The 71,180-nt window shown below is 31.5% G+C and overlaps 7 protein-coding genes across 9 annotated transcripts in view; 3 read left to right on the top strand and 4 right to left on the bottom strand.

The window, feature by feature from the left end:
• LOC107008217 (rac-like GTP-binding protein 5) overlaps window positions 1-1,807 on the bottom strand; it is a 5,453-nt gene extending 3,646 nt beyond the window's left edge. Inside the window, exons 1-2 of one of the 2 annotated variants that reach the window (XM_015207153.2) lie at window positions 1,649-1,807; window positions 1,279-1,470 (exon numbers count right to left, since the gene is read on the bottom strand). In XM_015207153.2, the coding sequence (XP_015062639.1) occupies window positions 1,279-1,377 (99 nt within the window). In that variant the 5' untranslated portion in view covers window positions 1,378-1,470; window positions 1,649-1,807. Of the gene's footprint in view, window positions 1-1,278; window positions 1,476-1,648 lie in introns of both variants that reach the window. The other variant, XM_027911810.1, reaches the window with a different exon arrangement.
• Window positions 1,808-6,605: 4,798 nt separating this feature from the next.
• LOC107014046 (protein MCM10 homolog) lies at window positions 6,606-10,327 on the bottom strand. Its single transcript, XM_015213918.2, has 11 exons — window positions 10,137-10,327; window positions 9,669-9,849; window positions 9,089-9,163; window positions 8,775-9,012; window positions 8,566-8,690; window positions 7,708-7,741; window positions 7,515-7,564; window positions 7,264-7,404; window positions 7,105-7,169; window positions 6,940-7,015; window positions 6,606-6,856 (listed from the first exon to the last, which is right to left on the bottom strand). The coding sequence occupies exons 1-11, from the start codon at window positions 10,234-10,236 to the stop codon at window positions 6,694-6,696; spliced, it is 1,248 nt and encodes a 415-aa protein (XP_015069404.1). The 5' UTR covers window positions 10,237-10,327; the 3' UTR covers window positions 6,606-6,693.
• Window positions 10,328-11,254: 927 nt separating this feature from the next.
• On the bottom strand, window positions 11,255-16,485 carry LOC107028142 (beta-galactosidase 13-like). Its single transcript, XM_015229194.2, has 18 exons — window positions 16,236-16,485; window positions 15,239-15,334; window positions 14,971-15,083; window positions 14,823-14,889; window positions 14,646-14,738; window positions 14,380-14,523; window positions 14,193-14,287; window positions 13,837-13,942; window positions 13,682-13,766; window positions 13,485-13,603; window positions 13,240-13,407; window positions 12,980-13,158; window positions 12,770-12,879; window positions 12,582-12,691; window positions 12,396-12,503; window positions 12,208-12,315; window positions 11,991-12,136; window positions 11,255-11,909 (listed from the first exon to the last, which is right to left on the bottom strand). The coding sequence occupies exons 1-18, from the start codon at window positions 16,401-16,403 to the stop codon at window positions 11,429-11,431; spliced, it is 2,496 nt and encodes an 831-aa protein (XP_015084680.1). The 5' UTR covers window positions 16,404-16,485; the 3' UTR covers window positions 11,255-11,428.
• A 3,383-nt stretch (window positions 16,486-19,868) lies between these two features.
• On the bottom strand, window positions 19,869-31,377 carry LOC107001174 (E3 ubiquitin-protein ligase UPL3). Of its 2 annotated transcripts, none has more exons than XM_027911805.1 (18): window positions 30,126-31,377; window positions 29,933-30,043; window positions 29,658-29,774; window positions 29,376-29,546; window positions 29,141-29,302; window positions 26,491-26,739; window positions 26,269-26,390; window positions 24,712-26,128; window positions 23,976-24,071; window positions 22,118-23,659; window positions 21,768-21,992; window positions 21,577-21,681; window positions 21,324-21,404; window positions 21,165-21,233; window positions 20,908-21,036; window positions 20,706-20,828; window positions 20,377-20,533; window positions 19,869-20,277 (listed from the first exon to the last, which is right to left on the bottom strand). In XM_027911805.1, the coding sequence occupies exons 1-17, from the start codon at window positions 31,020-31,022 to the stop codon at window positions 20,468-20,470; spliced, it is 5,682 nt and encodes a 1,893-aa protein (XP_027767606.1). In that variant the 5' UTR covers window positions 31,023-31,377; the 3' UTR covers window positions 19,869-20,277; window positions 20,377-20,467. The 2 variants fall into 2 exon arrangements, with proteins under 2 accessions (XP_027767606.1, XP_015054811.1); XM_015199325.2 differs by having other exon boundaries at window positions 19,869-20,165.
• A 4,607-nt stretch (window positions 31,378-35,984) lies between these two features.
• LOC107007803 (synaptotagmin-1-like) lies at window positions 35,985-43,166 on the top strand. The gene is made up of 12 exons (XM_015206595.2): window positions 35,985-36,265; window positions 37,708-37,806; window positions 37,893-37,943; window positions 38,041-38,164; window positions 38,470-38,588; window positions 38,719-38,820; window positions 40,408-40,482; window positions 40,797-40,873; window positions 40,980-41,226; window positions 41,311-41,661; window positions 42,285-42,416; window positions 42,821-43,166. The coding sequence occupies exons 1-12, from the start codon at window positions 36,155-36,157 to the stop codon at window positions 42,950-42,952; spliced, it is 1,620 nt and encodes a 539-aa protein (XP_015062081.1). The 5' UTR covers window positions 35,985-36,154; the 3' UTR covers window positions 42,953-43,166.
• A 3,002-nt stretch (window positions 43,167-46,168) lies between these two features.
• LOC107007774 (L-ascorbate peroxidase 3) lies at window positions 46,169-50,891 on the top strand. Its single transcript, XM_015206543.2, has 9 exons — window positions 46,169-46,433; window positions 46,518-46,642; window positions 47,389-47,438; window positions 48,176-48,241; window positions 48,330-48,378; window positions 49,143-49,225; window positions 49,381-49,460; window positions 49,611-49,713; window positions 50,502-50,891. Exons 1-9 carry the CDS (start codon window positions 46,321-46,323, stop codon window positions 50,694-50,696), a joined length of 864 nt encoding a protein of 287 aa, XP_015062029.1. The 5' UTR covers window positions 46,169-46,320; the 3' UTR covers window positions 50,697-50,891.
• Window positions 50,892-59,772: 8,881 nt separating this feature from the next.
• On the top strand, window positions 59,773-60,860 carry LOC107011353 (myb-related protein 308-like). Its single transcript, XM_015210822.2, has 2 exons — window positions 59,773-60,065; window positions 60,180-60,860. Exons 1-2 carry the CDS (start codon window positions 59,803-59,805, stop codon window positions 60,673-60,675), a joined length of 759 nt encoding a protein of 252 aa, XP_015066308.1. The 5' UTR covers window positions 59,773-59,802; the 3' UTR covers window positions 60,676-60,860.
• The last annotated feature ends 10,320 nt before the right edge of the window (window positions 60,861-71,180 follow it).

Here is a 71,180-nt window from a genome sequence, read left to right as displayed (position 1 = left end):
TTTGTAGTCATTCAAAGTTCTACTCACTGTAAAAATGTGTCATTAAGAAATACGGGAGTTCCTTTGCCTAGGGGCGGAATTAAGTTAGGCTAAGAGTTGTCACGTGACACCAATTCATCAGAAAATTTTATGTTATATATAATATAATTAAGAAAAGGAACAAAATTGAAGGACAATTAGAGTAACTGACACCACTTGCCACAGAGCCATGCGGCTCATTCGGTCAGATGCCTCAGTTTTCAACACAAATATCACATGTTCTAATCGTCGTGGCCTCATTTGTAAGAGTTTTAAAGTTTTTGCACTTCAATCTACAGAATGGTATGTGTCTAGGTTCAAACCATTGCCTATTGGAAGTTAACAATACGTCGAACCAGTTACTCCAAAATGGCATTAGTAAACTTTGGTGACAAAACCTATTTGTATGTATTGAAAAGGATGTTGGTACTTCCCTAATTAGTTATTGTGCTATGTTTTTTCCCTTGTTTTCTTTCCTTTCATCTTCTTTCTTGCCGATGATGATGATTAACAACAATTTTCTGAATCAAATGAACAGTGACTTGTTTATGATTGTTTGATTCCTTATAATAAAGTGTACAGTATCATATTTTAATGAGGTTAGTTAATTGAATACATTTTAAAAAACGATAACTCTTTAAGAAGAGCTAGTAATAATATACATTTATTGTGTTTTCTTAACGCGTAGTTCCTTTTTAATACGATACACTGTTTTTTCAATTCTTTTTCATTCTTAAAAATGACACCACTTTCGTAAAATCCTGCCTACACCACAGCCATTGCTGATTCAAACTAGTACCCAGGAAGGCCCACTAGAAAGACTAAAAAAACATATTCGTTGTTTTAGTTATCACCAACGTCCTAGAACAAATATGTCTATCCACAAATAGAGAAAGTGGAGAACGATTTTCACGTCCTTCACCTCAAATCCTCTCAAAACTTAAAAGACTACTTAAGACAAGACAAGCTAGATGAGAAATAAAAATGATTAATCAGCAAAAAGAACAAAAATAGTTCTTTTCCCCTTAAAAATACCCAAAAGGTCCATTCTTTGTGGTAATTGGAAGTAAAACTAAAACAACCCCACTATTAAACCGGATACCAAATTCACAAGCAAGAGCCCCATTTGGTCTAATTCAAGCAAAACTCAACTGGGTAGAGAAGCATGTATCCCAATCGAATAAACTTAAAACAAAATGCCCAACAACTGTTTGAGAAAATTCATAAGAGAGATACAGAAAGAGTTAATGAAGTACTCACAGTGGGAAAAGTGTTGCTGGTATACGAAATGAGAAGACAAGTTTTACCCACAGCTCCATCGCCGACAGTAACACACTTTATAAACCTAGAAGCACTCATTCTTCAAAACCCAATTCGTCCTTCTCAGCAACTCCCTCAACTTTGTTCTTTTATTTGCTCAAAATCTTTCTCTATCTGTATTCTTTCCTCCACCTACTCTTCAACCCAAAAGTTGTTAGTTAAAAGAATACAGTCAGTTAAACTTAAAATAGTAGCAATTTCAAGAACCCAAAACCCCTAAACTGTTAGTGTAAACCCTATAAGCATAGAATGATGAAAACAACACAAGACCTAACTCAACAGCCACATTCATTGAAATTAAAAGACCCACCTTTATCACATACAAATGATGAATGGAGTAAAGTTTAATGGATATGAGCAGAGAAAGATAGCAGAAATGGAAAATGAAGAAAAGGCTGAATTTTATTTATTTTTTGGTTTGTGTAAATAAAAAAGACAGCTTCGAGCCAGCTATTTTTCGCTTTGAGATGCCACTTAATATTAACCTATCTTTTATTGCCACATAACCAAACATCCCTTTCTCTTTTTTTTTTTTTTGGGCAATTAGTTTTATTTTTCAATTTTTTCGAACCAAAATTTATTTGAAATAATTCCCTATTTAAATAGACTCATTTGGTATGAAGATAATATAGGTTAATTATAATTAGTTATAACTACTGAAGTTTATGCTTTTATAGATGTACTTAGGTTATGGTTATGATTAAAAAATTAAATCGAATCACAATTTTTAAAATTTTGAAACTCGATATTATTTGATTTGATTTTGGTTTTATTAAAAATAACTGTAAAAATAATCAAATCGAACTGATAAATTAGATATATAAATTTTATAATTATTTATATATCATTCATAAATAAAATATAAATATTTTGTTAAATTTTAATTAACTTAAGTCTTAAACTTTACTATTTTTTCAAGAATGCTTAAATTTTAGCCCAACTATTATAATATTGAGTCCAAGTCCATCAACATTTATTGCTTTAGTCTTTATCTATCCTACCACACATAAGATAGTCACATTTTTCTTAATTAAATCATTTTGTTCGTGTAATAATATTTCTAGTATTGATTAATTGAAATGACAATAGTTTTCATGTGGCTTGTTCGTGTATTATGTGATTGTGCCTATCGAGATACGTATGTTCTTACAAAATTTATTACTTTCAAACTAAAAAAATAAGAAAAATCGAGTCAATCCAATAATAACTAAACCAATGATTATTATTTTTTTATTTAATTTAGTTTGATTTTAAAAATATAAAAAAACCTATTAAATTGATTGATTTTAATTTTAATTAATAATTGATTCAAATTGAACCACCAACACCCCAAATGTACTACTGAACAAGGGTTGGTCGAGCTACAAACGTAAAGGGTTTATTTATGTTTGAGTCTTAAAATTTTCGTGTGTTTTTTCTTTTAAATTTTTATTTTAGTAAAACTTCTAATTTTGTCACTTGTTCTAAGTGAATAATTTTTCACACAGTTAATTTTTAGACGATTTTCAATGTATATATTCTCTTTTCTGGTATGTAAGAGAATATTTTTGTCAAAAAAATAGAATAAAATATACATATAGTAACCCTCTACGTATAGAATCTTTTTGCACTTTCATTTTATATAGTTAAATTAGAATTTATGTATTGAAAATCACCCGTAAACAGTCACATACGTCTCTCCTTTTAATCAGATAGTTTTCTTTATCTCAATATAATTATCAATAAAAATAAAAAATTATGTAAATAAAAAGACTAAATAAACCAACTCAATTTTCCTAATCGAAAGGAAAAGAGGAGGACTAAAGAATTTTGTTTTCTCATTTAAAAGTGAAATTTCAAAATAAGGTTAGCACATGTATTTATTCACATATTAAAACATTTATGTGAAGTGCAAAATAGTAGCAATAATTAATGCACGATATCCCATTTAGAGTTTGTAACGTGACGGCATAAATATTCAACCTTCATATGGAAAAGTTTTAAGCAAATCAAATAATCAAACTTCATAAATTTTACAAACAAAAAATACAGCAGCTTTTAAAATTGTACATTCCGACAGTTACCTACTATTTATCATTAAAACACTAGCAATTTCATTTAAACTTATGATATGATTTTTTTGGGTACAATCTGAACTTATGATGATTGGTTAGATGGAAAATTTATTTAGCTTGTGTGATTGACAAGATTCTTTATAACAATAAATTAATATTCCTTTTATTTACAAAAAGATAAATATTCACTTTTATTTGTTGTGTCGTTTAATTTACAAAATAATTAATTTAGCATTTCTTATGAATACATGTAAAACTGGACAAGAAAAGTATTTAACTCAATTAATCATATAATGTTATCACATTTAAGCATGCCCCTTCATTATAAGTTACTTATATCTATAACTCCAACGGAGTTAATATGTTGAGTTAGGTTATTAGCATTTTAATATTAATATTTAACATATTAAATTGCTTTATTTTGGAGTTATAAGAATGAACATTGGAATGGATGACTTCTATATCATCCATTAGCATTGGTTATCCATCAATGTATTTCATTCTTAATTCCTCCATTACTCTATGTAACCTATGTAACTCCCATTGTAACCTATGTAACTCCCATTGTAACCTATGTAACCTATGTAACTCCCATTGTAACCTATGAAACTCCTAAGGCCATTATCTTCACTATTTACTACCTCCATTATCTTCCTATTCATTGCTAGGAAGATTTCTTGTAGTATAAATAGTGGTAGTCTTCATTTGGTTTTAGATACACACAAAACACAAGAGAAAACAAAGAGTGAAAGAGTTAGTCTAAAAGAGAGTTCTTATTAGTTGAAGGGAGGTGTTCTTTTTTGTGGAGCTTTTGACTCAACTCTTGTCCAGAGTTGTTGAGTTATACTTTGTGAAGGCTGTTGTATCGTGGAGGGGACAAGTCAAAGAGGACTACCGCTGGACCGGTGAAAACATTTGCTGCAGTGGGCTTGAATCTCCTTAAAGAGAGCGAGATATCCACGCCTCAGCCTGATGAGATTAATTTCTTCATTTTATTTTCAATTGTAATCTTGCATTTTATTATATTGTAAGTTTTTTCACTAACATGTTGATTATTTAATATACATAAACAACATTTTAATAAATTAGTTTATTCAAAATGGTCGAGATAATATTTACATAAAAACACTTGATGATCGTTTGGTGTAGTTATGTGAAAGCTTGCACCTAACTCTATTAACGTCTCAAAATTTATTTCAAGTATATTTATTTATTTGAATATTTGAAGGCCACAAAAGTTTTGCATGGAGACTGGGGCAAACTATATAATATTATATTTTATACAATATTATAAATGAAAATTAAAGAATCACTAGAAAGAGGTTGACCTTTGCCTTCTTTCCAAAGCAAAGATGAAGAAAATAGGCAACTCCTTTTTTAAGTATGTAATTTCCTACTCATACGTCTCAAAATTATTTGTCCCAGTATCTGAAAATAGATGTATCAAATTAATGTGTCGTTTTAGAAATTCAAAATAAATTATTATTTTTTTCTTTAAATTTGTTTTTGAAGACTAACTAGGAGGTGTTTGGATTGATTTTTCAAGTGACATACTCTTTCGATCTATTTTTTAATTATTTTGTTGCGCTTTTTGCATATTAATATGATGAAAAAATATATCATAAAATATTAATTAAAGTTTTCATAATTTAACTCTAAAAAAATCTCATAACAATTAAAAGTAAACAAAGAGAAAAGTCAAAAATCATAAATTAGAAATATCTTACCTTTAGCTTTTGACTTATTAAAAATACTTTTTATGTTATCCAAATATAGTTTAAAAAAAATTAAAAATAATTTAGTCAAAAATCACAAAAACATCTAGACACCCACTAGGTCCCAATTACGGGGAGATGACAAAGATGACACATAAATCGAGTATGTATACTCAATGAATAGATCAGATTATATCTTAAGATATGATAAAGGTAACTCCTCCTAAATAATGTTTTTTTAGAAGCATGAAAAAAACCCAATAAATAATTTTAATATGATACTCTTTCTGTCTCGAAATAAGGGTCAATCTTAGCAAAAATTACGCCCTTTAAAAATTCAATAAATACAATATGTAGTTTACAAAACCATCCCTATTTAATAAATATTTCTTACAAACTGAACATTATTAAAAAGATGAAACAATAAAAGTATACTTAACTTATTATCTTTTGTCTTAAATTCCTGCTAGAACATTTATTTTGTGACAGAAGAATATTATACTAGATGCATGGTGCCAAAACATTAAGGTAGTGACTCATGAACAACCATGGTACAATATGTAATAATCATGGTAGATGAGAAGTTGGTATTGAGTGAAAATGAGAGGCCACATATCTCTACTTGATGAATTAATAAATACATTTTTTTTTTTTCTAGTGATAATAAATGGCATATGGGTGTTTATAAAAATGAACCCACACCATTGATCCGTGCATGCACTACAAATATTATTTAGTAGGCCAGCATTAGATCCTCCTTGTCCGCTCAAATCATACGGTTTAATTTAATATGGTATTACAGTAAGTAAATAGATATTCTGAATTTGAATCTCATTAGTACTTGTCTTTTACCATAATATATCAATGCTAGTAATAATGTGCTACAACTAAGTTGTTGTTGTTGGACAATTGTGTCTTAAACCTCAAGTATTTTTGAAATCAAAATGATTAAACCATCACTAATGGTTTTCGAAACACATCTCATTATACAACAAAATAATTAAAGAAAAGCCATAGATAAATATAAAACTTTGTGTATCCACTGGGATCTTGAGTAAAGATTGGAGAAAAGTGTCAGCACCACTACCTAACGGGTGATTTATTATGATTCCCCCTATACACTAATAAGACAAGGTGATGTTGCCTACTAACTCTTTTTTTAGGAAAAAGAATCTATGACTTTTTAGTCACTCACCTAATTATTCTATATTATAGTAATAAAAACTTTATCTTAGTTGCAAAACGTACACATATTTGGCAAGGGCTGGAATTTTGGGTGCACATGGCCTCGAGACAAATCAATTCCCATGTGCATACATGACCTACCAATCGTATGGACCATTTCCAAATATATGTCATTGAGTTTTGCTGAACTTAGAACTTCAATTAATAACTCCACCACCGTCTATAATAATCTACCTTACTTTTTATGTTATAGATTTCACTGTTTTAGCTTTTATGCATACATAAAATATATAAAAGTTACAGTCACTCACAATAAGATTAAAAGTTCTTTTTTTCCATTTTAAAAAAAGTTCTACAACAAGCTAAGAAATACGAATACATTACATGAGATGATTATAAATCTAAAATTCATCATCTGAACTGACAAGGTCTAGTTCTATCATTTTTTCTTTAACCTGTTGAGGTTTTTGTCCTGAATTTTGTTGCCCCATTTTTGGCTTCTTTTGATCACAACTGTGACTTGGTCTTGTTTCACTTGGATTCTTTCTCTTGGTGGAGGATGCCCTGGAGGAAAAAAAAAAGTAGATTAACAGACAACATAATATAAGGTCAAAAAGTGCAACTTTTCTTTATGCCATCTCTGTCACCTTTCGTTTGTTGTCATATTTCTTGTTTGATCTCGACCAGTAATAGATTCTTTGGTATTGTTTGAGTCCAATTTTCCTGTAACACAGATAGAGAGCAAAACTAGAATTCAGAATGTCACAGATGTTGGGAGTGCTAGAACAGGTTCTAAGAACTAAAGTTTTAACCTGTAACTTGACTGAGGAACCTTATTCCTTGAGAATGTACATTGGTAGTCACTTTCCCTGCATTGCTGTTCATAAATAAGTGTCTTCGAGTCAGTAAACAATATGCGAGTCAGCACCTTTTCAAGTTCAAAGCGATGGCACTAAGTATCTTGAACAAACCTTAATGCCTTTTTCAATCCATCTACAGACAGTAACTTCAATGGTGCTTTAGACTTTGTGAAGTTTGTCTTGTCAGCTAAAGGATTAACCACGTAAATTCCTTCAGACTTGAGATGATCTCTGAAACCCGTTCTAAGGTTCCTGAATTTGATAGACTAACAGCAATTAGAGAGCTAAAGAAGTAATGAGAAATAAGTTTTCAGTTCTTCAAGTAAATGCAATATTGAGAGGTTGAGAAGGTGATCACTCACCCGCCTTTGAGTTCAGCCCTCATGCTGGAGGAGTATTTCTCAGATGTTTTCTGAAGGAACAAATAACAGAAACACAATCAGTTCATTATTTTCTTTCCCTAGTATATCAAGTTTAAGTTAAAGAGCACATGGAGAGGGCGGAGCAAGAAACCAAGCAGACTTAGTATACAAGTGTATGCAGTAAATTGGTTACCTGCTTATGGTAGCTGCAATATGTTCCACGCCGCCTGCAAATGTTCTCAATCCATAAGTTTTATCACAAGGAGTACAATAACAAAAACGAGTTTCCTTAGGCTCAATATTATTTGGTAAAAAAAAAACAATAGTTTATGATAATCTGCATAAACAACTATAGTATGTAAACATCTCCGTATCACTCTTGTTAAGGGCAAGCCTATTACTTTTGTACACAATTTGACCAAGCAATTGCAGTAGCTACTATATATGGATGGCTAGCTAGTTTACAAGATTACGATTTTGATTCTTCCACTCTTGCCATGGGAAGGAGGACTACAATGTAAATTTGAGACACAGATTTCATATTGTTAAACTGAACACTCTGTTCACTGTTTGAGTACATTATCATCGTTAAAGCAAATCAAAACCAAACAACATGAATGCTATCAAAATGAGAATTGTGATGAGCAGCAGTACTTCATTCTTCTTATGTAAACAATGGATCCCTCTCATGTAAGGACCAGGCAAGATCACTTTCACCGCCCAAGGCCATGAACCCTCTAAAGCGATAATCCAGGTGTTTTTATAAAAGGGAAGAAGAATTTTACTTTAGTTTGCCCAAACCAAATACCAAATCAAGAGCATGCCTCTAGAACAAAGATGAGACATCTGGTCACCTTGTAGTTGGTGAGAAACAGTGTGCTCAGCAGAAAATTGAGAAAAAACAAGTAAACGGAAGAGCATTTTATGCATATTTCGAGAGCATCATATTGTATCTGACGACCATCTCTTCAGTACTTTGCCTGAAAGTATTCAGTTCATTCATGACTATATGCATGTAACAAATAACAATAAACAAAATCAGAGGTCATACTTATTAATGATTACAGTGCAAGCCATCCCATCTTTCCTTTTCCCCTTGCAAACTCCATAATCCACAGATGTGCCTATCTTTAAAATGTGACTGGATGAATAAAGACTCAATGAAAATCCATGTTCCTGGATAAAGGGCATTGAAGAGGCATTAGTAACCCACCATAAATCTTAAGAAGATGAACTTATTGATAGGCATGATAACAATACCGATTTGTCCTTGCGTACGCTGCAATTAAACAGCGCAAAAACTGCACCGGCCTTTTCATTGCAGTTCTTCTGATAAGCATCACCAAAAACAAAAAGAGAGAGAGTTTTTTCATCCAAAGATCCAATTTTCCAGATTGCATATGCCTTCCCTGTTGAACTTGTTCTTGGTTGCCCCTTCTCAGTTAAAACACCAACGGTCGCCCAACAACCAGAAAGGGTGTCGCCAAGAAGCGAATTCCTACCAGATAGGAAATATATATTATTATATAGTCCAACAAAACTATTCAGGTAACTCAGTCAGCTTCTTAACATACCTTATTGCGGATAACCGGATGAACCTAATATCAGCAAAATGGTTGCTCAGTTCAACAGGTGAAACTACTTGATTTCTGAGTGAAAGGATGAAATGTAAAATATTAGTTGGATGTTCAGTATCAAAATAGAGCATTCATATGTAGTTTTCTTGGCACAACATTAGAACTGAAGCAACCAGCTATCTCAAACCAATCTAATAAGCGTAAACACAACTGCAACTTCACCAATAACAATCTAAGTAGGCCACCATTTTAAATTAATGGAACTAACATACAAGCACCTATGTGGCATTTCTATCAATAATAAGCGCAAGCCAAAAAGCATCTGATGAGTTTTTTAAGAAGCCAAAATAGTACATTCTCAGTTGGGACTTCCTTTCATCAAAATTTGAAACGTAGGCAACTAATTTACTGTCATCTGGAAAGTGTTGCAGAAAATATCGAAAAAAATATATGCTAGCAACATTCAAATTCCAACAACATAATGAGTTTGACAGGAAAATGCATCACGAGCTCCGCAACAAGAACCCATTGGATATGAACCCATGAGGCCATCCATAACCTATGTCAAAGAACATACCTAATTCGCAAACCCGAAAATTTTTCAACTTCTGCATCACTTGACCCCTTTGTATGCTTTGATTTGGCAGCTTTTTTGGCAATTTCAGTATCATAATCAAGACAATCCTGAACAGCATCCCTAAACACAGACATATCTGCCTCCCCCATTCGCTTTGGCGATCCATCATCTGACAAATAATCTGTAAAATAGAATAACCCACAAAAATCCCATAAATATAATATATCATAATCCAGAGATTCATATCAAGAAACATCTACCCTGTACAACAAATAGATTTCTTATACCTTCAATCCATAAGTTGTGATAAATCCCAAACATGATTTCGTCATAAACTAATCAAAAGAGGCCACAGGAATCCAATAAAAATAATCCAAGAAACTAATTCAGTAAAAGGAATCATGGATTTAGTTTCTTAGCTGTCATGTCAATGTAATTAGACCCAAAAAACAATATTTGGAGATTTACCTGGGAAACGAGATGAAGGAGAAGCTGGAGGGGTTTCCAAAACCCTATCTGGAAGTGAAAGAAGGAGATCCAGGTCTTCTTGGTGATTCGATTTCGACATTCTTTTTTTTCTTCTGAGAAATTGATGATTCAAAACTAAGATAGGGTTTTGTTTCCTTATTAGTATTACTGTGATTTTAAATTTTTTTGGAGTTGGGGGGAGATTGAAACTATATGGCGGGAAGCTTTATGTTTTGTGGGCTGTCTCTCTTCTGCAAGCGGATGGAAATGGGCTGGGCTTTCATTTTACAGATTTGGTCTTGATTACTTTTATAAATGAAAAATTACGCGGTCTAGCGAATTTATACTACTTAATTATTTATCATAGTTATAGCTATAATTTGCTATAATTATCACTCACGACTAATATTATATATTAATTACGTGAAATGAATTTGAGTTTATATAATTTGTCATTTTTGTATATGTATAATATATACAATAATCTAACTTATATAAATATACAATTCACTTCTCTCCCACTCTTTGCCCTCTCTTGCTCGTCTCTCTCCTCTCTCCCAGTTTGCTTGCCATATATACAAATGAATATGCATAATATCCAACTATCTAACCAATATACACATACAATTTACCTCTCTCCCACTCTTTGCCCTCTCTCTTCTCTCTCCCTGTCTCACTCGCCTCTCTCCTTCCTATAACATGTCTCTACGAATTATAATTATCAAACTATAACTATGGAGAGTAATTATGCTAATTTTGATTGGTTATATGTGAAAGTTCCTTTTTTATAAATTGGGCTCTGATTAATTACATTCTATCTCGAAAGTTTTTCAAATTACAATAATTTTAGATTTTTCAAAATTCGCAGATACACTACTCCTACATCCGATACATAGCAAACAACACATAAGTTATGTATCACATATATAAGTTATATTCATATACAAAACTATGAACCAGATTCATTATGATTTAAGTTTGAAATAATTGTGGTTATCATATTTGTACGACATACTACTAACTCATTTACTTGATTGTCTGTCAATTTTTAATATTTCACTTCTCTGCAATGATATGTTAATATGGATAATTATATCATACAAAAAGAAAAAGAAAAATAATATAAGTACGTAATTAATGATTAGAATCAAATAGGCTTTCAGTATACGCATCGTTTAAAACAACGATTTTTATCACTTATACAAGTCTAATACTAAATCACAATAATACTGGATTCAATGGCCTAAGCTATATATTATATATTGATATGATGTGTTTCAATCCATCAATAATTAATTCTTTTTTGGTACAACACACTTGACTTGGACAGCTAAAGTCTTAAAGGTGTTAGGGCATGGATCCTTGTTTGGTTCATCAAATGTTACTCTCTCAATTGGGATAGTACAAGCGTGTTTTCCCAAACAATATTTTTCTGCAACTTTAATACTATTTTGTGAAGTGCAAGTACCCATGGTAAAATTTCCACATGCACCATCTGGATCACCATAACTAGCAAATTCAACTTTTTCGATCACATTATCATCGGGGCAAGTTAAATGAGCTCCTGCTTTAAGATCTTCAACAACCGGGCAGAATTTACTGCCAGAACTCTCAAAATTTTTAACATTTGGAGGATGATATTCTGTGATCATACTGCAAATTGTGTCTCGATTCACTGTTACAATTTCTATTTTTTCTGGATGACCTCCTGTTTCTTCGAAAACAACTAGGAGATTATTATTTGGCTTCAAAAATGCTCTTGGAACATGATACCTGCAGCAAATCAATTTATAAATTTAATATTGTACGTATCATTCTTTTACCTTTCAATATTGAATACGCGTTGATACTTACTCAGATTGTGTGGGCTGTCCAAGAGGAGAGAGGAAAGATACCCAGTAACGACCCAGGCTCTTACCATTAACCCAAAGCATACCTTTCTGCATTTTGTCCATTTTCAAGGCCACTGGATCAGTGCCTTCAGGGGCATCGAAGTATGTCTGTAAGTACGAAAAATCGATCAATAAACTTCATATCTTTCTATACATATATATTTGGGACTCCAACTTACCTTATACCAAGTAACAGGTCCTGGTGGAGTAGCAGTTACGGGAGTCCATTTTACTTTCTTTGCACCCTCTTCAGTGAATACTTGTTCTTTTTCGCCAGATACACCAACCTGAAAGAATGATTTTGAATTTTACTAGTACTAGTTAATTTAATATTTGAATACTTTGTTAAATACAAATGCATACATACCTCATGTCCCCAAACATTTAGGGTGATATCAAGAGTTCCAGCCATTAAACCTTGAATTGTCACTGCACGGGGTCCAGCAAACCTCTTTTCCATATAAGCACCACTATTCTGTAATTGTATTTCATTAATTCTAACGCTCAAATTAAACTTAAAACCAAATGGAGAATTATACCAAATGATAAATACCGGGTATCCAACTAGCTCACCCAAAAGGGTGATGTCATTAACTCCTGGTTTCAACACGATGGGTTGCCGAAAAACGAAGCTTTTATCAATATTGTTCCCATGCCCAAATCCTAAAAATGATTAATTAAATACTGTCAGAAAATTAAAAGAATATGACATGACATGATATTTTTTATTAGAGAACATACCAATATATTGTCCATTGACAAACGCAGCCAATGCATGGCCCATACTTGCAACTTGCAACACAGTGAGAATATCAGATCTCATGGGCAAGTCATGTCGATTAACGTTGATGCTGTGTTTTCAAGAAATAATATATATATATATATTAAGAGTAAATTCAAGTTTGAGTGCCTTTAAATTATATACGTATAATATAATTAAATAAATCGTACCTTGTTGAATACCAAGCGTAGTCTGATTTATCTTTAGTTAAACTGTAGAGCTCCAATGGTTCCCTATTCTTAAGTGCCAATTCATTGACTGTTGGTACTTTTTCTTGATACATTTCCCATTTAAGATTCTTTGCTTTTTCTGATGGTACAAAGTTTCTTGAATTGTGTTGGGAGACTACCTGTTTACTTTCATTCATTCATTTATTCCAGTTATACAATACATATAACAGTTGGAAAAAAATTAAAGTGGATTTATTTACCGTTTGAGTGTTGTAAACGACAGTCTTACAATCAGCTAGAATGCTAACTGATTTTTCAGGCAAGTAATAATTAGCTCCTCTAAATGTAATGTTGGAAGGTTGAGTGGTGTGATTGTTGGTCAAAAAGGCAGCACACATATGCTCACCAATGTTCTCATACACAGTGATCTACATTTCATTTTATGTATCAAATTAAATTACATATCATAATCCAAGTCAATTTATACTAATAATGACGTACGTACCTCAAGGTCCTGGTTAATCTTTTGTACTGTGGGAGTACCCCAAAGAAGAGCCCTTCTTGATAATCTCAAAGCTCTATGCAAGTCTCTCAAGTGACTCCATTTCGGGTCCCTCATTAAACCTAATCCATCAACATTTAATTTATTAAATCAAAGTGCTTCACTCTTATTCGTTATCGTTTAGTTAATTAATTAATTACCAAATTCATCAAGAGGAGCCTCATCATAATAACGAGTAGTCACGAAAGAAGAACTTGATCTTCCAAAGTTTGTTCCACCATGGTACTGAAATTATAATAATTAGTTAAGAATAATCAAAACACACAATAATTAATTAGTAAATATGTTGATTTACCATGTAATAGTTTGTAAGAGTCCCATTTTTGGCAAAGAAACGAGCCACAGAAAAAGCAAGATCTTCTGCTGATCTTTGTGATGGAGGGTCTCCAAATGTTCTATACCTGTATTTCATTTTTGTTAACAACTACGTTCCTTAAAATATACTAGTAATCATAATAGTAGTAGTTATCAACATATACCATGGTCCAAGTGTATACATATAGTATAAATTAGTATACATTGTCTATAGACTCTTTTTTTTTTTAAAAAAAAAACAAACTAGATGATCGAAGGATTCAGAATCATAATAATATGGAGTAATTGGTATCTAACCATTAGTTAGTGAAATTAAACTCTCAAGGTTGAACTTACTGGGCAGTCCAATTTTCAGTCCACAGTGTAGGCTTGTTGGGCCCATTAGGGCCTGCAAAAGTATCCGCACAATGCCTTCCATTGCACGTGTTTATCTAACGGTAAAAAAATATTGTGTTTTTTACTTTCTAAAGTATAATAAATAATAATAATAATAATTTTGATAGAATAAATAAAATGAACGTACTACTGTAGGAGGGGCCTCTTTTTGCTTGCACATAATCCAGGGGACACCATCATATAATCCAACAGCCATATTTGCTGCCCACTCAATATATTTCTTTCCATTTTCTTTATAAGCAGCTTGGACATTGTTGTACTCATTTTCAATCTGTTAAGTAAACACAATAATATTGATGTTGGATTATTATCTCTAGTGATTCGATAGTGTATACTATGTAAAAATGTTATATTACTTATACATTTATATAAACGTTATTTAAACAAATTAACCTGAGCCAAGATAATGGGACCTCCTTGGGGTGCAAATAGTTTCTCTTTTTTCATCAAATCAATGACCATTTCTGAATATTTTTTCATATGGTACTTCAAAAGAGAGAATAAATTAATTAAATAAGTCATTAAAAATATTTAATTTAATCAAAAGTATGCAAAATTGTGAGTACATACCACAAATGGCTCGTTATAAGAACGGAATGTGATATTTTTAACCTCTCTTAACCAGTATGGAAACCCTCTGTTTCGAAGAACAAAATATTGATTAATAAATAGATCATAATTAAGGACCATAAGAAATAATTAACATTGTATAAAATACCCTGAACTCCATTCTGCTTCAATATAAGGTCCAATTCTGAGAGTTACATACAAACCCTGTTCAGCTATCTCCTTGATGAATTTGACAATGTCAAAATTTCCTTCAAAGTTGAACTGTAAATCGACCAACGTTAATCTCAATATTCGAATTTGTGAGTCAATGACATACGTACAACAACTTTTTTTTAACACTAGAAGAGATTCAATAATTTATAGTATATACACTTAAAAACATGATAATAAATTATAGATTTGTCTCTGTTAATTACCTGGCCTTGAACCGGCTCGTGAATGTTCCAGAACACATAAGTCTGGATGACATTAATACCTCCTTCTTTAGCCTTTCTAATAATTTCTGGCCACATCTGTGGGGAAAAATTTGATACATAATTAAGTATAAATAATTAAAGGTTAGAATTCATTGGCGGTCTCTTAAAATTGGTATTAATTTTCACTTACACACTTTAAGTAGGTTTTGTACATTTTAAGCACCTCAAGTAAGGGTTTGTTATGCTATTTTGACACCTTTTTGACAATCAACTAAAATTACAAAGTGTGTGTAATACTTGAATGTAAAAATAATAATTTAAAATAAATTATTAAAAATAACTAATTTTTCAGCAAAAATAAATAAATAAAATTACTTATTTTCTACCATCCCGCCCTACCCATTTGTCTTACATCCCTTTTGCCTCCCCAACTCAACAATTATTTTCTTGGTTCTTCTTCCATTTTTTAAAAAAAGAATCATCAGATTTTAGGCTCTTTTCTTTAATTGATTTCGAAAATTATATATGACATTCTTCTAACTTTTTTGAGAAAAAATGCATGTCTTGTTCTAAAATATCTTTTCAAAATTAGTGTGATGATTTTTTAAAAATTTATTCTTATAAACTTTTTTAAAATTAGTGTGAAAATTTTTTATTGTATTTTTTCATATTTTTTATGATTCTTTATCATGAATTTTTATGGGGAAGGTGGATTAAGTGATAGGGCTAAAAAGTGAAGAAGAAGAAGGAAAAAAATTAAAAAAGAATCCAAAAGAGAACCCCTCATGCGCTCAAAATGGGTGCAACACACGCAATATGTCAAGTCAGCAAAAAGTACAAAAATGACATAGCAGAACTCAACATGATATGTCTAAAATGAACAAAGTCTAGTTGAGATGTCTAAGTGAAAATTGATGCTACCTTTAGGAGGTTACCGATGAGTTGAGCCATAGTTAAACATATATGAAAAATGACTAGAATTACAATTTAAAGTCACCTCAGGAGGACTACGGGTATAATGAATAGAACCAGAAAAGAAGAGTTCCCTATTTCCATTTACGATCAAGGAACGGCCATCGTAAGCTACGCCACGTGGCTTTTCTTGACCATTCACCGATGTAACCAACAAGGAAATCAAGAGAGCTAACGTTAATATTTGAAACATTTTTGTTTTTATGTTTTTGTGTTTTTATGAGTTTTAGTTATTAGTGCAAATGCAAGAGCTATGTATGTAATTGGAGTTTTACTGTTTTAACTAAGAAGCCTCCATCAGTGAATACAATATGAGGCTTGTAGAATTTCTCGTATTTTTCACGATCTATTCTTTTGTGTTTTTGTTACTTGCTTGTGGTTTCTTTAATTTCTCAAACAATCTTTAAAAAAAAAATTAATATAAAAAATTGTGATTTAAAATGTCTTATTTTTTCTTTTAAGTATACAAACTTCAATTAATTAACCAATAAATTGATGCTTACATAGTTCTGATTTACGTAAAAGAATAAATTAGATATATAAGATTTCAAATTCCAAATTTTTGATTCTTATTAAACAAAGAGAAGAATTACTAATCAATTTATTCAAAATAGGGGACAAACTAAATGCTAAAGACAATGATAATCGACCGACACACAAACAGATCGAAAAATAGCAGAATATGAGACAAAATAATTAAAATATAGACGATCAAGTATATATATTTTTTGCAATAAAAAAAATAATCTCATTTAATTAAAGTAGAAAATGAATCATAAAAATGTATCATCATCTGCCACAAACCTGATGAATAATGATCACACGTTCCATTATATTATAGATTAAAAACATACGCACTACTATGTCAATCAGCCAAGGCTGAATGTATATGATACAGTTAGGTACGTAAAAGCTTTTTTTTAAAAAAAAGAAAAATGCACGATCATTCCCTCGATCTATATTCAAAACTCTATAGATACATTTATACCATATTAAGACTCTATTATTTTCTGAACTTGTTTTATTAGTAATTCTCTATTCCCTCTCGACCTATGTGGCATTATCTTGAAAAAAAATTAATCAGCGTTGGGGCCCACAAGATAGTGTCATATAAGCTGTAAAATGATAAAAAAATTATTAATAAAATAAATTCAAGAATAATAAGACCTAAGCTTACATTTGTGTATGCAAAATCATACATTTGTGTATGCAAAATCATCAAGAAATTTTCATGTATATTGTGTTGCTCTTTGATTAACATAAATGGGAAGTGGGTTAATAGATTAGTTGTGAGTGATAAATATAATATAAACAATATGCTGCCACAGAATTCTCCATTTCCAAAACATTGAAGGTAGCTTTGACTGTGTTAAAAATAAAAAGACATGTGTTTTAAGCCTTTTAATTTAAGGGAATTCATTTTTAATAATAATAGGTTATAAGTTATTATTTTTTTAACAAATATTGAATAATATTTGTCGAAAAAGTAAACATTTCATGAAAAATGAAGAATTATTAGAAGAAATTTGACATATTTGAAGTACTATATCTCATGAAAAATAATTTAAAATAATAATGTTTATACTATTGGATGAAAACCAGAAGAAATGAATTATATAAAAGTTATTAACAATTTAAGATAAATGATCCGTTTAAGTTTTGCTTTAGGTCACTAATACGCTTGAGCCGCCGTAAGGATTTATGAAAGCCAAGTTCTAAAAAATCTTAGTATATACTAATACATCCTATGGGTAAATATTTTATGGTTAGATTTGTAGCATAAACACTGAAAGAAAACAAGGATTAAAGATTTGAAAAAAGGTAACTAAGGGGAATCTTTTCTAGAGGATACAGAAAAAGGTGAACAAAGATAGAGGAAAAACACTCTGATCTTTGCACTACTTAGTGGAAAAAACAAATAGAGCAAAACAGTTGTAACAAAGTGGTAGATTTTGTTGACACAAGAATTGTTTACTAAGTAACCCCAAAAGCAAAACAAGTTAAATGTGTTTGTCATCTTTCCTTTTGCTTACTTTTTCATTCAATAGTTGATATTCTTTATGGCTTTTAAATAGGATATCACATACTTTCCAAACATATGAACTTAGATTAATTACCCTTTTTTTTGTTGTTGTAGTTATTGTGATCTATTTGCGTATGCATTATTATATATATTCTTGCTAATGTGGCTATGGATAAAAGAATTACTATCATTTTGGAATTGTGAAGAACTGCATGCACTTTTTATTTCAACTAGTTGATGGATTAGGGGATTTTACATCTTTTGAAGTATTATGACATACAAGTTTTAGGAATCGACGTTAGGGGAACTACAACAGCAAATGGCAGATGAATTTGCATGCTCTGCTTGGTGAGAAAAATAATCTTTCTTTTCAATTGATGTTTTTTGTTGCATGTATTATTGTCTACATTATTTAGTTTCTAATTGACATTATGGTGTAATTTTGCGTTTCCTTTAATATAATACAATTAGATGATTTTGGTTTTCGCGTTAACTATATTTGAATAACACTTTTTAAGTCAAATCCACAGGAAAATGTTGTTGGTGATCTTTCTCTTTTCATTAAAATTTTGGGAGCAAACAAACGAATACAAAGAAAGAAAGACATGGGATCATAGTAAATAGAAAATCGTTTAGCTCACCTATAAATCTTTCGTGTTTAATATTTAGGATTCTTTATAATCTTGTAATAACAAGAAAAGTATTGATAATCTCAACATCAAGTTTCATTTAAATATACTTAAATAGAGCAACAAAAAATTTCAAAACATTAATAAAGAGAAAAATGAAAACAAATGGTGCTTGACTAATAATATCGCCCAATTTTTGGATGAAAATATAACTAAATGTAGCAGTTTTAAGAGAAACTAAGATTTCGAAATTTTCAACGGACCTCGTTTCTTTTTCTTTTTTCTTTTTCTTTTTCAGTCGATGAATGGAATAAAGAGTTTTTAGTTAATTTATTTTTCTGAAAAAAAAAATTAGTTTTTTTCTTCTCTCAATGGACGAATGTAATAGAGAGTTCTCATTTATTTTTTTTGAAGTAAGGAGATTCTAGTCGTTTTTCTTCTTTTTCGATCGATTTCTTTTTTCCAAAGAATGGAATATAAAGTCGACAAATTGTTTTCAATCGATTTATTTTTTTCGAAGAAATGAAATAGTAAATTTTCAGGTACACTGCTAAATCGGTAATATGAACAAGTTTGGATTGAATTTGATGAATCAAATTAATTAAGTCAAAAATACATGCTCCCTCTAAAAGTTACTTAGGCCAGTTAGGTGAGTGTTATCTCCGAGTGATGTTAAAATCCGCGTCGAGGTCAATATATATATATGTCATTTATTTAAATTTATAGTTCATTTTAACATTAAATCACATAATAATGAAAAATTGCATTGATTTAATATGAATACATTGCCGTTTTCCATCCTATAGGGTATGTTATTTTTCATTTTTTTTGTTATTTTATTTTATTAAGATTTAAGTCTCAAAACTCGCATTAAACAGGTGTCCCATAACAATAAAAGAGAGCGCATTCTATCCTTAAATTATCACACTTTGTGCAACTTCCAAGTAGTATTTTCTTCTTGGATAACAGACCTGTAACTTGTGATTTATACAAACACTTCAAAAAGTTATGCTCCCAAAATCATGCAGCTTTGTGGCCCTCAGCTAAGTTGGCCAATTTATTGGATCATTTTAATTAACTAATAACTGAAATATCAGAGAGACAACGTTCCTCATATCTGCAAGAAGCTAAAAAGGCGGCAACATCGGTGCCCTTACATGTATGTGCTGCACGACCTTAAAAAGTCAAAATTTGAAAGAAGATGATCTTCCTACATATTTACAACTGTTTGTAGCAAAAGAACACCCGCAAAAGAAAAAAATCCCATCTTCATCATTCGATCAAAGCAAGGTGCCAATGTAAGCTGTGAAACAAAGCAGCCAAAACACAAATGCTGGAGTTAAATCAGCGGGGACTAAATGCATGGCTCAAAAACAAACAAACAAATTGTTCATTTTACAATGTCCACAACAACGCTGCAGTAATGAAACTAGCAATCAGAATAGAGGAAAAGCTGTTGAAAAGGAATATAACTATATAAAGATATACAACAGCAGATTCTGATGAATACAAACCTAGGTGGTGTTAGTTGAGGATGCCGCCATTATTTAGGACCAGGCACCAATAATTTCCAAGTTGTATACACAAGTCCATTTGTCATGTAACTTATGACAAATCAAATGATCCTTGACCTTCATTGATAGCATAGAGCAACTTTTTGTACATTATATCCTGCAGAGAGATGTGTAAGGATTAACAGTATCATTTGACCCTCCCAACTCCCAAGACATAGATGGAGACAAGACGGACAAGAGTAGGAAAAATTCTACAACTGTACTAGGAAAGCAGATGAGAGGAAAAGTTACGCCATACCAACAGCCGACAAATTGGGGAGAAATCATACCTTAGTAGAATAGGGAGGCAGTTTCAGGTAGTTAGCACATGTCATCACACTAGGTAAATCATCGTCTGCAGATTCTGATGGCATATTACCATTTGGTGCTGTATTGCTAGCACTAGATGAATGCTGCTCAGAAGATATGACAGTCAGCTTCTGCAGAGAGAATTAACAGATAGGACTAATATTTTAGTCAACTACAGCATACCTTTCTCACTATTGTCAACTTAGGATTGAGCACGGCCAGACCACCTGGAGGAAGCCGGGGAGCACCAGTCACAAACTGACAGAATGCTCGTTGCTGCTCAGGAGTGAACTCTCCCATGATCTCCAATAACTGATCAGAATCAAATTTGAAAGTGGACATCAGTTTGAAGCCAATATAATAGACAGACGAAGGCTTACCTTGACAACATTACTGTCTCAGGCAGTACACTTCTACTAATAGCTGAAGAACAAACTTACATATACGATGGCGGGACTCTTGGCTGTATATCCATGATCAAACTTGATATGATCTACAAGCGTCTCAGCCTGGATAAGCAAAAGAAGTGAAATTCAATTAAAGCCGGACACATACAAGATCACAGTCTTATACTGGGTTCATGAGAAACAAAACATTACCTTCCATAACTCTTTACGGCCACAAAGCAGGTAGTCCAACTCAGTAGAAGAGAATATTTGCAGAGCTGAAATCTCAAAAACCTGAAAGTTGCGGAGCCTAAAGGTTATTTCACTATCGTAAGATGAAAGATGATATCAAGGAAGTATGAGGTAACCGATGAATTGATTAAGTGAAAGTTGCACCAAAATTATCATTTAAATATCATCTCTAGATGCACCTCTAATTAGCTAAAATCCCATCATAGCAACAAACCTGATTGAATCCAGATCTAAATGCTTCCATCTGCCGCCCAATTCCAGTCCTCACAGTGGCATCAACCACCAAAGTAACATATTCTTCCAAGTTACAGAGATCCACCTGCAAGTTCCAATTGAAGTATACAAATCAAACAAAATTATGAAGAGGACAAAAAGATGAAATGGCATCCAAGAAAAGCAGCATACATTCTCATTCCCTGCTTTCAGAACATATTCAGGATAGCCTGGGAGTGTGAAATCTAAACAAAGATCCTCAACTGGGATCCCACGAAAATGCAGATCATTAATGTTCTCTTGGCCCTGGCCTCCAATTGATTCTAGATTTTGTTTACGGCTAACAAGAGCTTGCAACTCTTGCAAAGTCTTCCCTAACTCAGCATCAAAAGAAAGAATATCATACAGATCAAGCTCCTACAATGTTGAAGCAAAGAAATGTTAGCAAAAAAAAAAAAAAAAAAAAATAGAAAGACAAATGCAACAATTAAATCGCAGATGGCAATCACATGCAAAACAAAAAAACATAAAGAAGCCCTTACTTGGCCAAGAACAAGCTTGTAAAATGCAGTTGACAGAGGGAGATCCAATAGCCGCCCATCTTGAAGTGCTTTCGCCATCACACGCCCTAGCAATCTGAAATATTCAATCACCCTTGGGAAGTGGTTGCCATCTGCAGTTTCAACAGTTGATGACCAAGGACGTGGGAATAATCCAAGAGGTGCTTGGACAAGCTCTTTATCACCCCCACTCAATTTTTCATCCACACCCACTTCCATTGAATGTTCACTTGATGAGGAACTTGTTCTCCACATTCTCAGTCCAACTTTCTGCAGATCCCGACTTAACAGGGTATAGAATTCCAGAGTTGGGCCCAAACCAGTTCCAACTTCACCAAAATATTCGACCTCGAGAACAGCTTTTTGGCTAGAGTACATCTCCATTACCTTTGCAGCAGAATCCAGAATACGATTCCTAGAGACACGGACTTTCTGGCGCTGTAGTCTCCCAACCCTGACTTCTCTCTCATTGGTAGATCCATTTCCATCTGCACCTTGCTGCTGTTGAAGCCGATATAAAGCCCTAGATAATCCAAAGGCCGTTGAATAGAAGTACTGGCGCCGAGTCTCAAATGGAAAAAGAAACGGACAGGACCTTGTCAACTGGGAACACCATGATGGAAGAGACCCACTACAAAGGGCTAGAGCATCCTGTATCTGTCGGGCCAACTTTGGAGTGAGCTTGCTGTTTACAAATTCCTCCGAGGGAATTTTGACACCAGTAGTATTGAGCTCATCTAAACTCAATATTTTGCCTTCAGAAAAATCATCAATAACTGACTGCACATGTAATCGTGGGGCCAGCTGGTTTAATCCCTCTACTACACGTAAAAGGGCCAAAATGTTGTAAGTAGAATTGCTTTTCTCCATATCACAAGGAAGTTCTCCCTGTAATATACTATCTAACAATGATGCTTGATGCAACGAGGGATCAGCGCTGGCACTTGCTGAAGAACTAGCTTTATTAGACTTGGTGGAAGTTGAGCTCCCATCCCCTTTCGTAGACCTCTCTGCTTGGCTGTCAACTCTTTGGTATGTGATAGTGTAAATATCACCCCAAAGTCTGCTTCCGTCACTAGACGGAAAGTCAGTGCCACCATACCTCTCTTCGTCATCCTCGTCAAGGACAAGTTGGCGCTGGATGGCCTGGTAGATAGTTAAGTGTCTATTAAGCTGCTTTCCACCAGCAGAAAATACAAGTCTGGGTGGATCGCTAGTGCTAAATAAAGGGCGACCATGACGATCTCTAGCTCCTCTCAAACCTCTACCGTTCGCAGATGCAAGTCCAGCCATGGCAGCTGCAGCAAATGACATTGCACCCCTTGAACCATAAGAACTCCCACTCCTGAACTCAACAGAATCAGATCCCTGAGCAGAAGCAGCTCTGCTGCTTGAACCACCAGCAGCATTTGTCTGATTATCATTTGTAGTCTGTGTGGCAGGACTATCTTCCGAAGAATCGCCCAATTTGACGTCATGAACTTTGTCCGGCGTGCAAACAGGAAGAGAATCATCACCCAACACCTAAAGCATCAGCAACAATTTCAGAAAAGCATCTTCAATACAACTGTGTATAAAATTAAAAGAGCTGCTCAAGTTGATCTGGGGAGATTAGCTGAAAAATGCATATTGAGAATGTAAATCTCTCTCAACCATGTTGCTCGAACTCAAGCAAAATATTGACGCGCCCCGTGTCAACACATGCATGGACATTTTGAAGAGCCCAAGCAACACGACTATCCGTTACCTAAGTTAATTAAAAATGCCAGAATCTGAAATTTAAAAAACAAGGATCTTGATTCAAGGTTTAAAAAAAGCAAGGAGAAGTTCAATAGCTTACATCATCGTGGTCATCTTCATCATCATCAGATATATCTTCATCCTCAATAACCAAAGCGTCATCAATTTCAACAGGTGACATGTCCAACTCATCATCCTAAACATCACAACAAGCAGTGGGGTGGAAAGTTAATGTTGTCATGCAAACCAGCAACTAATCGGGAGATGAAAAATGGAAGCAAAAAGATTCAGAGGAACATCAAAGTTTTAAATAAGCGTTTGTCTGTTTCATTTCAGCAAATGAAACCTAATGGTCAAGAGAGAGCCTTATCAAAAAGATATTCAAAAGAGAGACATAACTAATTCAAATTTAACTCTAAGATTCAAAAGCTAAATCATGTGACCACTACGTTTAGGTTGTAGAAACATGTGACTAGGTCAGAAATACTATTTTCCCCTACTTTATATTGGGCAAGACCAGACTATTCTGTGCTTTTGTTATTATTCAGTGCAAACATACAATTTTTTATTCCACTTGTATCCTATTTCTCTTTTATGCTATTTCTGAATGACATCCCTTGTATCAAGATTATCTCCTTCATTTTGAAGGATATAATAGAAATTACTCTTCTGCTGTAATATTGATGAAGATGAAGATGCGCCAAATACAAATTTTAATCATATTTTTACTCGTTCATTTGTATTTTTTCTTAACATCTTCTCATTTATTTATTATTACATAACTTACTATTTAAACAGCGATCTTCAATAAAGAAAGAAGGTATGAAGAAATATACCTCAGAACTAGATTCCCCATTCACAGGTTTAACTTCTGCTTCTTTATCCAATGCTGCTCGTCTTCGAACAGCATTTCTTGTTTGGGGTCCCTTGCCATCTTCTTGAGCAGGCTTCAGAACAGCCTTCCCTTTGCCCTTGGATGAACTTCCATTTTTTTCCTGTGGTGAGTCTTTCTTTGCACCATCATTAATATTAACCGCTGACCTAGATCGTGTACGACGAGATCCCGAAGCGGGAGTAGAGGTCGATGGGCATGAAGCACCAACCCCTGCAGCGGTGGTCCCAGACTCAGAGTTGCCTACTGATGCCAAGGCCTTTTGACCAGACTCAACTCTCTGAACTCGAGGCCACAGGAAGTCTTCAATAGCCGCTAGACTGGCTAAAGGATCGATCAACACAACATTTGAAGAGTAGTCACGAAGGGTCTTGTCTCCTTGAGCTCTGCAAAGGCGTAGCTTGAATGGTTGTGACAAAGCACTTAAACCTGAAGAAAGTCGTGCATTTCCAGTAGATGATCTTGAAGAATGACTCAGGACGACAGGGAACCGCTCCAAGGAAGACAAAGCATTTTGAAGCTTTTGAACCAAAACAGTCATAGGAACCATATTCCCACCTACACTGGAAGGAAGGGCAACTGAAATAAAAGACTTGTATCTTCTGAGTGCTTGTTGTCGAAGCCTAGACAAGTTAGCATCTGAGATTCTTTCCTTTGAAAAATATCCACATGTAAAATAGTTCAGCAAAGCTGCAACCACTCCACTTCCAATGAACTCAAAAGTTGATACACCATCCCCTTTGCTGAGCTCCCCCAGCATGGAAGCTACCAGTTCAGCCAAGGTGTCTTCCTTACTGGCAGAAATATCCCCAAGCCGAGGAACAGAAGCTTTTGATTTTCCTTTAGGTTTAGATATTTGTTCATCAACACCAGTGTTCAACTTCATACAGAGATTCTTCAATCGTAAAAGATCATCTGTAACACCAACCTCAGTAGCCCCGGATTCTGAAGGGAAGTATTTATCTTTGAAAGATTTGGCACCTGCACTGACTGCAATCCGAAGGTTAGAACTGGTCTTTGGTATTTCCAGTGAATTTGGTGGTGATCCACTCCCTGGAACTGGACTTTTAGGATCCTCAATGGAATTTGCATCTGCATTTGAATTACTGCCACGACGTCGGTTACGTCTAGAACGAGATGACCCGGGTATACAATCGTTTTCCTTCTCAGCAGAAGATGGCTGGAAAGTAGACGAACCTAGGGAGGGAGACAATATCAGAGCATCTACGGCATGAACAACACCTTCTCGCACAAACATCTTGGCAAAAATTCCAGGAAGCTTTTCCATTAGTATTTCTGCTACTTGAAGAGCAGGCACCAGCACTTGAGGATCCTTCCAAGCCAATACTCCAGCCAAGAAACTACATAGGAATCATAAATGAAGCACTACTGTCACTACCAAAGAAATATGATGCATATAATGATTGTTGCTTGGATAACCATTCCATACCAGATCAACGCCAGAAGAAAAATTGCAAGCTTGTATTGTTTATATTCATACCTTGATATGTTAGTGACGTTATTTAGAGATTGAATCATATTTGCACCGCTGAAATACATAAGCTTTCCAATAGCTGAGAGGCACTTGTGGCGAACTGGACTATTTACACTGGATCCATATACCTAACGAGTAAAACAACAGGGTTTTGTCTGGTAAATCTCCACCATGGCAGTTGTAAGATGGTCGCAGCAATTTACAATGGATTGTAATTATAAACCTAACCTGGATCAGAACAGGAAGAAGATCCATTCCAAATTGTTGCAGAAGTTCAGGCTGATCATTCAACAATTTTTCTCGAGCTGAAACCTCCTGGGAAGATGGATTCATATCCTCCTGTTTGGTAGAACCACTAGCAGAAGATTTCTTTATAGCAGAACCTTTAATGAGCAAATTAGTGCCGGTTGGAAGAGAGATGGTTCCTTGAGGCAGCGGAGGAAGGAGCTCATTTGCCAGGTTCACGATCTCAAAAATCTAAACAGTGAGTAAATTCATTTAATGTTATTATAAGAGATACAAGCAGCTTTCAGAAGAAATAGTTTGTACACAACAGAGAGGGCATCATTTCATGGCATTTGCTCAAGGACTAGCACCCACGAATCCAGATGATTTTGCAACAAGAGTAAATTTAGTGAGTCGAAGATTGCTTCTAAATTCACAAGAGAATCGAGTCAACTGGCAGAATAACACATTAAAAAATTATAATGCCCAAGAAAGGTAAATCCTACCTTTCCCAGGCCTCACTTGCGTGATACTACGTATGTTGTTGTAAGGTTCTTCATAACATATTCTAGAAATGTAAGCTGTTGAATTAGTTTTAGATAGTTCTGTCTGCCCATGACGAGCTTAATCACATAGTCATATTTACACTATTAATGTTCAATTGACATCAGTGCAAACAATTTGAGTCTTCAAATACTAACAAAAAAAATTAACCAGAAACCCATGAAGTGTTCCAAAACTTATATTTGAAGGTTGTTTTACCAATTATTCATAATACTTGATTGACATTCTAGAATACTAAATTTGAATATTCAATATCCACCAAGTTTTGAAGCTAAAAACAATGAATTTCTCAATAACGGTAGTGATCTCCAGTTCCCCAATAGGACACCAAGTAGGGATTTGGACAGTTATAGTTTGAAGTGGCAAAAAATTATTTCAAGTTGAAGTTGAAAACAAGTATCTGGACCACCAACACATTGTAATGATACTTCCTTGTTTTCAGAAGGTAATGAGTCAAATGATTAGTTTAGCCATAATAGTTAAACATGAGGAATGTCATATTTTTGGACGTGTTATAGGTGACTTTTGATTTAATTTTATTTTATTTGGATGATTAACGTACTATTAGACAAACTTGGTATATGTATATTCGAAGGTGCATAACCCGGATAATCCATGTTCAAGCGGAAAGGGAAGTATCCAGAAGGTCAATTATTGAGGTTGGACCTGCAGAGGGCTTTGCACAGCCGCTCAAAAAAGCAGTCAAGATACTACCTAACACAGCACAGATATGTGATGCAGCCACACACAAAGCGGAAGGAACACGATATCTGCACTATAGTACATAATATTATGCACATGGACAACAGAATTTGTTCTATAATGATATTTTGTCTTCTTTACATTCCCCCAACCCTATAATAAAAAGGGTATGATTGTCCATAAGCTAAGGTATCTTTAGTTTTGAAGCCGTACACACTTTATTTGCACTTAGCACTTAAAGCCCCCACGGACCTTAGAGCTTTTTTGCGCTTTTCGCCTTTGATATTAATGCTCCTGATTACAACTCTTCTTTCCTATGATTTATGATAAGAATCCCTTCATGAAGTCATTTTCTTTATTATCAGAATTTGATGATTGATAAACTAGTTTGAACTTTAATTTCATGAATTAATACCTACCTACTGTACAAGTTTGGCGGTTAATCCTTCAGGATGAAACTTAATTTACTCCAGACAGAAAATAAGAGGAACTCTTCTCTTTGAATTGTTTTCGGTGGTGGTTCTCCATAACCTGTCTATTCGAGAGAAGAATTGACCGGAGTGTGCTATTGGAGTAGGAGGAGAGAAGCACATTGTTATCTATTGAATGCCTAATTTGATTCAAAGTATTTTAATGACATGGTTATTTGAAAGACAATCTAGAAATGTTAGTTTTTTAAAAGAATTAAGAATAATAGTGATATGAATTAAACAACTATATTTATGAGAAGTAATGCATAGTTATGACCAAGGATAGGCAATTAGGCATATCAAATAGAAAAATCTAAACCAACGGTCATAAGTCAAGCTGTCAAGGTCTCCACTTCCTTACTTTGGTAATTCTCTTTTCTCTTAGTTCAAGATTTCAGAGCACTATAAGTATTTGTTTTGGGACATCAATTTTAATTGATTTCAACTACCAAGAATAAATTACAACACACCCAGTGTAATTCAACAAGTGAGGTCAGGGGAGGGCAGGATGTACCCTTTGCAATGTAGAGAGATTGTTTCCAATATACTGGGGAAAAACCTAACTCAAAAAACAACGTTCTCCAAAAAATAACTTAATGATAATTATTTTACTCCATGTGGGACCATGGAGTACTATATTTGATCATAACAGGTTTTATCTACCAGGCACTTTACTCATTTTGTTACTTCTTTGACATCCAAGTGACTTATGAACATGTAGTGCTTGAACTTCAACAAAGAACGAATGTAAAATTATAATATGGCACACATCTGCCTAGCAAACTGACATATGCTTAGTCAACTATCTTTCAATGCTATAGAAAATCTATACTATAATATGACCTACTAGTTTCAATTGTTTACAAGAAACAATAACAATTGTAGCATGAATTTAAACTAAAACTAGTGATGCACACCTGTTCCGGAGGTTTGCTCAAGGCAGGTGAAATAGACACAGTGGCCACAAGATCAGAACCTGATAGTATATCCTTGAGTATTCCACTTATTCCAAGCAGCAGTAAGGTTTTTGCTCCAAGCGGAGATCCACTAGCACATGTCGAAAGTAGCCTAATTAAACCCTGTAACACTTGTCAAGTCAGAATACAGCCATCAAGGTCGTAAATAACCAACATATGGAGGATTTAAACGTACTGTGTAGGTTGACGTGCTGAGTGAAGCCTGTCCACCTCCAGAGTTGCTGGTTGAGATGAGGGAGGCAGCTTGGGTAACAAGTCCGTGATTGCAAAGTTCATCAAGCTTTTCAGGGTATGACGCAAATGCTTCAGCAATACGGGTCAAGCAGATAGAAGCATGCTCTAATACCTGTAGACACCAGCACCAAAAGATGACACTAAAGAAAAAAAGTGTTGTTTGACCAAACTAGGAGGGGCTCGGGAAGAGGGTGTATGGGAAGATAACATGATGATGATTTACCTTTGCATCATGATATTGGAGGAGATTCGTTAAGAGAGGAACAGCTTCCATGACAAAGTCAGACGCATCTGAAGGAAGCTTCTTGCACATATTAGCAGCAGTGGCCAATGCTACTCTCTATGGAAGGATAAACAGTTAGAAATAATTATATAGGTACTATAAGGAGCTGGAAGGTTGCTTGTTTCACTAAAACTGAATTCCATAAAATCAGGATAGAGTTGATCAAAGATTATACAAAACCATGATACAGTTAATCATGAAAGGAATTCTTCTACCTGAACACCAGTAGAAAAGAAATCGAGATAAGAAAGCACAGCCATCAGCGCACCGGCCCTCAAACAAGCAGTTGGGTGTTCCTGAGATATCTTCTTTAGAGCTTGCAAAGACTGTTAAACGCAAACATTAGCATCACAGTTAAAAAAAACAATCCTTAACGTGTATATGTTCCACACAAGTTAATTCACTCACCTGTTCAGCCAAGTCCATGTATTCAATTGTAAGCAGGCGAGCTACAAAGCATGAAACAGCTCCATAATGGACAACAGCAGCACAGGAAGAAGGTAGAACGTCAACCAAATGGGTAAGAGCACGGGCCGCAAGAAGCATAATGTCAGGATTGTTCTCGTGATTGAGCAGTCCTACAAGTACCGGTACAAATGAGTCCACAGAAAATGTGGACAGGGAGTCTTCTGTTCCAATGGATAGCATCTCACACAGCTGAGTTAAAGCTTCAACCTGTTTTCCTTCCTCCCCATCCGCCCTTAAACCAGCTAATATCTTCTTGAGCCGGCCACTTTGGTGGGATGATGATGCCGACCCCACGCCAGAGCTAGGGAGTAAATCATCCAATCCAGCACCCAATTTCCTAAGCAGTCCCTGAAGAGCACTACTTGCTGAATTTAAATTTTGGTGCAAAATCCCAACACCGCCCTCGCTATCATTGTCATCGTCCTCACCAGGACCACCAGAATCTATGTTCAATCCAAGAATCCGCTCGGCATCCCTATCCCTTTCTTTATCCCTAACTCTAACCTCATGTTCTTTCTCCTTACCTTTATCCAAATTATCCTTATCGGAACCATGACTAGGGTTCTTACCACGGCGGTTTCGGCTAGCTGACCCAGAAGATTCATTGGTGGAGTCCATGGGTGTAGAGGATGCTAGTGAGTCCTGAGAACGAGTTGTGATGCGGGAACGAGTAGAGATCGATGCAGTTGGGGCAACGGGAGTGGAATTGACGGTGGAAGTAGAAGTAGAAACGGCGGTGACACGGGCTCTCTTAGCGGCGCGAGTGGTTGGCCCAGAGGAAGAAGAAGAAGGCGCTGATGAGGTGGCCTCCGCCCGCTTCCGGCTCCGAGTTTCCATACAAAACCCAAAACCCCTTCAGAACCGTGAATCAGCTCGCCGATGTATCCGAAATCATAATCATATATGAGAAACCCTAATTCATAAAAAAATTAAAGAATTTTAACCAAAAGAGAGGATCTTTATTGATTCAGCTAAATCCACCAATCACAATCGATTAAAAGTCCCAAATCAGAGCAATCAATTTCCAATGAAATGCTTTTAGTAATCAACAAAGCGATATACGGACTTTGAGAGAAGAGGAATATAACTGAGGAAAGGCAAATATGTAGAGAGAGCTAAAGAAAACCCTAATTCTATAAATAATTTTGGGTCTGCTGAATTATTTATTTTTTCCGTCCATGAAGAGAGATCGAATAAGATGCTTTTTTAAAAAAAAGCCTTCGGTTCATTTTTATACTTCCAAAACTTTTTCCTTTACGAGTTTGTGCGTTGATTGATTAGGTATGATTTCATATATTATCGAATTGATTAATTGATTTTTAGTTTTTAAATATATTAAATTAATAATAATTTGATAAATAAAATATTTTTTGTTAAGTTTATATTTTTAATGATATGTTTTTAAATTTTTAATACAATTGATGATAAAATATTTGTATAATTATGCACACATAATGTCCATAAAATAAAAATAATAACGAGGATAAAAGTGTAATTCAATTTTTCACATTAATCACTTTTATTTAATTAAAATACTAGTGATTATTTTTTTGAGATATTTTGTTAAAGTGTTTTGGTTAATATATGTGTCGACATAATATTTCATTGAATCATTCAATTAAGTAGGGATATTAAATTTAGGGAAAAAAAGATATGATATATTGTTCAATTTGCCATAGAGTTAATATATTCATCATGGTTTTGAAAGTGACTTATATATATTTTTATTATTATACAAATGACTACATATATTATTTTCCTCTTATAAAAGTAAAAATAATAATTTCTATTATTTTATCCTTTTCACACGCTTTTTTAATTTATTTTTAAATTCAAGGGCTACTTTTAATTTATTATTTTAATGGTCAAATTTTTCTTTTCACTTATTTTCTTATAAAATTTATCATGGATATCCTAAATATATTATACAGATATAAAAATTAAATTACAATATAGCCGGAAAAAAATAGTTTTCAAATTTTTCATTCACACTTCTTTTTTTTATTCTCTTATTTTACACAATGAAAAAAATAAGAAACCTGAATAATAAATAATAAAAATGTCAAAAATAGTTTATGTGTGAACGATCAAATATATGACTTTTTAAATAAAATAAAAAATTAATTTTATCAATTTTTAACTTTAAATTATTAAAAATAATTTATGTGTGAAAAAAATCAAATACATAATCTATGTGTGAAAAAGTCAAATACATGTGCATCTATCCTGTAATGATTTGTGGAGGTTCAGTCTTTGAACTCTTAGTGAAAGTTGTATTTCATATTAGGGTTGTACATGACCGGATTGGTTCGGCTTTTTCAAATATCAAACCAAACAATTTGTGTCGGACATTGAATTTATAAACCAAACCAAACAAATAAAACTTGGGTTTTTTAACTTCGAAATTTTTGGGTTTCTTCAGGGTTTTCAGGTTTTTGGATTTTCGAGTTTTTTCGATAAAGTATTCGTATAAACATATAATTTACTTGTACTTCAAATATTTCTTTAGTCCTACCAAAATGCAACTACATAAGTTATTTCTCAAGAAAATAACAACAAATATGATATGATTAATGACACTAAAATATCCAACAAAAAAAATAATAAAATCGCGTAAAACAAATATTGCAAATTAATAAGTCATAATGAAATTGATCATAATTTAAAGTACTAAATCATGCTAAAATTAGTAAGTATTAGTTAGATGACCAAATATTAAGGGAAAGTAAAATTAGATCGTTTATTTTAATTGTCTAAATCTATGTAAAACTAAAAAACAAATATTCAATATTCTTAGTGTTGAATTGATTTCCTTTTTGCATTAGTATTAATTTGATTTTTATTTAAACTTTATTACAATTACCAACATATATGAACTATAATATTTATTAGGTTATTAAGAATTTTAACTTCCAAATATGAAATAAATATATTAAAAGATAAAAACTATGAAAAAGTATAAGAGATATTTAAAATTTATATCAAAGTAAGTATTTTTCTTATAAAATAAAATTTTAAAATTATATATATAATGTCAGGTTGTTTTTAGTTGAAACCAAACCAATTCAAATATAATCGGATTTTTTTTTTCAACACCAAACCAAGTCAAACCAAATCACTAGTCGTTTTTTTCCAATTTGACTCGATTTTCGATTCGATTTTCTACACCCCTACTTTGTATGAGTGAATATCAAAATTAAAGGAGCACTCTCGACAAATTTCATATATGTGAGTCAAAAGTAGCTAATCCTAAAAACAAGGTCTTTATACTCTACATATAGAAAACATAGTCTTAAAGAAAAAGGAATTAAAATAAGGAAAGTTTGTTCAGATGACGCGGCTTTATTCAACTGACCAGATAACGAACCGTCGATCAATCGACGGTCTGTAGACTGCCTCCGTCAGTCAGGACTTATAATATTTTTCTCTACTCGGATGGTACTCTCTCTGAATCAAACGATAGATCAACAATAAGGTCTGTCGATGTCCCTCCGTAGCTCCATACTTAAAATCTTTCAAATTCGGGTACTGGAACCTTCTTTGAACCAAACGACGGTTCACCAGTACGGTCCGTCGATCAAGCGACGGAGCGTTGTTGCCTCTCGTAGTTTCACACTTGGTCAGACTTCCCGATTTTCCTAAACTGTCCTGAGCTGCTCATCTACGGTCACCAACTATGGTCCGTCGATTGCATCTGTAGTCTGGTTCTGCACTATTTTTCAGTTGTTTTCTCCCTTGCCACCTGAACATCTTTCTTGTAAAACAGAGCACAAAACTTTTTAAAATCACTACAAAAAGGCTTTAACACGCACAATAAATTTGTTTTGAAAAACGTTAATGAAAATAGAGATAGCACACGGTCGTAATGTGTTGTCTATTAATGCTTGTGTCAACACGTTGAATATTGTGGGTAAGAATGATACTTTATTTCTCCTGAGTAGTCGTACCGACTTTCGGTGGACGCGGAGCCAACGAGTTAATTCAAATATGAGACCATTACTGACTTTTGAGTAAACGTTATTGTTTTACCAAGTGAAGGTTCAATGCAAAACACACTTTCATTATGCACAACTGTCTATCTTCAATTAAATTGTGAAACACTATCTTATTTTAATTGAAACAAGTAGGGGGAATGTTGGTGTTTATGCATTTTAATATTAAAATTTAAATATTAAGTGCTTATGTTAGTGGGTATAAGTTGACAAAAATGTGGTCATTATTTTGGTTTAACTCTTGTAAGTTGTAACCAATATTGTCTCGACCTACCACTAATTCCACCTATTATTCTATCTTACTATCCTTTGTAACTTATGTAATTTTTGGGCTATTCATTATCTAATTAACTATCAATTATCTCTCTATTCATTGTGAGGAAACATTTTTCACATATAAAGTGTGGTCTTATTTTGTATTGAGAAGAAGAGAAATAATGTAAAAAAAAGATGAAATGTGTTGGAAAATATTGTAGTGTGTAGTGAAGTAAAGGTCATTTTGGTAGGCCACATTAGAAGAAATATTTCATGTATTATGTATGATATTATTTAGTACTATATTTGGTATGAATTTCGGCCTATGTATAACTAATTCATGGATTGATTAGCTATACCTCCTATATGATATTATAAGATGTAAAACTAATTCCTTCCATTTGAAGGTATTAGTAATACATAGGATATAATACCATGACATAAGTTTATTTTTTTTCTTGGATTTATGTTTTATATTTGTACCAGTAAATTTATTTAAATAAATTAGCTTACAAGTTAGTTAGAGACAGTTGTGTGTTACTAAATAAAGCCAACACAAATTAATACGATAATTGAAATATGAGTTTGTTTAAAATTAACTAATTGTTTGTTATAGTTATTTGTGTTTTGAACAATTCATAAATTTGCATACATATTGAATTACAACTTAAAATTTTTGTACAAATTTAGATGGTTTATTCAATTATACTATTATCTACCATTTTTTCAATTTTAAAAGTTGATAATTTAAAATGAAAATTGACATTTTATAAATGATCAATTTACTAAGATAAGAATTATTTATCCTCAAATAATTTAAGTGAACAGAAAGTAATAATGACGATAAAATTATTCTTTCATAGCTATGTCCGACAATTATTTACATATTAACCCAGTTACATAATAATTCAAGAGTATAGTTGAAAAAACGTTTTTTTTTATAAAGTCTCAAACCAAACATAAAATGATGTGGGAAATAATGAATCAAATATTTGATAAAAATAAATTATATATCACCAATTCCTACATTACTAATCTCAGCATTGCTAATTCTTACATTACTAATCTTTGTACCAAATAATTCCTAAATATAATGAAAGAAAGAGTTGAAATATTTTTAATTTTATTCACTATATAAAAGAGGATATTATATATTCAAAATAGCCTTTTTTTTTTGTAAAGCTTTAAACTTTTTAATTAACTCAAAATTGCTTGAATTGAACTTGGATTGCTATATTTTGAAGGGGATAAATCAAAAGATATATTACTGGATAGTATGTAATCAAATTGAGCATAGTAATGAAATTTAGGTGACTTTTAATTAGTGGGGCCCTGCTAGCTTGCAAATAACGTCGGCAAACCAAACGGTTAATTAAAAAGAAAATGAAAAGAAAAAAACGCGTACCCCTAATATGTATCGCCGTTTCAAGAAGTTTAACGTGTCAGTCAATTTAGACACTATTCCTTTAACCCGGAGCGTCCTTTGCGCTAAAGCTTGTCCGAAATATCTATATCTAAATAGTGTTGAAAAAGACTTGAAAGGACATGGTTTCATGTGCCAAAAGAAGAACATGCGAGGACACATTCGTCCTTTTCCTTTAAGTCGAATGGTTTGTTTTAATCATAATGGCATTTGGTTAAGATTACGAGAAAAGGAATATCAGATTCACAAATATGATTTTCTTGAGTTGAAGAGTTCAAGGAGAGTAAAGGTTTTCTGAGATGGGTTTTGTGAGTACGATTTTGGGTTTTTGTGGATTTGGAGTTGGGGTTTCATGTGGATTGACGATCGGTTACTATCTCTTCATCTATTTCCAGCCCTGTGATGTTAAGGTTTTGCATTCTTCTGTTCTATTTTTCTGTTTTTGTTTCAATTGCTACCTTCCCTATGGTCTATGGGTCTATGCTGTATTTCATGTGTTTTCCGTTACTATTTGCATTGTGCCGATCGGAAAATGAGGAAAGAGTTACTTGATTTTGTTGAAGGAAAAATTTAAGTTAATTATGTATTCGGATTACAGTTAATTGGAAATGGAATGTGGATAGTGTAAACTGCATACAATTTTCCGATGTTGTAGGGACTTGGGCTAGTATAGTTGTCTAAGTCAAACCATAGTTGACCTAATTTACTAGAGGCAACACATTTGCCCTTTTTGAACTTCTGGGTTCATTTGTTTGGTTTAGCGAGAAGAGTACGATGCACCATTGCTATAAAATTGGATGTTTCAGTGTAGCCTGGTGTATGAATCATTTGAAGTTTTGAAAATGTTCACTAATTAATGTACTAGGAAGGGAGTATGCAGGGGTCAGTATCGTTTCTGACTTCTAGGACTTCATTAATAGCAGAAAAAAGATGTTTAGAAGTTCAAAGTGGGCAATGTTCTATTAGCCCTAATTTGGTGTACTGGAAATTTTCATTTAACAAAGACACATATTTTAGGTTTATAAATCTAGAGTTGTAAAATGGACAATCTAAAACGTTTTTATAGAGGTCAGGCGTTGTCTTTGTAGGAAAATAGAGTAGTACAATTTGGAATTAATAGATCACATGGATATGGACGCAGATGTTATAAGCATTTGTCATACAATCACTAACTAGGAATAGCAGTGTTAACTAGAACCATTTGAAAAATTTGTGAGACATCTACAATGGATCTGGTGACACCTGTTTAGTCTAACTATATATCAACTATCAAGCGAGAAAAACATGAACTGACTAAGTATATTTTTACTCTGAAGATTCCGATTTCTCTTCAGAATAATACCTGCATGCTTTACCGGACATCACTAGTTGTGTTTTGTTGGATTGGTCAATGTTTTACTTAAATCTTGTTTATTTGTTAAGTAAAGGTAACTTACTTGCACAATTTGTTTCAATTAGATTCAGTCAAATATCAGGTGAACTTTCCATCCAACAAGTGCTTGCAAAACTATAATAGACTAGCAACAGGTTTATCCAAAGTTTAATATTATACTATAAAATTTTCACAAATTGCAGAATATGAATATTTAAACCGGCGTTGTTAAATTTTAATGTGATGCTTAAAAAATTAATTGTAAATGTCATAACTCACTACCAATGAAATAAATTAAAAAAAGAGGTCACAACTTAGTTGGTTGCTTCTGTCTTATTTAAACACTTTCACTAGTTCTTCAGTGTATTTCATTTTTTTTCCTGTGTCTGATTACTTACAGCTACTTCTTTTCAGTTGTACCCAATAAGTATTTTGTCCCTTTTTTGGCTGAACAGCTAATGGATTTCTTGTAATTATCAGGACCCTGTTATTCGTCCATTGGTTGAGCGAGATTCTAAAAGCTTGCAGCAGTTGCTGTCTGAAATTCCTCTCTGGGTCAAATGTCCGGATTATGACCGTGTAAGAATATTGAGGCCTTTAACCTGCATTTAAAGTAGCTCATCAGTGAATATATTTTAATTTGCTTCATATTTTCTGAACGTAAGGTGGACTGGCTCAACAAATTTCTCGAGTATATGTGGCCTTACCTGGACAAGGTACTTCGATGTCTGAACAGCATTTTGGATTATCTATCTCCTCTATATATTTGTTAAAAGGGAAATAAACTAACTAGTACTCAACTATTTTAAACAGGCAATTTGCAGGACTGCAAAAGATATTGCGGCACCAATTATTGCTGAACAAATACCGAAGTATAAAATTGATTCTGTTGAATTTGAGACACTAACTTTGGGGTCCTTACCCCCTACTTTCCAGGGTTAGTCTTTTTCTACGTTGTGACAAATTTTATTTTCTCTTTTTTTCCTCTTACATGGTGCTGAGATGAATAAAAAAATAATACGTAGCATAAGTTATGCGTTGCTTAAAATGACTTAAACTTGTCTTTGGAGAAAATTTAATTAACTGATTATTCTCTCTCTTTGAGTCTGCCGTGTGTCACTTTTTTTGTTGATCCATTTATTTGTTGAAATTCATGCTCATATCTAATATTAAGGGGTTAAGCAGTTGAGTGAGAAGTTATCGTCATTCTGCTTAAATTCATCCGATGCTTCTATTTGGCAGGGATGAAGGTCTATGTTACTGAAGAAAAAGAATTGATCATGGAACCATCAATAAAGTGGGCTGGAAATCCTAATGTTACCGTTGCGGTCAAAGCATTCGGATTGAAAGCAACTGTTCAGGTTTTGCATTTTTCCATATGTTCTACATTTTGATTATATTTTCATCCAACAGAATGCCAACACACAGTCAATTTCAAAAAAGAGAATGTCAACAAAAGCCATAATTTAATTGTTTGAGTGGATATTTCAGGTTGTGGACTTGCAGGTTTTTGCAGCTCCACGTATTACTCTGAAGCCTCTGGTTCCAAGCTTTCCATGTTTTGCTAATATCTTTGTGTCCCTCATGGAAAAGGTTGGTTATGCATCTGAGACTTTTTTTTGGGAGTAGATATACGTGTGGGGAGAAAAGAAATAAACAAAGGGTTTTTTGTGTGTGGGGAGAAAAGAAATAAACCAAGGGATTTTTGTAAGGCAAAGCTATTATGTCTTGTTTCCTTGTGTGATCATGTGGTTATATCGGTGGCATGTTCTCCACTCTCTGATTACTCGAGAACATATTTGATGGTACAATCATCTATGAAACTATCCCCATTTTTCTTGTAAAACAAAAAGTTCTTGTTTTACACCAAGAATGTTGGTAAGGAAGAATGATCTTTCTATATTTTTTCATTCATCTCACTATTATGGATTAATCTCTTATGTGTTTTATTTTGAATAATACAAAAGAGATATTAGTATAATGACTGTTTTAAGAAATTGTTCTCCAAGCTGTTTTCACTCTCCCAATCTTTTCCATCTCAACCTCGCTTTATAGCCTGATCTTGGTAGCTCCCTTGGAATGTTAACAAGGAGAATAATAGTGTGCATAACATAGATGAAAAGCTGCAGTGCAACATGAGGCCTTTACGATAGCTCCAACTCCAACTCATTATGTTTGACCCCTCTTCCGTGGACTATCCCCCATTAAAATTGTCTGTGTTGCTTACCAAGTGGAAACTGCTACTTTTGCGTTGCCGTGGTACTTCATAAATTCCTTCACACCTGCTTCTTTTCTTTTTCTTTTCTGTTAAACAATCTCTTTGTGTTAACTTCAATTGAATCGATTTAACCCTGATTGACTTTTCCCATGACCTTCTCTATATCATCTTAGCCATGCCATCTTCTCCTATTGATATCTTTGTTGAGAAATTCCTCTGCCTCATCTCTGATTTCACTCCCAATTTCAATCTTCGATTGGCTTTCGGAAGTCCACTATCCACGTGATCCTTCCGGCATATACCCACCCACATAGTTGGCCATAATAGCTTCTCAAAAAATAATTTTCCGCACCATGGTTGCCATTTCCCTTGCCACAAAATGTTGCCTGCAGCAATGCTTCCTGGAGCGAATTGGTTGCTTAGGTTGAAGTTAGTGTATCAAAATGGCTCCATAACAATGCAGATGCATGAGAGATGATAGCACATGACTACAGCCTTCATTGGTGTCCCTACTGCCAAGACTGGGAGAACAGCATGTTTCTGGGTTGAATGTACAGATGTCATTTGTCAGGGGAATAATCGAGGCATTGATTAGAATTAAGATGATTCTAAATGTGCTGATAGGGCAAGCTGCTCTAGATATCCTGGATATTCCACAGCCTCTTTGGTCATGCATTAATATAATATATTTGTGGACTCACTTCAATTTATTAAGGCACATTCATTTGTTGACATTCATCTTAGTAGAATCTTATTTTTTGAGAAAGGTAACAGTATATTAATGTCGGCATCAAGGCTGTGCTTAAACAATATTTACAGTTGAAAGGCAAAGATGTATGTCCTTGTCCTTCTTACAAGGAGTCTATGATGTCCAGTAAAGATTCTGCAATCTTCCGTTTAATTTTCTTTAAGTGAAAAATGAAACGAAAACATCATCTTTGTACATTCTTATTGGTATGCAGCCACATGTTGACTTTGGATTGAAGCTTTTGGGGGCTGATCTTATGTCCATCCCTGGCTTGTACAGGTTTGTCCAGGTACTACAGTTTCTAATGTCCATGATCATCTATTTCTTTTTGAAACAATTTATGCCTCTCATTTGCTCTATTTTGGAATAAACAGCCTGGATCCTTTCTGAGATCTTTCCCGTATTTTACTGAAGAATGTAAGCATATATGTTGCTTAGCTTCTAAGGTTAAGAATAGTAGGAATTTCTTATCAAAACTTTTGAGTGTAGAGATGTGAGTTTAATGACACAAAGAAACTGCTATAACTGCATGTGCAGGGGATAACACTTCTGTTGTAGCTATGGCCAAGGTATAATATTAATATCGGGGAACTCTTTTTGCAGGAGACTATTAAAGATCAGGTTGCTAACATGTATCTTTGGCCTAAATCTCTAGAAGTGCAGATATTGGATCCATCCAAGTATGTCTTCTAAACTTCTAGATTTTGTTATCATATTCTTCATCCAAGGTTTTGCTACCACTTTAAGTTAGCTGAATAACTTTGTTCTCACTTTCCGAACATGTAGAGCAATGAAAAAACCTGTTGGGGTCCTGCATGTGAAGATTCTGAGGGCAGTGAATCTGAAAAAGAAAGATCTACTGGGTGCATCTGATCCGTACGTAAAACTTAAGCTCACTGAGTCAAAACTTCCTTCAAAGAAAACCCCTGTAAGGCATAAGAATTTAAATCCAGAGTGGAATGAGGAATTTAATATGGTTGTTAAAGATCCAGAATCGCAAGCATTGGAGCTCTCTGTTTATGATTGGGAGCAGGTAAACTTTCTAGTTCTGTGATACACATTTCATTTTTTGGTCCCTCTTTGTGCTATCTCAAACTTCACCCCCTTCTTTATTCAGATTGGCAAGCATGATAAGATGGGCATGAACGTTATTCCACTGAATGATTTGACTCCTGATGAAACAAAAACGATGACACTGAGTCTCCTAAAGAACATGGATGCGAATGATCCTCAAAATGATAAGGACCGTGGTCAGATCATGGTGGAATTAACCTACAAACCGTTTAAGGAGGATGAGTTGCCGAAAGATTTTGAAGATAATGATGCAGCACATAAGGTTCCAGAAGGAACACCACCAGGGGGAGGCGTCCTTATGATTATTGTCCACGAAGCTCAAGATGTTGAAGGAAAGCACCATACTAATCCATATGTCAAGATTCTTTTCAAAGGAGAGGAGAGAAAAACTAAGGTACAAAGTTGCCTATTTTTTCTAGCCTTCATTGGTCGCTCGTTGGCTGGCAATACAAATTGGTTGGATATATGTGACTCTTTTCTCACTCATCTTGAACCTTCCAACCTCAGCACCTCTACCCCACACGTGTTTAGTCTTCTTGCTAGCCTCGGGGTATCGATGTTCTCTAGAATTCACTTCCTGCTTTCCAGAGTACTTGATTACTTGACCACTTCCTAAAGAACTGCAATTGATAACCTTGATGTGATAACCTATCTAATCAGTAATTTACCCTTATGCTTATCAGGTTATGCCACCTAAACGAGAATAACGATGGCATATTTTTAAGAGCCTTAGTTGATTTAAAGCAACTGATAATTTTCACGTGTTAAAAGCACATTTAAGTGTTGAAGCTAATTTAAGACATTCTTTTATGTGTTTGGATAGAAGTGTTGAAATTGATAATAAATACTTAGACTTGTTTGGTAAATAAGACATGCAGAAGGACTAGCAACAGAAACTGCTGCAGGTTCATTTACTTAAAAACTTTTTTTATGTCGGTTTTCTGAGTCTGCAGTAGGTATTTATGTCTAATTTTGCTCACATTTCATTAGACGTGATTTTATCCACCTTGATTACAGCAAGTCAAGAAGAACAGGGATCCAAGATGGGAAGAGGAGTTTACTTTTGTGTTGGAGGAGCCTCCTGTGAATGATAGGCTGCATATGGAAGTTGTCAGCACCTCTACAAGGATTGGCCTATTGCATCCTAAGGTACATACGTTACATTTTCTGTTGTTTCTATGCCTTAAGGCCTAAGGGAGGAACGGTGAGTGGTGCAATTAGTAGTTCTCTGGAAACTTGAGATTACCTTTTCGAATATGATGTTGAAGTATATTGCAGTCAATAGTATAAAACAACACCACATAATCGGGAATTGAAATGGCGCATCTTATCTAACTTATTTTTCAAGAGGTGAACCACAATTGTCATTTACTGTGTTACTCTACAGTCACGTCTGTAAGGATGAAATCACATGCATTCTTGCTAGATTAGTTCTTTTATGTTTTCTAAGAAGGATGATGGGATGAAAGGGTGTTTCTTTTCACAATCTTGGTCAGTGTTAGAGATTGCTTTATCTATTGACTTAAATTGTTTATATACACTTCTTAACGCAGGAGACATTGGGTTATGTTGATATAAATCTTTCCGATGTTGTTAGCAACAAAAGGATCAATGAGAAGTACCACCTCATTGATTCAAAGAACGGTCGCCTTCAAGTCGAGCTGCAATGGCGAACCGCATCTTGAGCTAATTGCAACTTCCATGCCTGAACTTGTTTTCTTTTTCTTCTGTTTTTTTTTGTTCTCTTGATTCTTCTTTTCATGATGGATGTTTGAGGAGTGAAAACATAAATATTTCTTTTTTTCAGTTCTTAAGCTGGAATAATCTCTGCAATTGTTTGAACATTAGTACATAACAACAACCTTGTTTGATTAAAATGTTTTTTTTGGTTGTTGCTCATCTGTATTTTGTTTTAGAAGGGCTGTGGCATAGAATCTGTTCCCCCACGCAGGACAAAGGCGCAGCATGAAATACCGCTTAATCGTGTATGTTTGTGGCCGGTGCCGATGTGTTTAGAGTATATGGGGTCGTTTGCTAGTTGTATTAGGAAATATAATGCATGCATTAGGTGTGTGTATTAGTAATATATAACATTTTAACAGTTGCATTAGATTAAATAGTTACAGAATGACCCTTATAGCCTTTTCATTTTCTTTGTTGTCATGAGTTTTCATTTTTATTTTGATTTGCTTTTTGTTGTTTTTTAATTTGTTAGTGTCTTTGACCATCTTCAACCCACCTCTATTTTACTCTCTATTCTCTATTATTTGGTGAGTAAAATAGATAATGCCCTCTCGAACCCACCTCCAAATCACTCTCTATTCTTCAAATTTAGAGAGTCGAATAGTAGTTCTCCAAAACACTCTCTATTTTACGTTTTCAATATTTTATTATTATTTTTATTACTTTTCAATTAAGATATTATTTTACATATAGTTTCATTAATTAAATATTTAATATTCATAACTCATTTAAATGTAATATAATATTTTTAAAAATATATTATTTAATATATATTACTTTAATTTCATATTAATATATTTTTTTTATAATTTTCATCAATAATAAAAATTTATTTTATTAATAATTTTCATTATAAAGAATGCACGAAATTAAAATGGTAAGATGAAAAAATTAATTTGAATACAAATAACAATACAATGTATGATGTAATAATTTAAATACAACTTGAACTACAATAATAACATAATAATTAATTCGCGATGAAACAAGAATCATGTCAAAAAGATGTTGAATGAGAATTTGGAGTTCTGCAATTATTGCACGTCCATTTCATTTTCGGAGAAAGAAAATGCTACATGATATAATGACTACTAATAGTACATTACACAATGTGATAATTGAGGATGAACGTAATCTTAACGCACCAATTCAAGATGTTGTAGAGGTTTCGACTCCAACGAAAGAAATATTTTGGATGAAATATCCGATTTGAACATTTTTTAGCTAGACATAATAAAATTAAGGACAAAAATGATCATTTTGAATTTCGTAATGCATTAATAGAACATTTATGAGAGTAACGTAATAATTTCGAAAATTGAGTAATTATGTAATGTTTATCTAATCGTATTTCAATTTTATTTGAATTTGTTCATTAATTTATATACTATATAATAATCTTGTGCAATTTATGGTATTTAAATTTTTTGAATAAAATATAATAATTAAATAAAAAATTTATATTTTTTTTGTATCACTTGAGAATTATATAAAATAATTACTGAGAAAAATAAATAAATGATTTATGTCATGAAATAAGAAAATAAGAATTAAATAGAAATAAAAATATAATATTGATGAGAGAGAAGAAGATTATTTTTTTAGAGAGTAAAATAAAGAGAATTGGATTGGAGTTGGTTGTTTAAAAAAATAGAGAACTCTATATTTGGATAGTAAATACAGTGTGGGGTTGGAGATGCGACCTCAAGTCTTTAACAACCTCTTTTAAACAAAAAGAGTAACGTAATTTTAATCAAAATTTTTACGATTGTCACAATAAATTTGATTTTAAAAAATTATTTGCTAATTTTTATAAAATATTTTTAACGCAATAGTACAGTTATTTAATAATATTTTTTGAAAAAAGGAAGAGTTATTGGTATTTTAGAAAATAAATCTTTCTTGATATTTTAATAAAGAATTATGTTGCAAAGGAAATGTCCAAATAAATAAAATGTGAAGGTATTTTGTAAACATATGTTTCTTAATATAAATTGTCTAAAATTTGTTATCTCTGATATATCAAATCAAACAATGTATAAAAAATAATGCTTGCATAATTTATGTATTTACTAGTAATACAAGCATTACTAGTATAATTATTATTAATGCACTCTATTTTACCTTGTTCATATATACTCTACTAAATGACGTATGATATTATACACAACGATTTTACGGGCTAAAATTCTTAGAAAATTTAAAGTCGGGTTCTTCTTGTTGTGAGTTTTGTTGGATGGTTGTTACTTGTTAAAATTATCTTTTTAAAAAAAAAATTAAAATAGAAGGTAACATAGTACTATTACTAAATTAATAATCTATTGGATTTGCTTACGTAATGTTCAAATAAAATATGATTCTATCCATCATTCAAAGGACTTCTCGAGTAAGAGTACTAAAATAATGTATTAGTAATGCTATTGGAGCATTAAATATTCACTAATAACAGGAAAGTTAACATATTATCCCTTAACATAATAATTGTTTATTATTAACTATATATAAGTATCTTTTAAGAAATAATAAATAATAGGGATAATATCACTATTTTATCATTTGATATTTATGAAATCTAATGCTTTGAAAATTATGTTAGATGATAAATAGCAAAAGGAAATAAGGCTTACGCCTTAGGCCTCCAAGCCTCAAATTTTTATCAAGAATAAATTATGCGTTAAAATTTTAAAAGAAAAAATTAATTATTTATGATTAAAAATATAACATTTTAAGAATGTATTATTTTACTCGCTTTAACATCTTTTATACTTTGTTAAAAATAAGAATTGAAAAGTGTTAAACAAAGTGAATTACAAATTCTTTTTATTTGTTTTTAAATTTGAATTTCAAGCATTACAACAAGCATATTAAAATGGAATATATAATGGTTCTAACTCTTATCTTTATTCAATATTTATCGACTTATTACTTATAGAAATAAAATTTGAATAAATATATATATGAAGTTTGTTTATTTTTTAAGCTTTCAATTATATTAAACCGCTCGTCATCAAATTTCATTCAAGTAGGGATCGAGAGGGTAAACTGAGACCGTTTCCAAAAATTATAAACTTAATCAAACATGTATTTTTGTAGACTGCTTCATTATCTACAATATTTATGGACATAGTTTTGTTCCATAAAAGAAAAAGAAAAAAAAGAAAAAAGGATATCGAAATGGGCTAAACTTGTTTGACCCGCCTCTTTTAGCTCCAAGTTCCAACAACCAATTGAAGCCTCACGGTAGAGTCTCCGTTTCTAGTTTTGCTAAAAATCTTATCCTCATTCACGTCCATTGTCGATCGGTTCTCCAATGGCGAAGCCAATCGTTGACACGGAGTACATCAAAGAAATCGAGAAAGCTCGTCGAGACCTCCGCGCTCTCATCTCCAACAAAAGCTGTGCTCCGATCATGCTTCGCTTAGCGTAATCTCTCTTTCTTTCACTCTCCACACATATGTATATATGTTTTTATATATATAGATTTATTCATTTATATTTCTGCTCTAGATGGCACGATGCAGGAACCTATGATGCTAAATCTAAGACTGGTGGACCCAATGGTTCTATCAGAAATGAGGAAGAGTTCACTCACGGTGCTAATAATGGCTTGAAAATCGCTCTTGATTTTTGCGGTAACCCCCGGATTTTGATTGTTCAGCTTCATTCTCTGTATTTTCATAGTATTATTATCACTCATGGTGTTGTTGATTTAAGCTTATCGAGTTGACTAATGTATTAGCTGTGTATATGTTTGCAATTTCATCTGTATGCCGTTTTGAAATCCTTTGCGTATAGACTCTACCAGTATAATTCTTTATTTGATTTGTGGAATTTACACTTAGTACTTGCTTAATTATAGATTTCTTAATTCAAAAGAAGTTTAGCAAGGTGAAAAGTTATCAAAACTCAGTGTTGCAAATAAAACTGTTGATATTTACTTTCTATTATAGCCACAAAATTCAAACTATTAGAATCTGTACTTGGTGAAAATGCTATGAGGGGAGTGACGTTGAATATGTACAAATATTTCACCCGATTAGCTAGAGTTTAAAGGATGGATAGGATGAGAGTTGGACGGTCACCCCACCCTAAAAGCACGGATGAAATCTATGGGTTGTTACTGATAAAGTGATGTGCTTCAGGGAGTCTCACCAAAACTATCCCCAGTGAAAAGCAGTCAATTGTTTAATTTTAACTATTTTAAAAATAAAAAATGTATTCCCATTCATTCGTTAAACAGAGTGTCGTGCAATGTCGCAAACTTGAATGTTAACTTGTGCAAGTCTCCCCAGAAAGCACTGTTTGATGCAGACTTCTCCTTAAAATTGTGAATGACTTTATCGTTACGATTTTTAACATGTTACATTTCTCCTTGCAGAAGCAGTAATGTCTAAACATCCAAAGATTACGTATGCAGATCTATACCAGGTGACTCCATTGTTCTATTTCTAGAAATGTTTTTTCTTTGTTTTAATATTGCTTAGAAAGGATGATCATCAACTTGATCATCTCTTTAAGTGAATGAGTGGCTCAAGTGATGAAGATTGAGGCGATACTCCGGTTTAGTAGATCAGCATTATAGAGTGGAAATTGTTCTTCTTGTAAGTTGAGATTTCAAATGAGATTTGTTGGACAAGTTTCCTTCTAGATGATTCTCTTCGTTTGACAGAAGCTACTTAATTAGAGTAAATGGAATCCATGCTACAAGGACTACATATCTTGCCTACCCTCAACCTATCCAATATGTGGAGAAAGAATGAACGAAATTGAATGTGAAACATTCTATTTAAGTTATAATAGTGTTGCTTCCCGTTCTGTTGGCCATGACAATTTACGGAGTGTTTGTAAGTTATAACATATAAATGATAGTCTGACACCCGACAGGGTGATGTCTTGCTGAAATGGCTCATGAAAGTCAAAGACAAATTCATATGGAATGATGAAAATGCACCTTTCATTTGTGCAAGCGCTTTTTTCTTTTTGGGTTAGACGTTGTAGCGATGATATTATCCTGAATGAGGATCCTAGATCTTTTACTTAATTACTGAGATTTATTATATTCTGTCACATTTCAATTGTTGGTGCTATGTTTGTATTATCATCTGTTAATGCACACATTAGTTGAGGGAAGCGGTATTCTTATCAAAAATTTGTTCCATGTTTAGCTTGCAGGTGTTGTTGCAGTTGAGGTGACTGGTGGTCCGACTATTGAATTTGTCCCTGGTAGGAAGGTAACAAAGCTTTTACCTTTTGTTACTTCTTTACCAACCACTTAATAGTGAAGTGCTAATGCTTTTATACCTCTGTATTTTTCCTCAGGATTCCAGTGTTTCTCCAAAGGAAGGGCGGTTACCAGATGCTAAACAAGGTTTCACGAACTGGTTTTCTTCTCTGTATAGGTTATCATGTTCTAAAGGGGTAACAACTAATACAAGTCTACAAAAAAGAATATCAGAAAGGATGACATGGCTTAGTTCGTTATGGACGTTGTGGGTGGTGTATTTGATTAGTCCCAGTGTCGAATTGGAATTTAGCTAAACCTGAAATAAGGAACTTTTATGTCTGTTGATCTTATCCGAAAAAAAAAGTTGAAGGTGGCATTCCTGTCTGACAAGTCCTGTTTTACCAAGTGCTTGTCAGTCTATACGCATACTCCCTACATTTGACACTTGTGTGCGTAAAATAAACATTTTAATGACTCCTGAAAAATTTATCTCTAACAAGTCCAATATTGAAGGTCTTAATGCATTGCTGTTCGGTTAATTGTTGGGTTAGAGATATGAGGATGTCACAATGTCGTACTGCTATATCTATAAGATTGGAAGTGGAGATGTTGAGTATGAGCTGGCAAAACAATTCATAATTCCTATGATTAGTCTGCTTTGGCTTAGCCGTCATCACCTTATGATGACTGTAGCTATTTCAGCTTTCAATGATGTTTCTCTTGAAATCTTTTATGTTGAAAAGTAAGTGTTCATATCTAAATAAATCATTATTTGAGCTTAGAGGTTCACCTTTTGGCTCATAGTTTGTAAGAGTCAATTCTTCTGTTTGCAGTGTTTTGTCAACAAGATTCAGTTGTTTAACTTGTAGAAGGTTGATCTGCTCTGATTCTTTTGTGATTGATGGTAGGTGTGCCGCATCTTAAAGACGTATTTTATAGGATGGGTTTGTCTGACAAAGATATAGTGGCTCTATCAGGGGGTCATACACTAGTAAGTTGCCTTCTCTTCCCATAGTTGTAGATTAGTTCTCAAATTTTTATGTTCTTCTTCTCTTGTACTAAGAACCACAAGTAACATGTTGTAGTGATGAAATCCAAACACACATTCAGAGCACTTGACAATTAGTTCATTTGATATGTCTGCAGGGAAGGGCACATCCAGAGAGATCAGGCTTTGATGGTCCATGGACAAAGGAGCCACTGAAATTTGACAATTCATATTTTGTGTAAGAAATATGGGCATATAAGCTAGTTGTTGGATACTTATGGCCTTTTCTTTGAAATGGACTCCATAGCCTTTTTCTTTTTGAGGAAGGGCAGTAATAAAGTATATCTTCTAGGTTGGTCACTAATTATTATTGATTTTTTGAATCCAGGGAGCTGCTTAAGGGGGAAAGCGAGGGATTACTGAAACTTCCCACAGACATTGCTTTATTGGATGATCCTGAGTTCAGACATTATGTTGACCTGTATGCTAAGGTAGAAGTTAGTTAAAGGATGAATGAAATTTTGGTTATTTCTAGTTCAAGTTATGACAACTTTGAGTTTGCTAACAGTTCATAATTAGATTAACGCAAGATGAAACAGGATGTTTTTCTAGTTTTTAATCTTGCGAGTCTAGTTGCAATTTGTAGAGGGGAGTACGTAAGAGAAAATTCATTTAAACAGATATGAGTCATTAGTCTTTGTTCCACAATTATAACCTTCAGTGTTAGTTAGAAACTTTCTTTGGGAACACCCTCTCCACCTCCATGAGGTTGTAGTAAGGTCTGCGTAGGACCCTAGAATTTGGGGTATGTTGTTGTAGTTGGAACTTTTGCAAGACATGGGAAGTTGGAGGATCTTGTTCTTAGGTTATCTATTAATTTTCAAGTTTGTCTTTAACAGGCTGTATTATGTTGGAAATAGTACGGATAGAATAGGATTGACTGCTTAATTGAGACCTACTTTTTCATTCTTAAAGTGACCTTCGACATTAAGTATGACCTAGTTCTCAAAAAAAGTATGACCTAGATAACATCTGTTCTATACATTTCAAGGTATTTTTTGTGTGTCAGAATTATTGGCTGGACATTTTGCAAATAATATTGTGTAATGGCTAATTGGGCCATTTTTATTTGTGAGGCAAGTCTCTGAATCAATGTGATCATACGAAATCCCTTTTTCACATGCTGTTTGCTTGATATTACCAATGCTGTTTGCTCTGTACGAGCCATATAAATTTGCTTGTTGGTGTGAATCAATGTCATATTTATTAAATATTGCAGGATGAAGATGCCTTCTTCAGGGATTACGCCATATCACACAAGAAACTATCTGAGCTAGGGTTTACCCCAAGTTCTGGTTCCAAGGCTACGGTGAGGGATGGTACTATTTTAGCACAGAGTGCTGTAGGTGTTGTTGTGGCTGCTGCAGTGGTGGCGCTGAGTTATTGGTATGAAGTGCGGAAAAGGATGAAGTGAATTGCAGCAGGACTGGTTGCATTCTTACTTACATATTATTCACAATCTCGTACCCGTTATTGATAAAGCGTACCTATTCTCTTCCCCCAAATAAAAACATGTAATGTCGACTATACAAAAATATAGTAAGGAATTGGTTGTACCCGTGTTTATATTTGATACCCATACTTTTGGAAGGGTTTTGATTTCTATCTGCGTTGGCTATCGTATCAGATGATTTTTGAGTTAGGAATTTGACATAGAAAGGTTGGTCAGATCAGATAGAGCATGATTGACCCTTTATTCCATTTGCGAATTATTTAGCGGCCTAACATTGTCATTTATTGTCCACAAATAAGCAGAGCATTTTTCAGTCCCAACTTTTATGATTACGGTGCATGAATAAGCCTACCCCCTGCCTTTGCTACGAAAGAGACTCTTAACTAGTATGTGTTTGTGTTCAACACGAAAGCAGAGAAAAACACCAAAACTTTGATTTTCCTGTTGGGAGAGTCTATCTGGTTTATATTTATTTCACTGCCTAAAAGTTTGTTTTGAAGTTTGTGTGCTCTGTATTTGTTTTTCTTTCAACCCTGTTAACTATAACAGCAACTATATATATAATCAAACTCGTGACTATGACAGCGTGCTATACTTTGCTCTCTCCCGACTGATTACTACTAGCTAAAGTCTAATATCTCTTATTGAAGATAAGTCATCAAACTATGACTGGATTTTCTTTCATTAGTTACTAATACCACAAATTATCCATCACTAAATTAACTATTAATTATTAGTATAGTTCTTTAGCTTAATATATTTGGAACCGATTACGTAAATTCTTATATATGATTTTACCCTATTCAAACCCTTTTAGGAAAGCAACGAACTGTTAATAGACAATTTATAAACAAACAGTATTTATTTACAAGAATATTAGTGAATCTTTATCCACCAAATGTGGGGAAGACCAAAAATGACAAAGGCAAGGAAATCACATGGGAAGAGAAATAGAGGTGGTGTTTTAAGAGAGACCCCACGAGTCTTTGTTCTCTATACCTAAGCACATGATTGATATCCACGAGCCAGCCTCTCACCTTATTGTTCCCATAATATCACCAATGCCCATTACCAACCATTTCCCTTCATTATCACTTTAATTTGTATACGCTAACAACATAATTTCTTTTCTATCTCTTAGAAATAGTTTTTCTATTTTCATAAATTATGATTGAGATTGTGTATACATCACCCTTTCCAAATTTTACTCTTACAATTATGTTAGATGTGTTGTTACTATAATTATATTTGCCTTAGAGAAGTATTGAAAACACCTGTATCAATTTGGTGCAAATTTTTAGTTTCGTTCCCAAATTATTAATAGTCTTAAAAAATATCCTTCTACCACATGACATGGCAAGTGGTCTTTAACTCGAGTATATAACCAAAGTAGGCTATTATTAAAATCATGAATTCACCAAAATAATACGCTTTTACAAAACTACGTTCTCAGTAGATTATATTTTATTCAAGATAATTCAACAACAAAAAGACAACGGTCTCACAAGCGTAAATAGACATAAAAACTTTATAATTCGTTATTGTGAGACACAATGTGACTCAAGTTAATTGAAATTTAATCTTGTACATGCCTCATTCATTATTTCAATTTCAACTATTAAAATGGATAGATGTATATTTTGGATAATTAAGAAGAAATTAGTTGTTTTGGTTTAGAATCTGTAGTATATATTTTGCATTTCGTACTCTGTAATTTAGCAGTTTCCTTCTCTGCATGGTCATGTATCTTCCAAGGATGTAAATTTTTAGATTGTATATATGTACTCAAATTGAAAGGCTTTTTTACCAACTTTAAAGTAGTAGACACATCGAATTAAAGTAGTTATCAACAGGTAAAGTATCATTAAACAAAAAAAAAATTAATAAATCTTCCTATCATTGATAATAAATAATAATCCCACTCTTACTTTTTTTTACCATTATCAATCTCAACACTGCAAAAGCAAACCCTAGATCTATAAACTGAACGAAGGTGATTGGAGTAAGTCTTGAATATGGGCGTAGAAATGACAAATACTTATTACTTTTAGGTTTAAAATGTTTTCTCATTACTCCTAAATTTTTAATTTAAATAATAAATACAATTTTTAAAAAGAAAATAACAATATAAATAAGTTTTTTAAAAAAATAAAAAAAAAGTTATATAAAATAGTTTTATAGTTTACGATTTATTAACTTTAAAAGCAATGTTTATGACAAAATTGTAAAGAGAATACTATTATTATATAAAAATAAAATTATAAGAATTTTTCTGTTTCCATTTGATTTCTCGAATATTTTAAAACTTAAAGTAATTTTTATTATATAAATATCTACTTTTTATATTATTTTATTCGATACATAAAAAAGGTTTAAGTCATAGCTAATCCTTTAAAGTTGTCCGCATAATTTACTTAGATACCTCAATTAGAACTTGTACCTATTGAACATTTAAATTGTTCAAAACATATACCTATTAAACACAAAATGTTTGTGTGGCAAAATAAATTTGAGATAATTGTATAGAATAATAAACTAATAATATAAAATAAATATAATAGCTACTTTCCCTCATATTCTCGCTCGTCACTCTCCCTCTCTCGCTTTTTACAATAGAATTGTATAAATTGTGTATCTAATTGAATAAAGCGAGAGAAAATTGTATATACACATGCAAATACATATATCTCCGTCTTATACACTTATAGTTATACAATAAAAGTACTTCCCTAACCAAGTCTCTTTTATCTTTCTCTCTTTCTCGTTTTATACAAATTCAAATTGTATATAATTTCTCTCTTTCTCGTTTTATACAAATTCAAATTGTATATAATTTCTCACTTTCTCGTTTTATACAATTTGAGTCAATTGTATATTCCCTGCCCTAGTCTCTTTTGCCTTTCTCCCTTTCTCGTTTTATACAAACTTATATTGTATATAATCGTCTTATACACCTATAATTATACAATTTGTTTTATATAATTCGTTTTATACAATTCTCTACCCAAGCCATTTTCTCTTTCTCTTTCTCGTTTTATACAATTCGCAATTTTATATGTATAGCAAATTATATATATATATATATATATATATGTTTGCTATGGAGAGTAGTTATATAAACTTTGCTATAACATACAAATATAAATTTTATGTTTGCTATATTTGAAAGTTGCCTAATAAATATAGCTCACTACTGTTGAACGCGTTGATAGATTCCTATTTCATTTTTTATTTTTTTTTTGGATAATTTGTTACTTTTTCACACCTACATACGTTAACTAAGGGCCCGTTTGGATGGGCTTAATAAAAGCAGCTTTAAAAAAGTAATTTTGAAAGTGCTGAAACTTATTTTTAAAATAAGCAGTTATGCGTTTGGATAAAAGTGCTGAAGTTGCTATGCCAAACGTGAAAAGGGAAAAATGGAAGAAAGAGATGTTAGAGTTATGTGGGTAATTTGGAGATTGTATAAAAATAGTAAGGGCAAAAAAGATAAAAATGTGGTCAACTTAAAACAGCTTATAAGCTAAAAAAAAAAAAGCACCCCTATCCCAACTTTTAACTTTTGGCTTAAAATAAGTTTTTTTTAAACTTAAAATAAATTATTTTGAGTATTGCCAAACAGCTAAATAAGTCAAAAACCAGCTTTTAAGTCAGTTTGACCAGCTTTTAAGCTGAGCCAAACATGCTCTAAATAACTAAAAAAAATCTCATCTTCTTCCCTCCATCTTAAAAATCTCTTGCACTTCATTTTGGTTGTACTTTTTTTTTTTCATTTTCTGCTATAACGAAAAACTATATTTGCTAGTTAAATTATTAACGGTATTATCCCTAATTAAAACTTTTCAATATCATATTATTTTAAAAATTTACTGGCCAAATTTCTTTGTAATGATCCCCCCCCCCCCCCTTTCTCATACCCTTCTTAATTATTATTTTTATCAGTGACAATCCATTATTACCAATATTATCAAAAACTAAATCAAATGCGTTAAAAATAATTCCGGCGAAATTTTATTTTTTTTCAGAAGATTAATATGAATATAATTATTATTTTTCAAATTGTTAAAAACTTCAAAACCTAAAAATCTCACAATATAGAAGAATAAAAAATAATAATATGAGAATTTGAATCGATGATTGCAAAAAAAATACAACAATATTGATGGAAAGAAGAGTTTTCCTTTTTCTTTATTTTTCTTTTCGTTAAAAATTATAGTATTTTATTATTTTTTACTTATTATTATGGACGAAATGCCACATATCATTTTTTTATTTGTTACTATGCCAAGTTCTTTAGCTTAATATATTTGGAACCGATTACATAAATTCCTTTATATGATTTTACCCTATTCAAACCCTTATAATATTACTGAGGACAGCAACGAAATGTTGAATCTTTATCCACCAAAATGTGTGACAGACCAAAAATGACAAAGGCAAGGAAATCACATGGGAAGAGAAATAGAGGGTAAACAATGGTGTTTTAAGAGAGACCCTACGAGTCTTGTTCTCTATACCTAAGCACATGATATCCACGAGCAAGTCTCTCACCTTATTTGTTCCCATAATATCACTTATGTCCATTACCAACCCTTTCATTATCACTTTAATTTGTATACGCTATATCAGGGCTATCAAATAGACGAGTTGAGTTTTTATCCGTCCAAGTTTACTTTGGGCTTAAATGAGGTTGGGTTAAAAAATGAGTTGGGTCTTAACCCGTCCAATTTAATCCGATTAATTTCAATAATTTAACATACTGATATTTAACTTTTATAATCACAATTTGAATTTCTGCTCAAGAATTTTTTGTTAAAAAGGTAAAAAATGGATAGATAAATCCTAAAAGATGTTAAATAGATAATAATTTATACCTTCAATATAGGAATATATCTTAATAAAAAGTTTTAAAACAGGTTGAAATTGGATCAATTGAAAATTTTCTTCAAATGGGTTAAACTTGAACGGGTTGAGATTGAACCTAATCTAAATTATCTTGAGTTCAACCCTTAAAATTCTAGGCGGGTTACCTATGTTTGGGTTCTTTTTTGACACCCCTACGCTAACAACATAATTTCTTTTGTATAGGGTATGTCTCTTAGAAATCTATTTTCATAAAAATATGATTAAGATTGTGTGTACATCACCTTTTCCAAATTTTGCTCATACAATTACGTTATTGTATTTTGACGTAGAGAATTATTGAAAACACCCATCAACTTGGTACAAATTATTGATGATAATTTTAGAAATACCATTCTACTTGATTTTTAACTAAATTTAAATATACTCTCAATCTACCACATGACATAGCAAGTGGTCTCTAACTCTTGTAGGAAGATGAGACTCTTAATAAAAAGCTGAGAAAAGTATTGGAACCACCACTAAATCTGGTTTGTATTTCGCTCATGAACGGCTTATTAAGTTCAATTTATCAAAAAAACATATTTTTAAGACCGTTTAAAATTAATAATGAAACTAATAATTTATTCCTAATTTACTTCCCTTTGGCGCGTGATAGCATACAACCGATTTTCTTTTCATTATGAACTAAACTCATATCATTGGAAGTGTAAAATTGTATAACTCATATAGTATTATTTTTTATTGAACTTCTAAATAGACATTATATTTCAAGAGGAAAGGTGTAAGAATACTAAGAGCTTCAATTTCTCTTTTTTCCAATTTGCACGTATAAAATATTTTTCAGTTTCAATTGAACTCCTCTCAGGTCTCCAACTGTGTTAGTTACGAGTTCTCACAAACGCAATAACTTTTCTTTATTATATAAAAAAAAATCAGTTATAAATATTTAACTATGAATTCTGTTATCAATATTAAAATATTTACGTGAATAAACAAAGAAATATAAATATTAAATTCTAACTTCATCTGTTGGACTAAAGATAAGGATAGAGTTTGATATTAAAGCACTTTAGTGGTGGTAATAATATTAAGATGGAAGCCGAACATGTTGGAGAAGATAATGGATAAGCTTATTATTAGATATAAAAGAAGTACGTGTGGCAATAAAATCCTAATTAAAACCGTGCCATAGTTCAACATCATAATTTTAGAGGTTTTTGGACGTGACACAAGGACAAGGGGATACAAAAAAGTTGACAAAAGGTAGGTAAAACACACACATGAAATTACACAAGTGGACAACTCTCCTTCAAGTCATCAAACCCAAGTTGATAGGACTAGGGGTTAAGTATCGTGAATTATAGGCACAAGTTGTTATCATACTAGTTGTTTTCAAGGAGAAAAAAGAGAGAGATAGGGTTTTTTTTGGTGGTGGGTAAATATTCAAACTAAATGTAACATTGAATTTGCAAATTGGAGGTAATAGATATATAGGGTGTGGCAAATTATTAATTGTGTTAACTTGAGCGGTTTAAAGTTGATGAAATTGATAAATATGTTAGGATTCAAAAATGTATTTTATTCAAAGTAAGTTAGGTTAAAATGGGTCAAATAATAAGTTATACTCTCTTCGTTTCAAAAAAATTAAAACATATTTTCTTTTTAATTTGTTTCAAAAAGAATGACCACTTTCCATTTTTGGCAACACTTTAACTTTAATTTTTCACGTGGCATGTTTAAGACCACAAGATTAAAGAGTATTTTGGTACATTTGACATAACTTTAATTTAGAACCACAAGATTAAAAAGTTTTTTTATTTTCTTAAACTCCGCTTCAAGTCAAATTAGATTATCCTTTTTTAAACGGGGAGTATTATTCTAATTTCTATATGACCTCACCCCACCTCTCATCCTTTTCATTATGCTCTTTGATTTAAAAAACAGAGCTAATTAATTAATATTTAAATTTTTTTAAAAAGAGAGTAATATTATTTTTGAAAATATTGGGTTATTATAGATAGGAACTGAAATAATGTCACTACTTATTTGTTATAATAGTAACTATATTTATTTATTTAAATATTGATATGGCTTATAAAATATCTTGTATAGACAACTAAAAGAAGTAGGTAATCATATGTAGCAAGAAGAGGAACAAAAAGGTGAATCAACCTTACCATCTCCAACTTTTTTGCCTAAATTAACTTGAACCATAATTCTTGAAAAAATATACTTGCCCTCTCTCTCTCTCTCTCTCTTTCTCTAATAATGAAAACAAAAATAGAGAAGTGGAAGGTGAACCAAAGCCCATATACAACAACAATTACACCCCACCTCCATTTTTTTTCCTCCTAATTTCCTATGCTTCTCTTTTTTCATTTCATTATTTCTCCAACCTCCATTTCTTCTAGAAAACCTAACAATGTACTCAATCCCCTTTTCTTGCATGTTGGATGTACACTATTAAAATAAATTACTAGAGTTTTGGTGATTATGTTCATTGATATTTTGATTGATCAATAGTGATGTCCTTATATGGAAAAAAAATAAGAAGTTTGTCACTATTTTGAGTAAGAATCTTTTCCTTCGTGCATTTGTCAGTGGACTAATTCAATAAAAATAAGTAGAAAAAGAATTATTTTATAACGCAATTTTTTTTTTGATTGACGATAAGAAAATCTTTTATTTCACCGATATTTACAATAAAGATAAATTAAACTCTTTATCTAATTAATTAATATTAGTTAATTGCTTGTACTAGTAGCAAGAATATGTAAGCCTAAAGGACTGTGAACAACTTCTTCACCAAACGCCCACTACAACTAAGCAAAATCCTTTTAAAAAAAACGACAAAAATACTCGGTCAATTTTCTCTGCAACTATTATTTATTTTTTGCATTTTCTTATAAAGTATTATTAGAAATCCGGAAAATGAATTATATTCTAATTAATTAATTCTAAGAATTGAGGATAAGTATATTAATTCATAACCTAGTGAAAATAGTACTTCATTACTTAATATTCTATCCTATTCTCAAATCGTGTAATATTATTTGACTGAATACAAAAAATTTAAAAGAATAAGACTTTTAATTTTATTGTCTAAAATAATTTTTTATAAGTATGTGCATCTAAGAAAATAAAATGTAAAAAATAAAAGAAGTAATTAGAAATTATCCTGTTAAGAATATAAATTAAGCATTTTTAAATTAATTCTTTTCTATGTGTATTTGGGTATACTAAAAATTGGAAGCGCAAAATAACATTGACCCATAAAAAGTAATTAACTTTCTATCGGACGTTCAAACTTATTAATACGTAAACAATCTTTAAATATAACTTTGATCCATACATATATGATATATGATATGAATATATTCACAAAAATGGTTAAACTTTGACGAGTTGTTAGGACAAATTATCTGTCATTTGATAAAGTTTTAGGGTTTGAATCTAATGTAGAACAACACAAATTTAATCTAATGAAGTTGTTAGTTCAAACAAGAGCACAATGATAATAATATTATTATTAGTTTTAAATTAGTAATCTGCAAGAAAAGTGTCTGGTACATGTCGTCCTATGGTTAGGGGAGATTTGAATAGTTAGCCAAATTATTATTATTATTATTATTATTTTAAGATGTGGTTCAGAGTTTAGTCGATCACAAACAGAACTTATAAATAAAAAATAAATAAAATAAAAAAAGAGAACAGATCATACACTCATTTTGTCCAAAATTTACTGGATCTTTAATACCTCATTTTGCACCTACCTAAAGTTTACCTTTAATTATAATTAGTTAATCAATGTCACTTCTACTCCATTTTCTTATTCTGTTAAAAGAAAATTATCGCAGCTTTTTATTTTTAACTTTTCACACATAATATATATAAACATAAAATAAAAGGAGAATTAATTATGAACTTAATTATTAAATAAAATTTAGTTATCAAATTAAAATTTAACAAATAAATTAAAACGATGAAAAATAACAAAAAGTTAGATATGATTAAAAAAAAGAAAAAGAATGGGTACCAGCCACTCTCCTCTAACCTGTCTTACCAACTCGCATCTAGAAGCATAAGGTCACTGCCCCACTCCCCGGTGGGGTCCATCTTCTTCATGGAGTCAAAAGCTTATAAAATCCCACCTCAAGTGCCGGCTTTAATTAATTTCTCCATAGCTAAATAGTTTGAATCAATGGGAAGATCACCGTGTTGTGAAAAAGCACATACAAATAAAGGAGCTTGGACTAAAGAAGAAGATGAACGACTTATTTCTTATATTAAAACTCACGGCGAAGGTTGCTGGAGATCCCTTCCTAAAGCTGCCGGACTTCTCCGATGCGGTAAAAGTTGCCGTCTCCGATGGATTAATTACTTGAGACCTGACCTTAAACGCGGTAATTTTACTGAAGAAGAAGATGAACTCATTATCAAACTCCATAGCCTCCTTGGTAACAAGTACGTATTAGAAATTTCAATAAAACTAATTAAGAAATTAGAGATTTTTTTGTTGTTCATGTGTTTCGTTACTAAAGTTCAATTATGAACTAATCTTCTTCTTCACTTTTTCAGATGGTCACTTATAGCCGGAAGATTACCAGGAAGAACAGATAATGAGATAAAAAATTACTGGAATACGCACATAAGAAGGAAGCTTTTGAGTCGGGGCATTGATCCAACGACACACAGGCCTGTTAACGAGCCTGGTACAACGCAAAAAGTCACAACAATTTCATTTGCAGGTGGAGATCATAAAATAAAGGATGTTGAAGAAGATCATAATAAGATGATAAATGTCAAAGCTGAATCTGGGTTAAGTCAATTAGAAGATGAAATTATTAGTAGCAGTCCATTTCGAGAACAGTGTCCTGATTTAAATCTTGAGCTCAGAATTAGCCCTCCTTCTCTACAAAATTACCAACATAGCCCCTCAAGGTGTTTTGCATGCAGTTTGGGTATACAAAATAGTAAAGATTGCAATTGCAGTAAAAATAATATTGCAAGTTATAACTTTTTAGGATTAAAGAGTAATGGTGTTTTGGACTATAGAACTTTGGAAACTAAGTGAATTTTTATTATAAATCTTTTTTTCCCTCGTGTATTTGGGTTAAAAAAAGAAGAAGAGAGAATTGAGAAGATATCCCTATTAGTTTAAGTTCTTTCGAATTTTCTCTTATTTGTAAAATTTAAAGTATTACTATATACGATATATCATATTAAGTTGAAAAGAGTGTTACAGTGTACCTTATGTCATTTTGCTGCTACAATGTTAATTACTCGATTATTTTGGCATTCCTTAATCTCCACCAAATAATATTGGAGCAATTTGCTAATTAGTAGGTATGTCGTTATACTTTTCTATGCCTGTTCCTTTAGAGTTTTGAGTTTAACTTTTGTATATTAATATCATATTATATAAATCAATTTTTGCTATCATTCATGATATTAAAGAATTTATATACTATCATACTATACAAAAATAACTCCAAGCAATTACTCATAAAAATATTACATATTATATCCAGTCAAAATTTTATTTGTACGGTGTCTAGTTTTTTAACATGGTTAATATATATAAGTTAAATATTCTTTCTTGCTAAGCTTTTTTTTTTTACTCGGTGAGAATCGTCTATTCAAAATATCTCTATTTTTACGAGATATTAGGGATAAAATTTGCGTTATATTTACCTTCTTCAGATTTTATAAATAGAATTAGTATGTTATTATTGTTAGAATTTTTTCTACCTATATAGAGTAGAGAATTATTATCAGAGGAGTTTGAATCATAATTAGGAATATATGTGAGTGAATATTGTGGGGTAAATGGTAGGAGGAGAATGGATAAGCAGTGAGAGGATGAGAAGAAAAGAACCGGTGGGTTACCTATCTCTTCCATAATAATAATAATAATAATAGTAATAATAATAACAATTTAAAAAATAACAATAATAATAATTGCATTATATAAAAAAGAAAAAAAAAAGTGTCTGAAAAACTAATATTAAAAAAAGAGCGAAAGAACTAACAAACAATAAGATATATCCATAGTAACGATTGTAGCTTCCACCAACCTAACAATTATTGTGGCTATATATACTAGACGTGACCTAACCAACCATTCCCCCACGCCAAGATTTACATTTCTTGTCACTATCAATCTTTTTTTATATATTATTTTTTTCATCTTCAATTTGATTTAAGTTTTGAGTTAGAACTCTAAAAATTGAAGAAATGTTAATAAGAAATACTTCCTTCTTCTTTAGAATAAAAGACAAATTTAGTATATAAGTTTTGTGTTTAACCTTCAAAATTTCAACGTTTTGGTTATTATTCGTTGTGAACTTATATTTTAGTGAATTTTATACATTATGATTTTAAATTAATTAGACTAATAAATTTTGAATACCAATAATATATGTATGTCATTTGCAACTATATACGGTTATGAAGAGTAAAAGTATTTGAATATTTTTATTGAATTTAGTAGAAGTGTTGAAATTATAGCTTAAAATGTAAATAACTAACAACCTAATTCTATTAGTTTTAATTATTTGGGAAAATCTTTTTCCAACTATCCATAAGTTTCATTTTCTACTATTGACCAAAAGAAAAAAAAAATCGAAATACTCTAAAATTCACGATAGAGTCAAAATTTATATACAATGTGCAAATTTTCCTAGAAAATGACTAATTAAGAATATTTATTTTTTATACTGTTTAGATAAATTTCAACATTAGAAGGATAAGATGTTAGGAAATAATTTAGTGAGTCATGTTTTTTTTAAAAAAAAAAAATCACCCCAAGGAACTTTAGACACAAAAATTAAAAATAAAAAATTAGGATAAAGATTAAACTTCAGTCTTCAGCATGACATTCAAAATTAGCTAAAGATGTTTTACATGTCACAATCTATCTTTTTCACAATTTTGTAGTGAAAATTATTATCAAACGGCCGCTTTTTATAGTGAAATATTTTATACAAACTTGAATAAGACAAAGTAAAGTAAAAGTCATTGTTAGTTTTTGTCAATTAAGTGCATCTTCTTCTTAATTAACCTAAGATTTCGTAATGTGAAATTTTCTTATAAGAGTTTGTTAGCATGAGATTTAATTTTTAATATAAAAAGTACCTTGTTTTCCACTTTTCTTAAATCAAATTATGAACATAACAAATGTAAACTTTATCAGATTAAAGAGATTAACATCACTACATATTAAAAGTTTTAAATCGATCAACACTAATTAAATTTTTAATCTATTGTTATTTTATATTTAAGAGTAATTCGTTGATAAAAAAACTTTTAATATGATATATCTTCTAAAAAGATATTTATTTAATTAATTAAATGCTAAAAACATATTATTACAAGGACCTAAATCAATTAATTATCATAATCGAGAGATTGAAAAATACTTTTTTCCCTTCAACATAGTTTATGTATTGGAGCTTAATATAAATCATGTCTCTACTTTCTACATAAACCTTTGAAATGTTTTCAAAATCATTTGAGATGAAAGTCACTAAAACTAATTAAAAAGATTACCGACCATATTTCAACTTATATGTGAAATTCAAACATAAAATGATTATCAACTAGCTAATAATTTCTCAAAATGTTTCAAAAAGCAAGAAAATATGGACAAGATCCCCCTCAAAACGCAATCTAAGACATGTGTGACAAATCTAATCGAGAAAACATATACTATATTACCTCAATATATCATATTCCTATAGAAAAGTAGGAGGAATACCAAAATAAAGCAATTAAATAAATTAAAATGTCTCTTCGCACAACCAAAAGAGGTCACTTTTAAACCTAACTACCATCCTCTTTCTTCCTCTATATTTTATTTTTATTATGTTGACATGTGTTAGGTAGACAATAGAAGCTTCCATTAGATATTTTTTCCCCTTCCAAGTACATATATTATAATTTATACACACAATATTTTCCTCTTCACAAACTCTATGTTATATTAAGACAATTAAATTTTTCTTTTATTTAATTAAATATAAATTTGATCATTGAAAATAAAAATATTTTTATTAAAAAGTATTAATCCCCTAAAAATAAGTTTTATAAGATGTGAATCTTAATTAATCTATCTTTAAATACAGATATCAAACATCGATGAAAATTTAAAAAGGAGAAAATTTAGATCCAAGTTTGTACTACTTACCACCCCTACCAATTTAATTATTGCATCTTCCCTCACTCTTTCTCCCAATGGCCTCCTATTTTTCCTTTGCCACATTTTTATTATTTTAAAAGTCAAAATTCCAACGTCACAATGTCACATGCATAACCACCCCGTCTCCTCTTGTAAAAATATAAGTGGACCCAAAAAGCCCACTCTATAATCCAATCTTTGCCTTCCATTTTGCAACAACGTCTATCGTTCTCCCATATGATCAATATTTTCTTTTCTAATAATTATTTCAGGAAAAATCGTCTTCATCTTTTTTTTTAAAAAAAAACGTCTTCATAATGTTAATGGAGACACAATTTTTTGTGCATCGATTATTCATTATGGTAATTTTGTTTTACTGGATTCTAAATATACTATTTATACATATTAAATAAATTATTTAACATAATATAAGATTTGTCTATCGACGATTATAACTAATAAATTGATGATTGCAATAGATGTTCGAATTCAGGAGTAGGTGGGTTGTGATAAGGAATGATGTCTTAAATTTCCACAATTCAAAATGCATGCGATGTTAGTATGTTTAGTGGAGTACATAATATATATGGACTAAATATTTCTTCGTTCTTTTCGAAGCTTCCTACAAAAGGACACCCCCAAAGGAGACAAATGAGGGAAAAAGTTTCACATTTTTCAAAGGTCAAATATGTTGTATATATATTTATATTTATGAGAAGTAAAAGTAATGATTATCTATAAACAAAAATTCCTTATAATTTATTAGAAAACAAAACAAAGCACATACGGGTCAATCAATAATATAAGAAATACATTAAAAATTGGTTTAATGGTCTTTAGTTAAACTATGATTAGCAAATTATTTACCCAACAACATAAATAGGTAATTAATGTTGTTGGATCGATTATTTGACTATATTCTCTCTTATCTCCTCAAAATGAATGATTGTTGTAAAAATAATTTGACTAAATTTATGACTTCTTCGTTTTTTGATGCGACACTTATTTTAGACTTAATTTCTAACTAGAGGATATATTTAAAATGGATAGAAAAAATTATTCAATATATATTTCCTTTTATTCAACATGATTAGGTATTTGATATCATTGTGTATCTTACAACTTTCAAAATCTTGAAAAAAATATCATAAAACGACTAAAGTTTTGAACTTTTAGCTTAATGGAATTCCCATATAGTAATTGTTGTTATTATTATTATCTTCTGTTTACTTATTTATTGTAATTTTATATAACATTTTCCTAGTTTAAGAATTCAGCACGTTCATTAAGATAAGTAAAAATTATATTAGGTGTTTAATTTTTTCTTTTACTTCCTTTTAAAAATATATAAATAATATGGGTAATTTTACTAATTTACTTTACCTTTTCAAAAGAATAATTAATTGTAAGGATAACATGAGAAAAAAAAATAACTAAGTCTATCTTGATTTTATAAATTGACAAATAATGTAATTGTTTAAAATGTGAAGCGTAAAATTAACTAAAACGAGAGATTATTTTAAGATATTGTCTTTTATCTTCCTCAAAATGAATAGTAATTTAAGAGAAACTATTGACAAATTTATGAACTCTTGCTTTAGAATGCGACACTTATTTTCTTCTTAATTTATCTTATTAAAATGATACATTTACAAGTGGATCCAAAAAAAGTACCATTGTTTTCGTTTATTAAACATGTGAAAATATTATGTCATTATATTCTTTAACTTCCACTTTTTTTTTTTAAGAAAAAAGTCCATAAAACTATCAAAATAAAATAGTTATATGGGAATATATGTCACATTGACATTTTCAATAACTTTTCATCATTATCATTTACTATTTTTCTCTTTCTATCATTTATTTATATTAAAATATAGATTAAATTAATATTTTTTTTTAATTTCTTATCATTATACATATATTTATATACATGTCAAATTGACATTTCACTTCTATAACTTAAGCACAATGACATAAAATAACACCAGGGATATATTTATTAATCATTTTCATATTGTTAATATAGGATAAATATATTTGGTCTTATTTAAAAGTACTTAGTGTGATGCTACATTTAAAACTTCAAATTACGATCTTTGACTATTCGCTCAAATAATTTCTCTCTAACGTGCAATCATTGATAAGGGGTAATAGGGTGAAATGAATTAAGTAGTGGTACAACTGTAAATATAAGTAGAACCTGTGGGCATTTAAAGGATGGCAACCAACTCGTATCCCTTTTTAGGTTGGTTGTTGGCGGCTGTGGCGGCGGGCCCATAGTAGGTCCAGCCCATAAACGCTGGCCCACTACTGCTCCATAAGCCCATCCTAGTTCTCGTCAAATGTCAAAGCGTCACATTATGGACGGTTAAATATATTTCTTTCATTATAATTTGTTTAAAATATTTAAAATTATTAATCTGTTTCACTTACAGTATTTTTATATTATTTTTAAGTATCTATATATATTTTAAAAATATGAAAGATTCTGTATTCGAATTTTAATTCTCGTACTTTAGTAAAGTCAAATAAAATAAAACATAAGAAGTATTAACACATTTGATGTATATATTAAATATAATGTATTTTAACTTATGAGTTTGAAGCTTATATTATTAAAGTAGAGCATTATAAGTAATTATTTTTAAAAATTGAAGCATTTTTTATCTATATATACTTGGAGCATTTTTCACTACTAAAGAAGTTATTTATTTTTTAAAAAATATATGCCCCACCATGGAAATAGTAATTAATTTTGGTCCAGGGAAGAAAAAGATAAAAGTTGTTGCAACTATTTATGTGGAGTGAGACATAAAGTTGTTGCATAATTGATTAGATTCGTTATTTAATTATTTTCTTTCATTATTCAGTTAAATAAAAGGATATTGATTTTATTTTTATACGTTAAAGAATCATTTCACCGCTATCTTGTATATGTATATTAAGTTTTGTCTATATTATATAATTATACAGTATCGTTATGTAAGTTGTTGTATCTACTTGTAATGGTTCATAACTCGTAGTCTATAAAATAACTTTAAACTCTTTACTATAACATGTTGATAATATTGATCATGTTATAGCTAATTAATTTTGTACTGTTAATTAGTGTAAGTAGATTTAATTCTGATTAAATAGGAATATAAGTCAATTTTGAAAATTATAGAAAAAGAATACTTCACCTATCTTACCTTCTTCCTTCTAGAAACAAATACTTAATTGATTATTGATGTTGATTTGGTTTGGTGAGTAAAGTACTTTTTTACTTTAAAAAAATAACCTAAGAGTCCACTTCCTTTCTTATCTTTTATTTTAAATTTCTTGGTTCAGAATATTTGGCCACTTTGCCATTTGTCTTTGCAATTTATTATTTGAAAAAAAAACTCACCCTCCACATCACATTGTTAGTGATGCTAATAATATTTCTATTTAAGGTACTATAAAATAATATAATAGATTTTCTTTTGACTAGTAGGCATATATTATTTCTTATTTTCTTGGTGATGGAGAACCACTACCTTCTACCATAATATACTTTTATTATTGGATTTCTAGCTAAGTCACTACTCTTGTCTTAATTGAGATAATCTTAAACTAAGAAAAACGAATAAAATTTTGACCTCTAAATGTCATTATTAATTAAAGTAAATATACCTTTAAATAACATTTTAATATTTATAAAAAGGATCTTAATATACCTATATTACATAGTAATTAGAAGATGGTGGGAGAAAATTAAAGTTAATCAGAAAGTGGTAATTAAGTAGACATTATGCTCTTAAGCCGAATAATTCATGTTGCAAAAATAAAGTAAAATAACACATGGGAAACCAACTAATCATGATCACAAATGTTAATATTATGATTAATTAGGCCAACTTTAATTCATTCCTTAAAAAGATACCTAACTTGGACACATTGGTCCAACTAATTCCAAGAAATGCGTGGTTTAAAGTAAAGGACAAATATTAGCCATGATAAATAACGTATCTGGCCATAATTAAGATTTGTTTTAATCCTTGAATTCACAAAAACCAAACAAGTAGTTAATAGCCATAGTTTTTTTTAAAGCCTCTCATAAATTATCTTTCCTAAATGCAATTTAGGTTAGGGCATTAGTGGTTGCACCTATTATACGTAATTTCTATTCAATAATAATTAAATGAACTTTCCCCCTTGTTACCAAAAAAAGAGAAAGAGTTTAAGTTTTAAACAAGATCAGTCACAACGGTATAACAATAACATATACAATGTATATATAATTATGTTTGAAAAGATGATGTACGTATATAATATTAATTTATATAACTTAAATCATGTAATTAAAAAGAACCACATAATTAATATGCTTTATTATTATTATTAATTATGACATGCATTTATTTTAAAGCGTGAGAACTCTTCAAACAAGTAAAAATATACTATAGATTTTATTTATATTTGAATTTTACAAGAAGTTCTTAATTTACAAGTATTATCTTTAAAACATAGTTATATATTTTTTATTTTCCAATTATATTAATTTTTTATTTTCTAATTATATCAAGTATAAGAAGAATACAAAATAAGATTGTACATTACGAACACGTTATATGTCAACGATGACAATATATTCGAATGTCATTAAAGTTTAAAATAGAATAACCGAACATTAGATTGGTGGGCATTACCAAAAACAATAATAATAACATAATGTATAATTTTATAGATAAGATTTGAAAAGAGTAGAGTGTACGAATATCTTATCATCGTCTCATAAAAATAAATGATTGTCTTCAAAAGAGTATTGGCTCAAGCAACTCTTAAAAAAGAGAGTAAAAAAGAAAAATATTAAATTAAAGAGGACATTACAAATAATATCAATTTCTTTTTTTAAAAAAATAATAACAACAACCAAGTATTGCAATAACCAAACACAAGAAACGTAACATGAGCCGGAGGACAAAATAGTACGAAAACAATATAATTCTGAGAAAATTTTTGGCTAATAAATGAGGAGGAAGTTAGATATATGTATTTCGAGATATTTTGGTGTCAGATTTTGGTTAAAGAACTGGTCAATTTTAATTATTTTTTTCGTTTTAATTTATTTGACATTTTTTAATTTAAATACCTAAGCAAAATATGCATTAATAAGAGTCATGATGAGATATATATAATCTTCTTACCTTTAATTAAAGGTGTCCGATTCAAATTTTAATAAATTTCAAAATAAAAAAAAAATTACATAATACGAATCTAAATTAGAGCACTCTCATCGATTGACAAATATATATCAATATATGAAGTGATGTATATTCAAACATAGAATCGTCTACTCTATATCATGTCTACTACAACTAGATTTAATTGCAAGTAATATTAAGTTCATGTAGAAGATAATATCGTAGATGGGCCTATAGCATAAATATGGCAGATGAAGGAAGTTAAGAAGACTTTTGTAAGATATGTCATACCAATTAACGCCAAGTACATTAAAGTTAAATGGACCATTTTTTGTTAGTACGATCACTCTTATCCCACTACTAGTGGTTACTACCAACTTTCTTCCTTCTTCCTTTAATAGATTGCCCCACCATCTAACTCTATTATTATTAGCATTTTTACCTTTTTTTTTTTGGAAAAAGAGTCTGATATACCCGTCAACTTTGTTATTTAAAGCTGATATACCCCTTGTTATGAAAGTGGCTCATATATACCCCTATTTGTAAACAAATGGCTCACATATACCCTTTTTCTTTAACGAAAATGAAAAAAATATAATTTTAATCTAAATTTTTATTTTTTTTTCTAAAAAGTATAATCCCATATGAGTAAATTTAATCCTCGTCAAACATATTTTTTTTGACTTTTTTTTGTTTCAATGACTAATTTATTATTATTATTTTGATAATCAAATTTATTTATGTTTCACTAATATTCTTGTAAAACTTATTGTAGATGACCAAATTTTTTCTTCGAATACGAAATTAAATTACAATACACACAAAAAAAATAGTTTAATTTTTTTTCTTCTTTAAACTAAGGAATGAAAGAAAAAAATAAAATAAGAATAAGAAATTCAAATAATTATAATAAAAGAAGTCAAAAAATAATTTATGTATGAGAAAAATTAAAATATACTTTGAACTTTGATAGAAGAATCATATATACCCCTAAATAATTTTTTTTTAAAATTAGAAGTAATAAATATAAATTTAAAACTAATTTTTTAACTTCCGTTAAATGNTTTTTACTCTAGTAAAAATAAAAAATGTCTCTCAAAAACATTTTTCATTCATAAATCAAACACAAAATCATTTCCGGAAAATATCTTCTACTCACCAACCAAACATGAGAAAATAAATCCAAAATCTATTTGTTTTCCAGGAAAACATTTCCTAGGAAAAAATTTTCCATGAAAAACATTTTCCTCCATACCGAAAACACCCAGAGAAATAACTTTAAAATGAGTTAAAGATTTAATTTCATAAAGATTTTCGTAAATATAAATCTAAGCTATTTGTATTTTAAAAGTGGACAAAGATCAAACTTGATAAGTTCTTAAATACTTAAAGAACTAAAATCGATAAATTTATAGTTAAGGAATTAAAATCGATAAGTGTATAGTTAAGAGATCAAAACTAATAAATTTTTAAATAATTAAAAGACTAAATTTATTAATAAGGAACTATTTTAGACCTATTCCTATAGTTAAAAGACTATTTATGTCATTTTCTGGATAAAATCCCACTAATATTAATATTTTATGGGTATTTCTGTACTCACTATTTTTGAAATTGAGCGCTACATAAGATAAAATAAGGGAAAAGTAAACAAAATAACTCCATTTCTCTAATCGATTATTGATTCTACTTGGTTGTGTTTAAATTTTGATATAATTATCTCATACAAGATAATAATATTATACACAATATTTAGACAAATTCTTTTATTTTAATAGTACAACATATATAATGACTGATTTCATAGTTGAAACTTGGAACTCATGCAGATAACATGCGTGTGGAAATTGAAACGCAATCAATTAATGAGATGCTAGTGATGTGTTGCAACTTGCAACTTGTAAAATCCAAAGAGTAGCTTTTATTCAAAGTCAATTCTTTTTTTTTAGATTAAAATACAAGTGATACTTACATCGTGACTTTTTTTTTATTAATTAATATTATTTTCATTCTTCCACATTTATCTTTTTCTCCCACTTGAGTAATAAAATTAATGAGGAATCGAAGTTTATTCCTAACTTCGACCTAAGTCAATTCTACGTATAAGGTCGGTCTAAATTTTATCCATATAAGATGTTTAAGTCTATCAATTTTCCGCTATAGAAATGAATTTTTTATGTATGGTATATTTTTTAAAAAAATTATTTTTATTTTTAAGAAATTTATTTTTCT

The sequence above is a fragment of the Solanum pennellii genome, chromosome 1 (genome assembly GCF_001406875.1).
Source record: "Solanum pennellii chromosome 1, SPENNV200".
Lineage (NCBI taxonomy): Eukaryota > Viridiplantae > Streptophyta > Magnoliopsida > Solanales > Solanaceae > Solanum > Solanum pennellii.
This window is presented reverse-complemented; position numbering and strand designations above follow the sequence as displayed.

Excerpts from the sequence above, each read along its gene's own strand:
- LOC107028142 (XM_015229194.2), bottom strand. The coding sequence starts at position 16,403 with ATGTTTCAAATATTAACGTTAGCTCTCTTGATTTCCTTGTTGGTTACA. Across the intron at positions 13,408-13,484 it reads AGATTAACCAGGACCTTGAG|ATCACTGTGTATGAGAACAT; the intron begins GTACGTACGTCA and ends AATGAAATGTAG. Across the intron at positions 12,137-12,207 it reads GACCTGTTACTTGGTATAAG|ACATACTTCGATGCCCCTGA; the intron begins GTAAGTTGGAGT and ends TCGTACTTACAG.
- LOC107014046 (XM_015213918.2), bottom strand. The coding sequence starts at position 10,236 with ATGTCGAAATCGAATCACCAAGAAGACCTGGATCTCCTTCTTTCACTT. Across the intron at positions 9,850-10,136 it reads TCCTTCATCTCGTTTCCCAG|ATTATTTGTCAGATGATGGA; the intron begins GTAAATCTCCAA and ends TCTATTTTACAG. Across the intron at positions 7,405-7,514 it reads AGGGCTGAACTCAAAGGCGG|GAACCTTAGAACGGGTTTCA; the intron begins GTGAGTGATCAC and ends TATCAAATTCAG.
- LOC107011353 (XM_015210822.2), top strand. The coding sequence starts at position 59,803 with ATGGGAAGATCACCGTGTTGTGAAAAAGCACATACAAATAAAGGAGCT. Across the intron at positions 60,066-60,179 it reads CATAGCCTCCTTGGTAACAA|ATGGTCACTTATAGCCGGAA; the intron begins GTACGTATTAGA and ends TCACTTTTTCAG.
- LOC107001174 (XM_027911805.1), bottom strand. The coding sequence starts at position 31,022 with ATGGAAACTCGGAGCCGGAAGCGGGCGGAGGCCACCTCATCAGCGCCT. Across the intron at positions 29,547-29,657 it reads TCCAATATCATGATGCAAAG|GTATTAGAGCATGCTTCTAT; the intron begins GTAAATCATCAT and ends TGGTGTCTACAG. Across the intron at positions 21,993-22,117 it reads ACAAGCTTGTTCTTGGCCAA|GAGCTTGATCTGTATGATAT; the intron begins GTAAGGGCTTCT and ends TCAACATTGTAG.
- LOC107007803 (XM_015206595.2), top strand. The coding sequence starts at position 36,155 with ATGGGTTTTGTGAGTACGATTTTGGGTTTTTGTGGATTTGGAGTTGGG. Across the intron at positions 36,266-37,707 it reads TCCAGCCCTGTGATGTTAAG|GACCCTGTTATTCGTCCATT; the intron begins GTTTTGCATTCT and ends TGTAATTATCAG. Across the intron at positions 41,227-41,310 it reads CTGTTTATGATTGGGAGCAG|ATTGGCAAGCATGATAAGAT; the intron begins GTAAACTTTCTA and ends TTCTTTATTCAG.
- LOC107007774 (XM_015206543.2), top strand. The coding sequence starts at position 46,321 with ATGGCGAAGCCAATCGTTGACACGGAGTACATCAAAGAAATCGAGAAA. Across the intron at positions 46,434-46,517 it reads CCGATCATGCTTCGCTTAGC|ATGGCACGATGCAGGAACCT; the intron begins GTAATCTCTCTT and ends TTTCTGCTCTAG. Across the intron at positions 46,643-47,388 it reads AATCGCTCTTGATTTTTGCG|AAGCAGTAATGTCTAAACAT; the intron begins GTAACCCCCGGA and ends TTCTCCTTGCAG.